This window comes from Pistacia vera, unplaced genomic scaffold (genome assembly GCF_008641045.1).
Source record: "Pistacia vera cultivar Batoury unplaced genomic scaffold, PisVer_v2 Contig265, whole genome shotgun sequence".
NCBI lineage: Eukaryota > Viridiplantae > Streptophyta > Magnoliopsida > Sapindales > Anacardiaceae > Pistacia > Pistacia vera.
Window position 1 is genome coordinate 188,740 of NW_022196074.1, and position 66,022 is coordinate 254,761.

The following is a 66,022-nucleotide window of genomic DNA, read 5'->3' on the forward strand; positions in this document are numbered from 1 at the left end:
TGGGCAGTGAAGTTTCTGAACTTTGATATACAAGCCGTAGGAGCAAAACGATTACTGCAACTCAATGGGATGGAAGAGTTTCACAATAATGCAAATGAGAATGCCCAAATCTACAAAGAAAAGACTAAGCAGTGGCACGACAAACATATCATGAACAAGGAATTCAAGGAGGGCGACAAAGTGCTATTGTTTAACTCAAGACTACGAATTTTCCCCGGAAAATTACACTCAAGATGGTCTGGCCCGTTCATAATTCATCGCATGTTTCCATATAGGGTGATACAGCTTCACCACCTAACGAAGGGAACTTTCAAAGTTAATGGCCAAGATTGAAACCTTATATTGAGAATGGGAATGAAGACGAGAGGGTTTCAATTTTTCTTCAAAATCCTAATTGACAACAGAAAGGAGTCGAGCTTACGACTTTAAACAAGCACTTTTTGGGAGGCAACCCAAGATTTTGATTCCATTTGGTTTTTATTTATTTATTTTTATTTGTATGTTATTCTTTTTAGTTTTTTTTTTTTTTTTTTTTTTTTTTTTTTTTTTTTTTTTTGCGTGTTATGATTTTGAGTTATTCTTAGTTCATTAATTCAGATGTTTTGATTTTCTTTGTTAGGTTATGGGAAAAACACATTCAGGAAAAATCAGTCACTTCAACATCAGGCTCACCGCGGCGATACAAACCATCGCTACAGCGAGCTCCATAGGGTCACTCTTCAAACCACTCTCCACTAATGTAGAATTTCACATTATCTTGGATCAATAGGTCTTTGTAAAGGTTGTAACGTCAGGCTAGGGTATGAGTTCATCAAGGAACGATAAGAGAAATTAACAAAAATCAAATTAAGAGACTTAATTTTTATTCATTCTTATTACTAACAAACACAACACTTCCCTTTTTCACTCAATATCTTCCCAACCTTTATTGAGCTCTTTCTTTTTTACAGTAATATCAACCCATTTGCATAATTCCCAATCTTTACAAAGCTTTTCATTTTCCACTTTTCATTCCTTTCTGAACGTTTTTTTTTTTTTTTTCCTACTCTTAACATTGTGGACAATGTCGACTTTATGGTTGGGGGTAGGAATTTACTTTGAGCAGAATTTTGTTTTATGGCTATGGATTTAGAGAGCAGTTTTTTTTTTTCTTTTGTTTTTATGTTGAGTTTTTCTCTTGGATCAATTCATATGTCTATGATAGGAATGTAATTGCAATAACATGTAACTAATGGAGGACATTAATTTTTGCCTTTAATTATGGATGGTTGTGAATGTTAATGACATTTAGTTTGAGACCCTAGTGATGTGTGGATTGAAAGTGGTTCAGTTTACCTACTTAGAGACGTTTTATGTGTGATTTTTCCATAAACATTGTTGCATTCTCAATAAATTCTAGAACTCATTTGACAACCACTCAAGGTGAGATCCTAGAGTTCACAGCGCTTAGGAAATTATTTAGGCTGTTTTTGGATCGATTGAGCCTTTCAAGTCGACCCTTTTTATTGTCACCGCTAGTTAACCCTTCGAGCTTTTTAAACACAATTTAGCCTCGTTTTTCTTTCTTTGAAATTAATTTGTACCTAACTTGATTATGAGCCTATAGCACAATCTTATCCATTTTATCCTTAAGAGACTTAATTGTTATTCAAACTTAGTACGAGTTTTGGTGAGGACATGTAGTTTTGCCACAACCCAAGTTTTTGCAAAGAAATTGGTTAGGGGTTGTGGAGTGCTTGTAAGATCAGTGGGGTTGTGTATGTGTTTTCTACTTTCTTCTTGTTATAAGTATTATCTTAAAAAAAAAAAAAAATTCAGAAAGGAAAGAAAAGTGGAAAATGAAAAGCTTTGTAAAGATTGGGAATTATGCAAATGGGTTGATATTGCTGTAAAAAAGAAAGAGCTTGATAAAGGTTGGGAAGATACAGAGTGAAAAAGGGAAGTGTTGTGTTTGTTAGTAATAAGAATGAATAAAAATTAAGTCTCTTAATTTGATTTTTGTTAATTTCTCTTGTCGTTCCTTGATGAACTCATACCCTAGCCTAACGTTACAACCTTTACAAAGACCTATTGATCCAAGGTAATGTGAAATTCTACATTAGTGGAGAGTGGTTTGAAGAGTGAGCCTATGGAGTTTGATTCCATGATTCACATATAAGTTATAACCTGAATACTGAGATCAAAATTTTGTTCATGAATGTTATGCATAAAACTATCCGAGTTTATAGACTAATGGTTTGTGGTTGTATGGATGTTCTAGGGTCGATAACGAAAATGGAATTGATGTTTGCATTGTCTGTGAGTTTGGGTGATTTTTAATTATTCTATTTGTTATGTGTATATGCTATTTTTGAGACACCTCTATGAATTGATTCAAGAATTTTTGTTAGTTTTTGTTCCTTTTTATGTTTATGTTTATTTTTATTTTCGGAGTTTAGGATAAGTGTAGTGTGGATGTTTGTGGGTATCATCGCTAGAAACCCTCACGAGACTACAATTCGTCCAACTAGGGCCGCCTAGGGGTTTAAAGGCTTGTTGCATACGCTAAATGCAATCGTGTCAATCTACAAAAGTGATTTAGGATAGTTTAGATATAGGTTTTTAATTGGTTGTTTTATTTTCAAGTTTAGAGACTTATTTTATCGCTTAGTTTGCTAGGGACTAGCAAAAAACTGGTTGGGGTTTGTGATAAGAGCTTGAAAGTCTATATTTTGTTAATGATTTAATTGGATTATTTATGGAAAAATGTGTTTAAATTGTGGAATTTGAATTAATTCTTTCATAAATACCTTTTACGGGATCAAGGGTGTATTTTGAGTATTTTCAAGTTCAAACAGATATTTGAAGGGAAAATAATGATGTTGATGGAATTCATGACGCGTAGGAATAAACGGTACAAGAATCAGAGTTGAAATGAGAAAGTTCTGACACGTCGAAGATACAACGTAAAATCTGGAAATCCTTTAAGATGAGTATGTTTTAATGTTTCTATCATAACCTGAGCTGTAGAAATCGGAATTTGACGATTCTGGTGGTGTTGGAAAGCTTGTTCAGAGAGCTAAAAAGTTTGTGTTGATAACTTTACCAAATTCTGAAGATAACGGACTCATTGGACATAAAGAATGATCACTGTAGTGACTATTCTTACCGCCGCGGCGATGGGTCACGGGCCTGTTAGGCTAATGCATTATCCTAATCCAATCTGAATGGGTTGAGGCATTTAACTTTTTACTAAGTAAGATAAAAACCCTAGGACTATAAATAAGGGTCTTTAAGTAGTTTTGGGGGAGTTTTAGAGAAGGAAAAAGGATGGCTACTATTTTGGAGATCGGAATTCTTGAAGTTCCCGTTCACCAATTAGAGAAGTGTTTATTGATAAGAGTGTAATTTATATATTTTTATTCCTTCCATATTATGCTTTTTGTTATGTTTTATGCCTAGTTTAGTTGATTGGAGTTTATTTTGTAAGTTTGGCATATTTGGATAGACTTTTTTGAAATAAGTGAGAAAAGATTAGGAAATTCCAGATTTTTGTTATTCTGACTAGTGCTACATTTTTCAGGTTTTTCATGGAGTCAGATTTCTCGATTGCAAAAGTGTTCTTCAAAAAAATAAAGTAAACGAATCAAGCTTTCCAGGAAGGTATTATGGGCAAGAATCCGAGTTCGTTTGGGACATCATTAGTTGTTGCAAAACCAGACCTGGAATCTTACTTGCAGAAGGATTCCTGGCTGAGTGTTGAGTCTTCGAATTGGCCTACCTGGAGCTTCAGATATCTAAATCAGGTGATTCAAAAGCCAAAATTCATCTACACATCTAGGAATACAACTTTTGTGAAGTGACCAAGCCCAGAAGAGTTCTTTTACATTGCGAGAATCCTGGTGCAAGCTGGATTACGAATTCTATTTTGCATATCTGATAAGATTTTGACAGTTTTGGAAGTTTATCGTTTAGATAAGATCTAGGAAAGTAAGTTCCGTTTTTCATGGGAGATAATTAAGGAAAAAACACATTATTTATTTTGGAGTTGTTAGGTTAAACTGGAAGAGGACAGCAGTAGAGTTTAGTATTTTTTCGGTTTTCTTTTACTTTCTACGTCAAGATGTGAGGCTGATCTTTCTTCTTTAGTTCAAGGGGATTTTGAAGCCTGAATTCATGTCATTGGTGTAACTTAACTTCAGTAACATTGTTCTCAATCTTGTTTTTATTGGAATTGTTTATGTTATTCTGTTTTAATTGTTTATAATTTTCTGTTTGAGTGATTTAGTAATGGCCTGCTGAATTATTTAATCGGAATTTTATCTGTTAGAATTAGGAATTGTGATACGTAATTGTCCTATTTCTATTCAATGAGTAACACATGGTGATAGATGATTATGGACAAGTTTTTAGTCTGTCACCTTGAATAACATAACCTAAGTTAAATAATCCGAACTTGCATGATTGTTGCTTGGATTGATCTATTTTCCTAATTCTTAAGGCTGCCATTGAATTAAACTTAGAGAGCTTATTCTAGGTTGTTCAAGGGTTAGGATATAACTGAAGAGCTTATTTCAGTAGTGACAATTAAGGGAAAATTCGGGTAACAGAGCTTGTTGTTTCCTAGGGTTAGTAATTCCGTAATAATGAGACAGAATAATGTTACAGTTAGTATGTCCAATGTATGTTTAGGTGGATCTTGAACCGAGAACTAGTGTTTTTAATCTGATATTTTCTACCATTATTTGTTTTCAGTTTAGATTGCATTGATCACACCCTCTTTTGTTACTCTGTTGTCATGTTTATTGTTTAGGGTTTTATTGTATTTTTCTGTTGTTTTCATTGTGGCTATTGGCATAGAATTTAGGATTTAATTGAATCATTCCCTATGGGATCGACCCTTGCTCACCCTATATACAATTTAGTAGTTAGGTTAGTAAGGTTAATTAATTTGGTGCATTCGGCACGCTACCATTTATACTTTTCTTTCTTGAACTCATGTTATTGAATACAATGATGGTTTTTTATTATTGCAACTATGAACTAAATCTCTTTTCTAGGGCTAAAGATGTAGCCGAATTTATGAATATGTTTTGACGTTATCTTTATTATTTCTTATTGAGCATTAATTCTAAGTTTTATTAGTGTGTAATGCTTTCAATTCTTAAGGATCCGAGGGTTGAATGATATCATGGGATTGGGTTGAGATTGAGAGATGAAACCTGATTTATCTAAGGTAATAAAACCATAGATTAAGTGAACGCTGAAGATAGGTTACCGCGATTTATGAGGCTCTGGTATATTCCATAGAACTTAATGATCTCTTAGCTGCTAAATCCAACTTAGAGATATTTTGGGTTGTTGTTTAAGGGTTAATTCGCTAATTGTTTGAGAGAAAGTTAGTGGAATATTAGGGAGTTTGGCCTTTAGAATAAACTTAATTAGGTTAGCAATAATCGTTAGCACATAGAATTAAATTGGTGTGAAATCTGTGCCCTAGGGTTTAGCCATATTGATCTTTATATCCAAGTATTTATAAAATTCTGATTTTGTTTAGTTTTTAATTTGTTTTCTTTTTCATTAAAGTCATTCATAAAATTCTGTTTCATCAAATAGCAATAAAACAGACTAGTTTGGTACTTGGTAGGTAGTTCTCTTAGGATTCGACACTCGTTTACTCGAGCTTTAATACTTGCACGATTTCGTATACTTGCGAATAGCCTGTCAGATATGATGAGGAGCTTTTGGGTCACACATGTAGAAGACAGATTAAGGATAAGTAAGTGAGAAGGGCTTTTTCATCTTTTCAGATGACAGGGTATTTTGGTAATCTCACAGTGCAATTAGATTTGTTGAGGTCGTTACCTATATTTAATTTCATATGGAAATTAAAATAAATGAAATTGTGTGTATGTGTGTGTGTGTATACATATATATTAAATACATACATACATAATTATTAGGGGTGTTCAAAAGAACCGGTTGGAACCAGAACCGGTAGGTACTCGGGGTTTGGTTCCGGTGCTTACGCAGAATCGACCATCAACGGGTAGGTTCCAGTTCCAAATTTTTGGAATTGGAACCAGGAACCGAGACTAATGTTAGTGAACAACCTAGCTACGCAGCGGAAAAACAAAAATTTACAACAATAGATCGTTCCTTAGAACCCAAAATCAGGGCATAAAAATTACAGTTTATACATTATAAGAATCTGCAGAAAATTAGTTTGAAGTTTAGGAACCATACCCTCGTTGGCGGCTCCTCCATTTTTATCTCTAAACGTGTTTTGCTACTAACCCAAGTGTAGGATCGAACCGATGAAGTCCACACGAAGACAATCACAAAGAACTAAGGAGGGATTTGCTAGATCCTCCTCAGCTTTAAGAAACAAGAAGAAAAATTAAAAGAATTTGATTTCAAAGCAAATAAGCAATGTGGCGTGGGAGATAGTGTTTTTGGGGTTGTGTGTTTTCTTTCTCAATTAAAAAATCACACACACCTTTTTTTCTTTTAGTCATATTTTAGTTGCCCTATTCCCTTATGGAATAGGCTTTGGCTCCAATCCAAACGCCCCATGTTTCCAAACACTTTCGATTAGATATTTATTTTAATCCATCATTATCTTCAATTAAAATCAATTAATATATATTAACATTTAACAATAATGATAATTTATTTAAATATATGCGAACACATATTTAAACGTAATTTCACTTATTTAATTTTTCTAATTAAATAAAGGCTGCGACCTCAGCAAATTTAATTGCACTGTAAAATTACCAAAATACCATTTCGCCCCAAAAATACAAAAACACCATTCTTTCTTCTTGGCTCTTAAATTATCTTCTATGTGTGTGACCCATAGGCTCCTCATCATACCAACAGTGTATAGTATCGTGATTAACACCAATTAATCGTCTCACTAATACACATACCAAGATTGGCCCCTAGCAAGGCATCATGGCCACCCGATAGATTCAGATTCAGCAAAGTAGCTACCTGTCAACGATATGGTTACCATACAATTCAATCCTTTCATCATCCGTTATCTTAATGAGATGAAGGCATAGAAATAGTGTCAACCTTCGGTTACTCTCGATATTATGTATTCAGTTTCTAGACCAATGACCTGTATTATAAACCGGAGAGAGCAACAACTCAATCCTACTGTGGCCACAGTTTTAGTATCATTGACATATACTGAATTGCGCTGTGACATAACTTCTCCCGTACTCGGGAGTGATGAATCCTCTGTCAAAAAATCATAGTCTTGATACACTCTTTGATGCAGCCAATCTCCACTGTATTGACAACTCTGAATAGAACTACGTTAGGCTAGTGTCAAACTGCACCAATCAGTGCACAAAGCGCTCCGGTGATCTCAAGTCTAAGGATCACATGCACCACCATTCGTTAGAGGATTTGTTCAATAGACACTAGGGTTACCATCTATATGGAATCCTCTGGTGGGTCAGTCCAGTGAACTTGCTGTGGTATATCCGCCTACAATAAACACCCATGTGTTGCACCAGGTTGTCACCAAAACAACCTTGACAAGTGAGATCAGTCACTGCCTTTTGACAGGGTCGTTCAACACCATGATAGCCTTACTGTATTATCTGTGCCCTTACTTCAGAATAATATTGGGGCTACAGACGTTTCTAGAATGGCCACCATATGTGCTCATAGGGTTCTCACTATCAAGATTTGAAACACTTGATCCCCTCGTCACGGTTCTACCATTCTAAGGACATATATCACTACATATTGCAATAATAATGATTTACGCGATATAGAATAAAATGTCTTTTATTGATTAATGAACATTATTACAAAGAGTCAATTCTACAATAATTGATTGGCTCTAAGGCATCTACTCTAACATAATATAAAATAAAATTAAAGATTATTGGGGTTAATAAAAACTTTTGTAGAAAAAGTAACGTGAATACATTTATATTTATATTTCATAACATTTAAAGTAAATTGGTTTGACTTTTGAGAATCTACCTTTACAAAGTAATAGAGTTTGTAATTTTATTTTTGTTAATAAGTGCCAAGTGGGGGGTATTTATAAGTTTTAAGGGTTTTTTTGCCATTTTAAAAACTTTTGGGGCCATTATAATTTTACAAGATACCTAGAACCGGAACCGTTGTTACAAGTTTTGGTTCTGGGTACCTAGGAACTGGAACCGTCAGTTCCAGTTCTGGTTCCAAATTTCAAGGAACCGTCGGTTCCTATTCTGGTTCCTTCAAAAAAATGCAGGGTACTCGGAACCAAACACCCCTAATAATTATGGAATAAGTTGATGGCTATTCCATATTAGATTAGGGTTTTTAATTAGTGCACTATTTAAGTGCAACTAAAATTAAAAATAAATAACATTCAATTAAAATAAACCCTAACCACCCCCTATCTCTCTCTCTCTCTCTAAGCTATGAGCTTTTATTGTTGGAGAAGAGAATTTTGAAAAATTCTACATTTCATTCCTTGAAATCAATTGGTTTAACTAGCAAATAAACCAATTGGTGATTGTTGTCATGCCTTCGTGTGGATACTGCTCGTGCATTCCTTCCTTGGAGTGAAAGCGAATAAAATCAAAATCAATTAAAGCAGCCTCCAAATGCTAGTATGAAATTCTATTTATGTTTTAATATAATTTCATGTATGAATGATGTATATCGATATAAGGATAGCAAGCATTTAGGTTTATGGATCAAATATATATTTTTTTAATTCCGCTGCATAAATCGATCTGTAAACCAACACGTCAGCCACATTGTCCAATGACGTACGATAGCTAGAAGCTCATGTGCCCATACGCCGTAGCTAATGATGAATGTTCCCTCTGACAGCAGGTGCCTCTTGTTAGGAATTAATCAAGGCAATATGCAACAAAAAAAAAAAAAGTTTACCGATTGAAACCTAAAGCCCAAAATCTTTATAAGAGATTAATCGTTATTTACATGCTATAAAACAATAAAACCCATTCAAGGTTTCGATTTCATACCAACGTTGATGGCTCCTTCAATTGATTGCTGAAATTGCTCCCACTTCAAGATTATAAGTGAACGAATAAAAATCCACATAAAGATAAAATTCCACACAAGATCAATTTGCTAGAGTGATATTTGTGGTTCAAAGAAGAAAAGGGATGAAAAATTTCAAAGAGAAATTTTTCTCTCTTTCTTGGCTTGGGCGACAAGCTTAGGGTTATGGGAGATTATGGAAAGTTGCCCTTTTTATAAGGCAACCCTAATGTCCTCCTTTTTGGATATATTCTAAATATACCCCCATCTAATTATTTAATTAGATATAATCATTTCCCCAAGAAAGTATTAAACGGATATTAAGTCATTATTATTTTATTCATCCAGTGATAATAATTCAATATTTAAAACATAATTACACCAACACATATATTTATTTATTTATTTAAATAATGACATTTTATTTATTTAAAATATACATACACCAATATATATATTTGAATAAATATTCAATCTTACAAATTAAATCCAATATGAAATTGGATCAAGGCGACAACCTTTCCAGCAAATTTAATTACTTCGAAAGATTTACCAAAATGCCCCTTTGTTTGTAAAAGACGAAATTGCCCCTATTCATTATCTTCCTTAAATTTAGGGGTGGGATAAACCGGTTAACCGAACCGGTTTATCCAAACCGAAAACCGAACCGGTTTTCGGTTTTGGAGAAAATCCAAACCGAAAACCGGACCGGTTTCGGTTAAAAACCGAATATAAACCGAACCGAATTTTCGGTTCGGTTTCCGGTTAACCGGTTTTCAAACCGGTTTTCAAATTAACTTTTAATCCATAAAATTCTTCAATGTTTTATTCAAGCCCCTAAATTTAAATATTTATTATTTTATATATAATGTCATATTATGTTTCTCTTTTATTTTGTATTCTTTGTATGAAAAATACATTAACATATTAAATTACTTATTTGCAGATACTAAATATAGAATATGAAATAAAAACATAAAGAATTCAATTACACATCATTGAATAGTCAATATTCATTAATAAACCAAATACATAAAATAAAATTACAAAGTAAAAAAACTTAATATAACATAAATCATTGCATCCCACATGTTGGTGTTAATATGAATTTCTGATTCGCACTCCCGGATTTTGTAATGGCACACGAAGAAGATCATCATCTGCATTAACAGCTATAAATGAAAATAATAAAACATATGAACATTTAACCATACAAATGCTTCCACGAAAATTAAAATCATAACACTCATAGCCCCCTTAAGGCTTACACCCATCCATTTTTCCACATATCAACATTTGCACTTCAATATCTACTAGATACCAAACAAACGCAAAATATGCACCCATCACCAAACCTTACGGCTTACACTCATCCATTATTCCACATTATCAATATTTGCACTTCAAACACTCCAATACTCCACAAACAAAACCAAACAAACGCTTTCTATGCACTCCCCAAATACACTTAACACTCCAATACTCCACAAACAAAACCCAAAATAAATAAAGAAATCACCAACAATTGATTCTATAAACCCATAAACTACCTTAAAGCAACCGGAAACAAAGAAACACAAAATTTCACCATCAAAAAATAAAATTTAAAGATAAAAACTAAAAATAGCAACTAATGTATAATTCATTACTCAATAGTCAAACTCATTAATAAGCTTATAGTTAGCAACTCTCCAAAAATTAAAAAAACATATGCTGTGATAACTTTAATGATCAATACCTCATATATTGGAAATTTGGAATACCTTCAATCATCAAGATGGGTTATACTACTTTCCACTCCCGAAGAGAATACCTGCACCAAAGTTGGACAAACAAATAGCTAGAATCATAAATAATGAATAAAATATATAAATAATTGAAAATTAACAAAAAATGTCACTGACTCAAGTCGGATAATTCCTCCATGCTTTCCTCAATGGTCAATGGACCACGTGTATTCCTAATCCAATCTGTGTACAGATAAGAGTCTTACCGTCTTAGTAGTAAGGGAGCTACGAAATGGATCTAATACACGACCCCTGTACTAAAAGCCGATTTAGATGCAACCGTTGAAACAGGCATAGCCAACACATCTCGTGCTATCAGAGAGTCAACATATTTTGTTGAATTCGTCTTCCACCAATTCAAGATATCAAAAGTGTTGCCGTTGTCATCCTCACAATCATCTGCTAAATACTTATCAACTCTGTTCTATGTTGAACAGCTTTTTGCAGCCTTTTTCTCTTATACATAACCCTTATGAAGTCTTCATTAGCAACATTTACATTATGCACACCATGTTAATTGGGAATGGATTTCTCTTTGACTGCTCATTGTCATCCACTATAAGCAAACTATATTGCTCAAATAAAGACAACAAAGTTCTTCACTTTTTTCATCAACTTGTCAGCTACAACAAAACATCATAGGCCTCATTAACAATCCAGTCCACATAATCCAATTTGTGCCTAGGATCCAGTACCTCTGCAATGAATAACATAATGTTGATATTATCAACATTTGACCAATACTTATCAAATTTCACTTTCATCCGTGTAGCCATATGTAAGCCAAGATCAGAACTTTTACACCATGTGAGAATCTCAACCCAACACCCAAAATCTCTCGCATATATGCATTACCAGTAACATAAGAGACCAGAGACACGTAGAGTAGCATCGTAAAATACTTGCAAGAACGGTAACAAATAATGAGCATACTCCCAATCAGTACTCGTAGGCAAACCCGAGACCTATCACCACTAGTAAGTTCATCTGCAACTTGCTATCTTCCAATGCCAACAACTCAAAAGCTTTCTGAAATTTTAATGCCGCTTCCAACATCAAGATGTAGAGTTCCACCGGGTTTCTACATCAAGAACCAAATGACTTTACTTGCAATTTTTTCTTCTCCACACACGCCTTAAATCTCTGTAACCTTGCTGGAGAAGATTACATACTTCACTGCTGAACGTATTCTAATATGGAGTATCCATTTCCTTAATCCCTCTTTCACAATAAAACTCAAAATATGTGCACAACATCTCATGTGTAGAAAATCACCGTCCAATAACACTCCCTTCCAACTTGCTAGTTAGTCTTCAGGTAGTTACCCCAACATCATTCGAACTAGCTTATCTATTGTGATTGTGAATACCTTATAAATACCCCAATCAAGCAAACATCTCTCAACTGCCTTGCCAATCATTATACCTTATGACTAGTGATTGGACAGAAATTTAAAATTCTTTTTTGTAGTTGCAGTGATCATCAATGAAATGCACAGTAAGGCACATATATTAAGGTTCTAATGCTTGTCTATGTATCAGTTGTCGACAAACTCTGGGCGAAAACTTGCTGAAAAACTTCTTCAACTTGGCACTCTGAATATATATTTTCAAGCAATCTTAGTCACAGTTCTCGACAAGGTACTTGAAATCTAGGTTGTGTCACCTTCATAAAGTGCGGAACCTCACGCTCACAAAACTAAAAGGTAGCTATCAACAATGTCATTTTTGCTATAGCTTCTCTAATCAAATCTGGATTTTCCATGACACCCAATGAAGATTGTGTGGAGGGAGCAATGCCGCTTGAGAGATCACGTAATCCACTTCCTTGTTGAAAAATTAGGGTCTTTGTTTCTTGTCTACCACATTTGGAGGATACTTTTTGCATCTATTTAAGTGGTTACTAGACAACTCGTACCACTTTAGTCGGACCTGCTAGAAACATCCCACAATAACTACAGTCACAGTCAAATCATCCTTATGCTCACAATCACTTTAACAAAGTGATCCCACACTTGAGAACATTCTTCCTAGAACTTGTTGCCCTGCACGTTTGGGGGCTAAAGGAGCTGGGGGTGCCATGGAATTGGAGTTGGAGTTAGAGTTGGAGCTGGAGTTGGAGTTTACTTGTCGGTGTCTCACCAGTATTGTCCGCGGCCGATGACATTACAATTCATTAAGTAAATGTACAATAAGTAAATAAGACATCCATATAAATCATATTCTTTTATTATTGACAGTAACTAAAAAGTAAAAATAAAAGAGAAAATTAGGCAATTTCATATAAATCATATTCTTTGTAAGTGTAATATTACTTATATTAAATAGGCGAAAAATCACTTCTCATATTTGTTATGTCATGTAATCCAACCTTCCATATTGTGATGCATATTTTTTCAATATTTCAATTCAAAAAAATAAAATAAAAAATTTCCCTTAATTTTTCCTTCATTTTTGAATCCTACACTTGCTCTTTTTATTTATTTATTTATTATATGTATAATATATTTTGTTGTATTCTTTCTTATGTTTTAAAATTTGATTGTTTTGGGAGGAAGGGCCCAACGGTGGATTACCCTTAACCACAAGTCCACAAGCCCATAAATTCTTGAAAGTTCAAACAAAGCTAATCTCTATCACTCATTTTGCAATTACGGTTATTATAATTAAAGAACAATGGAGAATTAAATTTCATTACCAATTTCTATAAATAATGTATTTTTACAACAAGCATTTCTCATAAACCACATCCATGTGCAAGACCAAACCACAATGGTAATTTTTAGCTTCAATCAAAATTAAAATTAGACTTTTCGCTTGAAACTTGAATGTTATGTCGTTCTCTAATGTAATAATGTATGAAAGGAGCGACAAGTAGTTTCTCAATATACATAATCATGAGGTTCTCAATATACATGCTTCACCACTAGATACATGTTGAACTTGTTTGAGTTATGGACATTATTGGTCATGCTCGACTATTTTCCTTGCATTTGGTACACGCTATACTACAAGCACATTGGGACGAGGGACAACCATTTATCAACCTAACTAATTTGTGATTACAGGCAGCTTTCAAGGCGAGTGCAGTCCAAATAAACTAAATTGCAGAAGTAAACGAACCAAATAAGCTTTCAAGGCAGCTTTCAAGGCGAGTGCAGTCCAAATAAACTAAATTGCAGAAGTAAACGAACCAAATAAGCTTTCAAGGCAGCATTCAATTTTTTGTTTGAACAAGCAAGAATTAGAGATAATAATTGTGTAAAATCAAAGACATCATATGAAGGAAGAAAGAGACTGTATACATATACTTCAAGTTTCAAACTGCCTCAATCTCTTTGAAAAATAATAAGCTAAAACTTGCACTGTTAATGAAATATTTATTATTCAAGGAACTGGATTCTATTGATGAAAGAGACTGTATACGCCACCAATTTATTTTTAATTTCATGCCACCAATTTATTGTGCAACTTTCTGCTTGCACTGGTTCAAGATTCAAGAGTATGCTCACAGATTTATCAACAATGATCAAGATTCAAGAGTATGCTCACAATGGGTCTGCTCAGTGGCTCAGTGCTCACGGTGGCGTCTCTTCAGGGTGGGTCTGCAGCGTCTGCTCAAGCCTCAAGATGGAGTCTGCTCACGCCTCACGGTGGCTTGACTGGAGAGTGATTTGTTCACGGTGGCTTGACTTGACTGAAGCTCGACAGATCGAAGCTTGGAGAGAAGACTCTGTTCACGGTGGGACAATGGCGTGACTCTGTTGGAGTGCTGGGTGCTGGCGAACGACGAAATAGCTCACAGTGTGGATGGGTGATGGCGAACGACGATCGACGCAGACGAAGTGCAGAGATTTGAATCTGGAAATTTTCAGATTTGGTGACTGGAGGCTAAGAGAGTGAAAGACGAATGTGGATGGTGCTGTTGAAGGCTTGTAGCGTGACTGCGTGAGTGTCTGAGTGAAAAAAAAATTTTGCTTTTATATGTAGGGTAAAACCGGTTTAAAAACCGGTTTTCGGTTAACCGGTTTGCAATTTTTCAAACCGAACCGGTTTTTCAGTTTTTTGAATTTTACTAACCGAAAACCGAACCGGTTTGTAAAAAAACCTAATTTTCGGTTCGGTTCGGTTTTTGGATTTTTTATCCCACCCCTAATTTAAGTGTTTATTTAGAAAGAGAAAATTGCATAGTAATACATGGAAGGTAATACTTGTTAAAAGGGACTTACCACTATGATTCATGCAATTTTATTTTTCTAATTATACATAAAGAATATAAAACTACTATATTGTGGATTGTGTAATAAAAGTTTGGACCAAGTGGGAGAATGTTAGAATTTCAATTAATTAAAATTCATTGCCCTAAAATTACCATTTGGTCCTTCGCTGTTATATATATTATTTTATATAAAATTTAAACTGTTGAGCAGTTTAAAGTAATTATCCCCAACAGTTGTCTTTGATGGAAAGACTTTTGCTTGCTTTAAAAGAGGAACAGTTACAGGTCCCCAATACACGCAATTATTCTGATTTCCCAAAAACCATCGTTTTGAGAATTAAAGTGCATTGGAAGAGTTTGTAACCTTTGAAGAACACAGCAACAACAACTTGCGATGGCTGGAGGTTAGTGGTTAAATTATTTTGCTTCTGCAAATCTTCATGAATATATAAGCATGTATATGAATAATAATATGAATATATACATGTTGATTCTGAGTTATTTACATTGCTAGTTTTAACACAAAATGATTTATTTTGGAGCAATAGAAAAAAATACACAGTAAAATAGCAAAGCATGATCATATGTAGCTATCAATAGATTATATGTAGCTATCAATAGATTATATGTAGCTTCAATTAATGTGCTGAATTTGTGACACCAATTTATAGCTATCAATCAATTATATGTAGAGTTTAGAAGTTGGTGAGGACTCGTGAAAAAAAAAAAAAAATTCAACAATTTTTTTTTTTTTTTTTTTTTTTTTTTTTTATGATCATGAGTGTTCGGGCCAATATATGTGCACCTCAATTAGTCTTTTGGGATCCTGAAACTATCAGCCAAGTAAGAGTTCCAGTGGAAACCCCCTATTAGCAACTGAGGACGTACTCAAACTCAAGACCTCTTGAGTAATACACCAAAAAGTCCTTATCGAACCACTCAACCACCCAAGGGTTGGTTTTTTCAACTAAATTCTTAAGTCTATTGGATTGCAATAAATGCATGACAAATAACTAGCTATTTACTAGTCATTGGCTAATTAAAATATATATTCTCATTTCAATCTCAACATGGACATATTTTTTAACTATGCTCAATGCATGTAATTTCAACAATCTTGAAAAGTAAGATATATTTTATTAGCTTATTAGCGTTCTCAATGAGCAATCACCGTCCCAAAGGAAAAAGTGTAATTTAAACATTTTACTTTAAAAATCTTGGATATCATTCATCAAATATATCAAAATCATCGTCCCTATCATTTTGTTATCTTCTTAAGATTGACTTGATTTAAATAGCTAGAGTCACCATTTGTTATTTTTTTTTGTCAACCCAGATGCAGTCTGGTTAGTGTTTTTGTCATCTTATGATCCTGTTTTGAGTCCTACACTACCTTTTCCTTTCTGCCAATGTGGGCACACTCTCTAAAGGTGATCGATCACCTTCACAAGAGTGAGCACTTTAGAGTCTGTGTGCTCACAATGCATCTGACAGATATTTTTCCTCAATCACATATCACACACTTGTTTTGCTTTTTGGAAAATATTATTCCTTGTTGATATTTTGTTTTGTGCCTTTCCACTTGTCCACTTTCTACTTGTTGTGTGAGAAAAGGAATATTGCTTTTGTTTGTGATCTCGAATTTCTTGTGCAAAACACTCCCTGTTAAAACTAACTCTTAACTTGTTGACTTGAATACAAAGGCTTTAGACTTACAAACGTTTGTGAATTTGAGGAAGTCCATTGGATTAATTCAATTTGAGTAGTGTCTTTGTCTTTTCTAATAAATGCCAAGAGAAAAGTTTCCAATTTTTTATTGTTGCGAGTTAACACTAACTCTCAACTTGCTGACCTGAATACAAAGGCTTTAGACTTGCAAACGTTTGTGAATTTGAGGAAGTCCATTGGACTTATTCAATTTGAGTAGTGTCTTTGTCTTTTCTAATAAATGCCATGAGAAAATTTCCAATTTTTTATTGTTGCAGGTTTTCTTGATTAGTGTTGGTGTAAGATAATTATTCTTGTCTTGTGGTAGTATGTTGCTGTGATGTGTCCACCTTGTGCTTTTATATCTAAAAGCATTTATAACTTTTCTTTCCATGAGTTTTTATTGTTTGACTTTGACACCATGTGAAAGAGCTACCTTGCTTGTAGTGTGAAAGTCATAATTGAGTAATCTTTTAGGATGTAGAGACCCCTATGTTCTTGGAAGATCTACCATTTAAAGGGTTACCTCCTTGCAAGTGTGAAAGCTACACTTGGTTGCTTTTGAGCCCATTGCTTGTCTATTACAAAGAAAAAGAAGTAAAAAAGAATTTCAATTGTTTGAAAAAAAAAATGGCATGAGGGAAGTGGGAGTTGAATGAAATGAAATTGACCAATGAGTGATGCTACCCTTTTGGGACACTTCACACACTTATGACAAAGAATCCTTGCATTCTAGAGCTTGCATGATTAAACGAATAATTGCTCTTGTTTGTGGAAGTGGCTATGTTGAGAACATTCATTTGCATCCCCAACAAGTTGGTGATTTTTATGTCACATTAATCTTTATTACTTGCCTCCATCAAATGTTGTTTGATGAAATTGATCTCATGGTATCTTTCTTTTTCCTTTGTGTTCAATAAATTTGAATACGTGTCTCTTGTCTACTGCCTTTGTACCTTTGTCACCTCTTTGAGAACCTATCTTATCAAATGCTTGCTGTTTTTTTCTCATCTACTTTGATAGTGCTCACTTGAAGTTTGATGTTACCATTTTATGTCTGCTTGACTCTTTGTGTTCACCTGTATTGACAATCACCACACAATGCTTAAATTGGTTCATTTTTGTTTATGTTTCTTGTGTGCTCACTTTGACACTTGTACAATCACATGACTACTAATTCTTTGTGATTTTTTTATCAATATGTTCCATGTGCTCACACTGCATGTGATGTGTTCACCTTGCCTGGGCCAAAAAACTTCCCTTTAGGAGATCCAACAAACTCAGAGGATGATCATCTATGAACAAAGAGGGGGAGTAGGCATTAATCTTTTTCATTGAGCTTCATTCTCATATGTGAAAGTGATCATAACTGCCTTGATTGTGATCACATTGAAGGATATTTTTTATGCAAAACTCTTTTTATTTTTGTTGAACTTTTGTTGTAGTTAAGTTTGAGTTGTTGAATTTATTTATCTTTTTTGTTTTGCTAGTTTTTATTAACTAATGTAGTTGTGTTTTGTGTAGTAAATATTGTTTATGCTTGTCTTCTAACTGCATTTTGTTGTTATTTGCTTTTGAATTCTTGCTAATTCTTCTCTTGATTTGCAGATAACATTCTTTTTAGTCCATGTGTGACTTGAACTGTCCCCTTGTGGAAATTGATTGGTAAATTCGTTATGTATGTTGGATTAGTTACTCAGGGGGAGTATACTAGTTCAAATTCTGATCTTGCAAAACTGTTTTTAATTGAACCATACTGATTATGTTTTGCTTGTTGTCTTTGTTTTATATTAATCTTTATGCCTTGATGATTATGTCCTTATGAGATATGTTTTTGTGTTTTGTCTCTTGTTGATTGATCGTTGATTTTTTTAGACAGGTTTGTGAATGAAAAGATTGTGCTTTGTTCATAAGATTGACAAAGGGGAGATTGTTAGTGTTTTTGTCATCTTATGATCTTGTTTTGAGTCTTGCACTATCTTTTCCTTTCTAGCAATGTGGGCACACTCTCTAAAGGTGATCACCTTCACAAGTGTGAGCACTTTAGAGTCTATGTGCTCACAATGCATCTAACAGATATTTTTCCTCAATCACACATCACTCACTCGTTTTGCTTTTTAGACAATATTATTTATTGTTGATATTCTGTTTTGTGCCTTTCCACTTGTCCACTTTCTATTCGTTGTGTGAAAAAAGGAATATTGCTTTTGTTTGTTGTCCCAAATTTCTTGTGCAAAAAGAAAAACACAAAAGTTTTACTTTAACATTTTTGTCCCCCAACCTTAGTCACCTTGTTCTATATATATTCATACTTTTTGGGTGTCTTTCTGAAGAAACCTAATTGCCTCTGATTCATCGTTGAATATCCTCTGAGGTTTTTATTTTTGTTTATGGTTTCTCATATGCATTGGTAGGCTTAAATTACCTTCTCTTACACTGCCTTTGTTGTGACATTCTTGGAACATGGTTCCATGTTGATGCTGTTAGAGTAGGTGCCCTAGAGCCAACAACTATTGTAAAATTGATTATGTAATAAATATTTATTTATTATCAATAAAAGGCATATTCTTTTTATATCATGTATGTAATGATATATGTCCTTAGGATGATAAAACCGTGACAAGGGTATCAAGTGTTTCAAATTTTGATAGTGAGAACCCGATAATCACATATGGTGGCTGCTCTAGAAACATCTGTAGCCCTAATATTATTCTAACCAAATATACGTATAATACGGTAAGGCTATCATAGTGTTGGATGACCCTGTCGAAAGGCAGTGACTGATCTCACTTTGTCAAGGTTGTTTGCCGACAACCTGGTACAACGCATAAGTGCTTGCTAGAGGCAAGTTCACTAGACATACCCACCAGAGGATTCCATATAGATGGTAACCATAGTGTCTATGGAATAAATCCTCTAACGAATGGTGGTACATGTGATCCTTAGACTTGAGATCACCGAAGCGTCTTGTGCACCAATTGGTGTAGTTTGACACTAGCCTAACGTAGTTCTATTCAGAGCTATCAATACGGTAGTGATTAGCTACATTGAGAATTGTATCGAGACTATGGTGGATCGACAAAGGATTCATCACTCCTAGGTACGAGAGAAGTTATCTCACTCGGTAATTCAGTAAATGGCAATGACACTAAATCTGTGGCTATAGTGGGATTGAGTTGATGCTTAATCCAATTTATTATTCTAGTCATTGGTCCATTAACTGAATACAAACATGTCGAGAATATCTGAGGTTGACACTATTTCTGTACCTCAGTCTCGATGAGATAACAGTTGATAAAAGGATTTGATTGCACGGTAACCAAATAGTTGATAGGCTACGGTTTTGCTGAATTTGAATCTGTCGGGGGCCATGATGCCTTGCTAGAGGCCAATCTTGGTATGTGTATAGTGAGATGAATAATTGGTGTTAATCGCAATACTACACACTGTCGATATGATTAGGAGCCTACGGGTCAGACACTTAGAAGATAATTTAAGAATCAATTTGTGAGAAGGTGAGAAGGGTAATTTCATCTTTCAGGACGAAAGGGTATTTTTATAATCTCGCAGTGCAATTAAATTTGCTGAGGTGTTACCTATATTTAATTTTAATATTAAAATTAAATTAATGAGATTATATTTAAATATATCTATGTATATATTTAAATGAATTATTATTATTAACTAAATGTTAATATATTATTATATATTAATTGATTTTAATTATAATAATGATTAATTAATTAAAATACCACAAATGGTGTGTTTGGTTGCAAGGGTGAACTAGGGTTGGAGCCCATGACTATTCCTAAGTTGAATATGGTTTTAATTGTTGCACTATATAAGTGCAACTTAATATATATAGTGCAACAGTAATTAAAACATAATAGAATTATTCATTCAATTAAAACCCTAGCCACCTTATCTCTCTCTCTAGAAGAAAACTTTTCTTGTTCTTTTTTCTTAATTCTTGAAGCCTTTGATTATTCTAGCAAAATAATTAAGGGTTCTGCAGATTATTTTCGTGTGGACTTTCACGAGTGCAATCCTACTTTGGATCAATTGGTGAAAAATCATGTGAACAGTAGATGGTGAACAATAACTGTGAACAGTAGACTGTAAATAGTATTGTGAACAGTATTCCTGTCCAAAATCAAAGATATTCAAAGGACCCTTCAAACGAACGTAAGTATTCTAATCCTTGAATGGATTTACTTTATATAGATTTTTGTTTATAAACATGTAAACGGTATAATCTATACTCGGATCTAGGCAAAGAAAGGTAATTGATTTACCGATTGAATTTTTGTTTTCCGCTGCATATGGTAGATCAATTACTTATAGATGTTTGGATGTGTGCAAGTTGCTGTTCTGAAGATTGGTCTTTGTTGTTGAAACTTGAGAGGAGCTCAAGTGTGACCTGGTGGTCTCATGTGTGAAGCTTGCTATGGTGGCTTGAAGTTCAACCGAAGAAAAGAAGATGGATGTATTGAAAATAGAGAGTGTTTTGTAGCTACGTTTTTCTCGCTTTGTATTTAAACTCATAAGTTTACGTAGTGGATTTGCTTCTTCTGGACTTGGTCCCATGGATATAGGCATGTTGCCGAACCATATAAAAATGAGCGTGTTCTTTTCTTGCTTTGATGGATGTTTCATTTATGCTTTGAACAACTCTTGTGCATAATATGAATAAGTAACCCATTCCGCATAATTTTTAATCACTTGGTAACCCCTTTAAAACTTTCAAGTCTACTTGCCATCTCTTCACCATCAAGTATTTATTGTATGTAGAAGATGAATTACTAGGGCAAATACTATGACACACCTGACCAATTGGGTTTGTTCTCGTTCGAAAATTTTCATTATAAGGTATGTGTTTTTCTAATACAATACTAACAAGGATGACATAACTATTGAGATGATGTTTTCCAAATCCAGGCTTTCACGTTTGAGATCTCCATTTGACTGCGAATACAAGGAAATCAATATTCATTCCTTTTTTCCCCTTCTCATTAATTGGTTAAACCGGTGACTTGGAACATACTTTTGCCGAATTAAATTTTCGGGACTGACTATTAAAACCCCATCTCAAGTTTTGAATAAATTAAACAGTCATAAATTTTATCGCTTATACGATTTAACACAAATTACTTAAGAGATAAACTTATAAGTAAGCTTATATCGTTTTAGCGAATGATCATTTAGTAAAAGAGTTTCAAACTTGAAATGGTATTTTAATTAATTTTCCCTTAAATTTTTCTGCTTCTACAGTATCACTTCCAAGAATTCTAACTTTCAAGGTTGAAACCTCTCTACCAAATCATTCAAAATTTCTTTTGTCTGATTCTATTAATTAAGAGAGAATAATGGTGTACCCACAATCTACACGTTACAAATTGACATTTGCGTATAAGAATTTTCATTTCAAATATATCAAACTGAATTAAATTATGTCGCCTCAAATTGAATTTTTTTATCATGATGAATTAAAAGTTCTGCTCTCTTATTCTTCCGGCCGGCTAAGAGACGTTTACATTTGCGTACTGTGAATTTGGCGAGCCCAGCCGGCTAAGAGACGTTTTAACATTTGGGTCTATTGTTCTTCCGTAGACTTGTGAGTAAAATGGCCAGACGACGTTCATGTTGAATGGAAACATCTCATGTCTCATTCAAAATGATTTATTTTTCTAACAGGATAATGACATCGATACACATAATGAGATGATACGATAAATGATATAGTAATGTCCAGACATTTACAGCACGAGTTTAGTTCGACCATGAAAAATGGAAGGAAATTAACCGTGGATATGTGTACTATGTTATTCCTATGTTCAACATTCAACACTTTTCATGTTACACCCTCATTAATTGGTTAAATCTAGGGCTTGGAACGTATTTTGCCTAAATTTTCTACCAACTCATTCAAAATTTTCTTTAGGTTGGTTTTCCTATAATTTAACAGGAAAAAAAAAAAAAATTGAGACAGTCTTATAACTTTACTTTTTTAACGTGCACATAAGGCCATATAATAAAACAACATTCATTACTAATTCTCAAAAAGAGTTTTAACGTTTTAATAAAAAGTTGTTTATTTGATATAATAAGTTTGATCAATTTTTGAAAATGAAGATAAATAAAGATACTAACCACATCATAAATTAAACTTATTTTAATGTTGTTGAAAAGAGATAAAATGATTTTTAGTTTAAAATTTTGAAAAAAAAATGAAGAAAAAAATTGTGTGAAAACAAGAATAAAGAGCATATACGATGAATTTTAATAATAATATCTCTAAATGCATTTATTTTTCATTATATATATATATATATACCCTGCCCCACTCATGTATAACAACACATGTTTGTATTTTATTGGACAATCTCACCACATCTAAAAAGTCATTACACTTATCGTGCAAATGAATCAGTTAAGGTCAATAAATCGTTGGTAACATACTTTCACATAAATATTCATCTCTCTAATCTTCTTATTCTTTTTATTCTTATCTCTATCTTCCTTGAAAACCACTCTTTGGACTATTGAACGAAATAAAATTCTCAGTGATTTTATTATATATATCCTCAACTTGCTAGGAAATTGATCGAAGAAAAAGAGACAAATGAAAGTTCTTATTCATCAAAACAAAAAACAAATTTGGAAACTTATACAAAGAAAAATATGAACCCACAAGAAAAAAAGAGAAGGACAAACTACAACTAATGCACTGTTATAATGATTCATGAAAGCAAAATTTTCTAGAACAAATAAAATAAAATTTCTAACCCCTTTGATTGAACAAAGTCTTAACTAACACAAAAATTTAATCTATTTTGTCATTTAAATTTTTTTTAAGGATTTCAGATTAATTATACATGTCAATATCAGTAAAGTTTTCTTTATTAATTAGCTCGATTAACAGGAGAAGAATTTATGTTAATATACATTACATTTGTACCTGACGTGAGTAACCCATTAAAAGAAAAGAAAAAAAAATCCTTTGAATTTCCGACGTGAGAAATTTAACTGAAATTTTGGTTTTTAATTCTTTCTCACGTCAAATAAATATTGTGTGGATTTATTAAAATAATAAAACATTTGCATTTGAAAATTTTCACACATATATGTTTGAATAGTTGAGATTGAATTTAAATTGTGTTACTTTTTGTATACATTATATACGTATTACAGGTAATCTATAATTGTCCAGAATATCTTAATCTAATTGCTTAAAAATTGTTTAAACAAATGACATAAGAAGGTTTGATCATCTTTAGTTGACTAATATTTTTTTTATATATAATAAGGTTAAAAGGAAAAACAAAAATCGTCCTTTTCTGTTTACAAAGAGTTGACATTTATAATCATGTATGACTTGAATATTGAAGATTATCTATCAAGTGAAAGGAAGAATATTAAACCAAAATAATAATAATAAATAAATAAAAACAAGAATTCATACCTGTACTCTTACTTTCAATTACTTCCAAAACTTAAATTGAATAATTTATAAATATATACATATATATACCTCATACAAGTCAACCAAAATAAAAGAATTGAATTCCAAAAAACATAAATAAAATCTGTTCAAATATTTATACATCCAATAATTTTCAATAAATATTCAGCTGAAAATGCATGAAAATTGTCCTCGCCTTGGAAAGGTAGCACGTCTGGTCTTGCCCTTTCTTGAGCCTATACAGATAGACGAGCTCCTCAATGGATGGCTCACCCAATTCAGCGATCATATACACTATGTACAGAGCAATTATAATTACATATGAATTTGCGAATAGCTAGAGAGGAATGATGTTGAACTGTCTCAGCACGCTGTCAATAAAACGACGAGGAGAAATGGATACCTCGCATCTCAGGAGGATCTCAAAGATTGCCACCCATCCGAGCGGGAGATTCTTTCAACAAGAGTCCTTCGGAACCATCAAATTAAGCTACAGCTTATAGATAGCTCTTATGCGCTCCAAATCCCCGATAGTAATTGAGGATTGGGGCTCTCTTCGTATCCTATGGACTGGACACTGCCTGGATTGAGCTAACTGTATCAAGGCACAGTCGGAAGAGCTCGCTATGTCAGGGTTTGAGCTTCGCGCAATGATTTCCTCGAAGACCTCGGGAGTTGAATCCCCAAGGACTGTCGAGCCCGCGAGCAAATCGAACATGCGATTGATTATGTGACTGCTAGAAGAAAACATGATTATAGCTCGCTTCTGGGTACCTGAAACAGAAGCGAACATGTGTCAAAGCTCGAAAAACTCGACAATCACTTCACACTTGCTTTCAGTTCAGGCACCCAAGATAGCTTGCGCCACACGACAAACACTCGCGACCTAGGTTCTGGCAGCCACCGCGTTAAACCCTCCTTAAACCCAAAACCGCTGAAGACGCATTCAAAAACCCTACTAAAGCCCTAGAACACTCAATGTGGCCACAACAATGGCCACCCTTTGACACGAAAATTAGAAAAACGGATAAAGAAAGGGAAAAGAACCTTACCGGAACAAAAGAAGTGTAGAAACTTGCCAGAAAGAGCACCGTGACAACAATGGAACAGTAGCGAAGTGAACAAAGACATTAGAAAACTTTCGTGGACTGAATGAGTATTCTAACAACTTCGCCACCTTTTATAGTGGTTTGCATGGGAGATGAAAGGGCAGGGTTTAATCGTAGCCGTCAATCTACAATGAATCTCGACCCTTTATTTGTGAAGCAATCTCAGCCCTTAGACGTGGCCACCTGTCATCCATCCCCGAGGGGTGATGAACCGTCAGACTGTTACAATGGTAATCGTCATGGCATGTTGCCTCGACTTCGTGCGTGGACAATTATAGTCGCCCACGCGCGACGAAACATGGCTAATAAAGGTTGACGCATCTAATGTGACATGACTACATGGAAATTACATATTTGCCCTAACTTTTCATTTTTTGAGTTTTGTCAGGTATCACAGGAAATGAAAGTCCAAGTATGAATTACGTCAACCGGGTGTGAGGTCGACCCTTGAAGCTCGACCGAACCTACATCCGGTGACCTGCTGGCAGTGCCAAGCTTGATGTCAAATCGAGCAATAGTCTTCGAAGCTTGAAACGAGCATCAAACACTAGAGGGCAGATGTTGTGTGTGATTTTTTCATCAAGCTCGGTGAATTGCGAGGTATTAGATTCACTTAAAATCAGTCCGACTATATCGGTTGTCTGACCCAGCATAAGCTCGTCGACATATAGCTCAACCCAGCATAAGCTAGTCGTGAACAACTCGAATGGTCATTCAATCAATTCCCAGATAACTTCAGATCCCATATATTACGGGAATGACCAGATTAACAACAATTTCTGCGCAATCACAGAGCCTAAATCGCGAGAATATCGAAATTGCAGTTCAGATCAATTGTAATCCCTTTATTTTCGCTCTTTTCTTTGAACAAACCTTGTATATAAACTCCCTCAAATGATGAAAAAGGGGTTAGAAATTCTCCATAGAACACTTATTGTAAGCTCTCACAGCTAATACAAGAACAGTGGACATAGGCATAAGAGGTTGCCTCGTTGAACCACTTTAAAAATCTTATTGTCTTTTACTGTATTGCATTTATCATTCATCCACTGTTGATTATCCGTAATCACACCCACATCCGTTCCGATTCCACCAGGGTCAATCGGATCTCTCTGGTTGGTACGAATTTTCATATCAACAATAGGTTAGGCTCCACTAAATTAAATATTTGATTTAATTTGTGACCAATTTATAGCTATCAATCCATTATACGTAGAGTTTAGAAGTTGCTGAGAACCCGTTTTATATATATATATAATATATATATATATATATATAGTATTTGGATCGTCATAAATTCATAACGAATAAATTTTAATTGATTATATCATAATGATTTATAAAGTTTTCAACATGGAAATAAAACTAGCTAGTTGTTGGATATGGTGTACTTCTCTTAGCCTTGATGGATTGTCAGCTTACAGTGATTCATTTGGGAGGTCTCAATGTCTAATTGGGTTTAGAATTAGTTTACTAATATTTGGGCCTATGTCGGGTTAGACGGATAAGCCCAAATGGAGTTAGGTTTTTACTATGTTTTTTTGTAAGAGTGAAAAAACCTAGTGTGTGAAAGAATATAGAGAAAAGAGTGAGATGTCGAAACTGTTCATCTTGTATTTGCAGTGTTCGATATTTCACAATAAAATAAATATATTTCAATGCTAGACATAGTTCCTTGAAAAAGGGAACGAATAGGGGTATAATGTTGTGTTCTGTCTTTAATTATTTTATACTTTACTTATGACGTGTTTGACTATCAAATTCATCACTAGTCACTAGTCATTGGCAAATTAAAATATACTCCATTTCAATCTCAATATGGAAGTATTTTCTATCTATGCTCAATGCATGTAATTTGAACAATCTTGGAAAGTAAGATATATTTTATTAATTAACTTATTAGCGTACTCAATGAGCAACCACCTTCTCAAAGGAAAAGGAATAATTTATCAAATATATCAAAATCATCGCCCCTGTCATTGTATTACTATTAACTTCTTAAAATTGACTTGATATAAATAGCCAATCGTTATTTTTCTTCGTCAACCCAGATTCAGTCTACTTGCCATCTCCGCACCATCAAGTATTTCTTGTATGTAGAAGATGTATTATTAGGGCAAATACTAAGACGACACCTAACCAATTGGGTTTATTCTCGATCGCCAGTAATCCATGTTGATGGAAACTTCTCGTGTACCGTTCAAAAAATTTCATTCTAAATTATGAGTTGTGGAGTACAATAGTAACAAAGACGATATGATAATTAATGAGATGATGTTTTCCAAATCCAAGCTTTCACGTCCGAGTTCTCCAATTGGCTGCGACGATTATAAGGAAATCAATATCCATCGCTTTTTTGCCCTTCTCATTAATTGGTTATACCAGTGACTGGGAACATATTTTTCCCTAATTAAATTTTCTGCTCCTACAATATCACCTCCAAGAATTCTAACCTTCAAGGTTAAAATCTCTCTACCGAACCATTCAAAATTTCTTTAGTCTGATTCTATTAATTAAGAGAGAATAATGGCGTGCTCATGATCTACACGTTAAAAATTTCAAGACATTCAAACTGAATTATGTTGCCTCAAATTGAATTTTTTTTTTTTTTTTTAATCATGGTGAATAAAAAGTTCTGCTATTTTAAGATTATATCAAACTTATAGTCACTGTCTTTGTGTTAGCTTCTTAAGTTAATTCTAGGCTCCACATAGTTTTGTTATATCTTGTTGTCTTGTTGCAATTGGCTAGAATGTCGCCATTTATTACTGCATGCATTCACCATCAAGTATTTATTGTATATTAAACTGATAATTGCGGCAAAATACTAAGTACTGTGAATTTGGTCAGGCCGCCGGCTACGAGACATATTAGCAATTGGGTCTATTATTCTTCCGTAGACTTATGAGTAAAAGTTCCAGTTGTTCATGTTGTTGAATGGAAACATCTCATGTCTCATTTAAAATGATGTATTTTTCTAATAGGATAATGACATCGATATAGATAATGAGATCATATGATAAATGATATAGTAATGTCCAGACATTTACAGCATGAGTTTAGTTCGATTGCGAAAAACGGAAGGAAATTAATTCACCATGGATATATGTACTATGTTATTCCTATGTTCAATATTCAACACTTTTCATGTTAACCTTTCATTAACCGGTTAAACCAAGGACTTGGAACGTATTTTGCCTAAATTTTCTACCAATTCATTCAAAATTTTCTTGAGGTTGGTTTTTCTATATGTTCAACATTCAACACTTTTCATATAAAAAGCCGTTTGCACTTATCGTGCAAATGAATCAATTAAGGTCAATAAATCCTTGGTAGCATACTTTCACATTAATATTCATCTCTCTAATCTTCTTATTCTTTTTATTCTTATCTTTATCTACCTTGAGAGCTACTCTTTGGATTATTGAACGAAATAAAATTCTTAGTGATTATATTATATATCCTCAACTTTCTAGGAAATTGATCAAAGAAAAAGAGACATATGAAAGTTCTTATTCATCAAAACAAAAAACAAATTTGGAAACTTTATATACAAAGAAAAATATGAACCCACAAGAAACAAAGAGAAAACTAGCACAAAAATTTAATTTATTTTGTCTTTTAAAATTTTCTCAGGATTTCAGATTAATTATACATGTCAATATCGGTAAAGTTTTCTTTATTAATTAGCTCAATTAGCGGGAGAAGAATTTATGTTACATTCGTACCTGACGCGAGGAATACATTAAACCAAAAAAAAAAAAAAAAATCTTTGAATTTCTTATGTGAGAAATTTAACTGAAATTTTGGTTTTTAATTATTTCTCACCTCAAAAAAATATAGTATGGACTTACTAAATTAATAAAACGTTTGCATTTGAAAATTTTCATACATATATATTTGAATAGTTGAGATTGAATTTAAATTATGCTACTTTTTGTACACATTACATATGTATTATAGGTAATTTATGATTGTCTAGAATATTTTAATCTGACGGCTTAAAAATTGTTTAAACAGATGACATAAGAAGGTTTGATCATCTTTAATTGACTAATATTTTTTATTGATCTTTTCCAAGGCTTTTAAATTTAAAGAGCAAGACAAATTAGATTGTTGAATAATCAAGATGAAGACTTTAGATAATGTTACTTCGTGGACTTGTTCTTCGTTGAATTTATTAAAAAAAGAAAATACTAATTCATATTAAATTTACCCTATGATTAGGACATGAGCTAAAGCAGCTAATACAAAAACAGAACTACACATTAATCTACATACACGTGTCTTATCACAAACCTTGATCTCATAATCAAAACAAAAAATAATAATAATAATAAATAGTTATGAAATTATATTTATATTTGCAATACGGAATTTTTTTTTAAGGGGTAGACCAATTGGATAGATGTTATCTATTTTTTTAGCGTTACACAAGTATACTTCATCTAAAACACATAAGAAAATTGAATAATTATAAACTGAACACAATATTCTTTTACTAACAACGTGAGATGCGACATTTTTAGATACAAACATTTGCATTATTTTCAATATTCAGATCTATAATTGTAAACAGAAGAGGTCCATTTTTTTTTTCTTTTTAACCTTAGAATATATATATGAGGTTAAAAAGAAAAAAAAAATCGACCTCTTCTGTTTACAAAGAGTTGACATTTATAATCATGCATGGCTTGAAGATTGAAGATTATCTATCAAGTAAAAGGAAGAATATCAAACCAAAAATTAAAAAAATTAAAATTAAAACAAGAATGCATACCTGTACTCATACTTTCAATTACTTCCAAAACTTAAATTGAATCATTTATAAATATATACATATACCTCATACAAGTCAACCAAAATAAAAGAATTGAATTCCAAAAAACATAAATAAAATGTGTTCAAATATTTATACATCCAATAATTTTCAATAAATATTCAGCAGAAAATGCATGGAAATTGTCTCCATACATAACATTATTTGAGCTATATATTTAACTAGAATCTATATGTCTCATTACATTCCCATCATCTTCAACCTCCATAGTTTCATTTCATTATGAGCTTTTCTCTGGTATTTAAGTTCTTGATATTTGCAGCTTTCATGGGGATTACTGCTTTTCCCCATGTAAACTGCAAAAATCTCCATGATTTCAATTTTCCAGACTTCCCTTATCAACGCATGGACGAGCTTACGATGATAACTGGTTCAGGTGTGAATAAAAACGCCATCCAAGTAACATATGATCTTAGTGGAAAGCGTATGGATAATTTATCCGGACGATCCTTCTACAGAGATTCATTTACTTTGTGGAGAAGAAATAGCAAAAATGTCACCACTGCTGCAACTTTCAGCACCACTTTTACACTCAACATCGTTAACCAGTCGAATCCTGGGGGTGAGGGCTTGGCATTTATAATCACCGGAAAGAGTGATCTTCCCGAGAACAGTGAAGGGCAATGGCTCGGGATTGTGAATTCGACTACAAATGGATCCTCCGAAGCACAGATTGTTGCGGTTGAGTTTGACACCAGGAAGAGCTTTTCCCAGGATGCAGATGATAATCATATTGGACTGAATGTCAACAGTATTTTCTCTGTGGATCAAGTTCCTCTGAGAGTCGAGCTTTCTTCGGGTAAAAATATAACTGTTCGTGTTGAGTATGATGGCAAAAACATGACTGCTTTTGTGGGATATGAGTTCATGAAGCTGAATCAAGTGCTTACTCAACCTATTGATCTCTCTCAGTATCTCCCGGAGAAGGTTTTTGTCGGGTTCTCGGCGTCAACGAGCAATTTTAGCCAGTCGAATTGTGTTTTATCCTGGGAATTTCACGGTTCAGATATTGATAAAAGGAGAAATCTACTCTGGGTTTGGATCGTTGTTGTGGTTGCTGTGGTTCTCCTTTTGTTAATCGGTGTCGGATTTTGCTTGTATAAAAGAAGGAGACATGAACTCCGGGAGCTTGAGGATTTACAGCGCATGGAGAGTCATATCAATGACTTCAACCTGGCACCGAAGAAGTTCAAACTGAGGGAATTGAAGAAGGCAACAGGGAGATTCAGCCCCAAAAACAAGCTGGGAAAAGGCGGATTCGGAACAGTCTATAAGGGAACCTGGAGGAATAGAGAGATAGCTGTGAAAAGAGTTTCGGAGACGTCGCGACAAGGCAAGCAAGAATTCATTGCAGAAGTCACAACAATTGGCAGCCTGAGGCACAAAAACCTCGTCAAACTTATTGGTTGGTGTTACGAGAGACATGAGCTCCTTCTTGTGTACGATTACATGCCTAATGGAAGCTTAGACAAGTGCATATTCGTCGACGAGAAGACAGGATTGGGGGAATCAACTCTGAATTGGGAAACAAGAGTGAGCGTAATCCATGGAACCGCTCAGGCCCTGGATTATCTCCACAATGGGTGTGAGAAAAGGGTGCTTCACAGAGATATCAAAGCGAGCAACATAATGCTCGATTCAGAATTCAAAGCAAGACTGGGGGATTTCGGGCTGGCACGAACGATCCAGGATCAGAAAACCCACCACTCCACGAATGAGATAGCCGGAACTCCCGGATATATGGCGCCAGAGATTTTCCTGACAGGGAGAGCCACTGTGGAAACAGATGTTTATGCATTTGGGGTGCTGATCCTGGAAGTTGTTTCCGGAAGGAAGCCTGGAAATCAAAGTGAACAAAACAGTTACAACAACAGCATTGTGCATTGGCTCTGGGAGCTTCACAGGAAGGGGAGGATTCTTGATGCCGCAAATCCGAGATTGGAAGGGACGTTTTCGGAGGAAGAAATGGAGTGTATTTTGATTCTGGGGTTGGCTTGTTGCCATCCGAATCTGCACCAGAGGCCATCGATGAAATTGGTTTTGAAGGTTCTTTCAGGAGAGACAGCTGTCCCAGAAGTCCCAACAGAGAGACCTTCATTCGTGTGGCCAGCCATGCCTCCATCTTTCAATGAATCGGATAACTCTCTTGCAGGAAGCCAACTTACTCCGTTTTCACAACTCAGTGGGAGGTAGAAGATTGGAAGAGGAAGATTAATAGCTTAGTTTAAGGTACCTTATGTTGTAAAATATTGAAGTGTAATTTGGAGATTGTAGATTCTTTAGTAAGTTGAAGAAAGTTTCTCATTCTTTTTTATGTAAATCAATTGCTTGTTCATGGTCAGTCCTTTTGCTTTCATAACAGAAGCAAAGTTCATTTCACTATTTATATTTTAAGTTTGTAACTCAACCTAAAGGTCATATAAAGTTTGTAACTCAGCCTAAAGCTCATATAGTCTGAATCCAACCGAGTAACTATTATCAATTTTAAATTTAAATTGAATGCATTTGTCTTTGAATTCACAGCGAAAACTTAACCAAATAAATAGTGTCTATTTTGCAGCTAGCTCACATGGATTTGTTTTTTAAATGAGATTCACATCAAGTGTTCATCACATATAATTTGTCTACTTGATGTAGACACATTATATTGTGTTCATTAGTAGGAATGAAGGATTGTGTTACTTGAGAAATGCCAAGGGCTTCTACCAAATACCATAAATTGACCCTCTAATCAAAAGGATTGTTTATCTAACAAGGCAGGTAAAGGTCATCACATATTGACACCATACTCTAAATCTAGCGTTTGATATCGATGCCATAAACATACTATGATCATACCCAGTTTGAAACATTTCTTCAACTGCAAAAAGAAAAATGAAACGAAAAAGGACGAGTACGCAAACGTACTGGGAAGAGGTATAGGAAGTAAATCAATTTTCATGTTGAACAGGCAAGGTTTAGTTAATGGCATTGTTTTAAAAACCGAACTGTTTGTTGACCTGGTCAAAAGACCGGTTCACGGATTGACTAGTCCAACAGACCGGTATGTAACAGTCTCATCTTTAAATAATTCTATTAATTGTTATAAGTTTAAAAACTAATAAATACATCCCTAAAAGTCACATATAAACCCTTATGAGTTTAAAATAAAGTAAATATACCCTCAAGTTTTATTATTAATAATTTTCTCTCTCCCTATCACTTCCATCTTTCACTTTTCTCTCTCTCCCCATCACGCCATCACTCTCCATCAATTTCTTTCTTTTTCGTTTTTTCTCTCTCTCTCTCTCCCCCATCACTCCCTGTCACTTTCTTCCTCTTTCTCTCTTTCGTCTTCCTCTACTTCTTCTCTCTCTTTCTTCTTCCTCTACTGTCACTTTCTTCTTCTTCTCTCTCTCTTTCTTCTTCCTCTACTGTAATTTTTCTTCACTTTCTTCTTCCTTCTCTTTCTCTTCATCTCTTCTTTTCTTTTTTCTAATCTTCTTCCTTACTCTGTCTCGTGTCTCCTCCTCTTTCTTCTTCCTTCCCTTCCCTTCCCTTCCCCTCCCCTTACTTTTTCTTTACAGTTGTAGATAAAAATGAAAGATAATGAAAAGGTACTGAAATTAGTTTAGGAATAAGAATTTTTTTGAATTAGACAAACCGCTTTAAGCCTTGGATCGATCGGTTCGACGGTTTTATACTGTTCCATCGGTCCATTACCGATCCAAAACGGGTTTATTGACATTCCCGATTTTATGTAAACCCGGATTTTATGTAAACTTGGACAGAAGGAAAAGACAGCTCCCAGTCAAACCGATCAGACCGACCGATCCAGTCCGGATTTTAAAACAGAGGTTAAGATCATATAATCTTTATACCTGAATCCATTGAAGGGTATTAAACAAGTCACTGAGAACTACAACTACAAAACAGACGAATATAAATACAAACATTCAACAAGAACAACTCAAGTCCCCAACGAAGTCAAATTATTTTCTTCCGCGACAAAGAATAATTAATCACAATGCAGATGATGTTCGTAAACTTTCTCCAAATGAGAAATAGAATAAAAAATTTCCCTATTCTAGTAGTATAACCGTTCGCGAGACAACACATGAGCTGTCCCCGTGATGCTTGGCCTCAATATAAAAGCTATTACTAACAATCACTATCATGAAATTGGAAAAATAAAAAAGAAGCTCAATCAATAGTCAGTTTGAACTGTCAAATCCTGTATGCCTAAATCGTGGTATAAACCATGCACAAATTGGAGTATGGAGCGATCATCTGTTCCCTCCTTTACCTGTTAGTATCATCCCGGAAAGGAAAACTAGTAAATTACAACTTATCCACTATATATTGAAAAAGCTAAAAACATTTGGAAAATCCTAAAATGGCCAATAATTTGCCACATCAATGTTGATACATATAAAACAAATTTTCAGTTCCGTACCTGGAGGGAGATGGAACCAACAACATGACCAGGCACTAGTTCCCAGAAACGAGCTTCGGAAACTTCAGAAACATCTTCATGAGAAGTAACCTGTCCAAAGGAGGGTTTTCAGAAAAATATAATTAACGCAGAAGAAAATATTCATTTGATGGAGAATTTATACATTCGTATAAGAAAAAAGAAAAATCACCTGTCTCCAGCATTTGCTTAATGCTGACGCTGGAATGCTAGGTGGTGCCATCTGAAGCAAGATACCACCAGTTGTCTTAAAAAGTGGCATGACAAGCATAAAGACAGCAACTGAAACTAGTCCCAAACATAAAACTTCAGCATTCTGAACCCTGGAAAGACACAAAAAGAAATTTATTGTTGATAGGAAGACAAAAAGAAATCATCTTTACACACATACAAATGTATTACAAGTTGTGTAGTAGCAATTCAAATGTGAAAAACGAGTAGCGAATTACCCGAGGGACAAAAACCAGGATGCTAATATCAAACCTGCACTGCAAAACAAAAGTGTACACCAGCTTAAGATGGATAATACATGCAAAAACAAACCTATGCATGTTGAGAGAAAGAGAGAATATGACACCTGCGTATGGAATCTGCAAGAACATGCAAGCAAACTGAGTGGTAATTCATATCTTCCGCTTTTCTGTACACTGCAACAAAACACGGACAACAGAAGAATAATCAGGTGGGGAAAGGAATAAAAACTGCTTCACTACTCAAACTCAAGCCTAACAGCAGTCAAGTTGATTTAAACTCTTAAGAGTGCACAAAGTTCCAATTCGAAATATACTTCATCAGTTGCTTTAGAAAGGAATCACTTGATGGCATAGAAGCTAATTCAACCACAGGCCATATTAGAAGTATTATGATAGAAATCCACTCCAATAACTCAACAATTAGGGCTGGGCCATAGGTCTTTTATGGGCTTGGGTAGAACTCTCTTTGGAAAACCGGCTTACCAAGGAATGGTGTCCAAGCCTTTATAACCCACATGCCCACCCTTTTCCCTTTCAATGTGAAATCCTAACATTCCACCACGCTTCCGCAACCGACGTCCACGTCGGCCTCTTTACCCTTTGGATGACTACGCGGATCCCTTTTCTATTGGACCTCCATGCCCTTTCTCGGGGTAACAACCCGGGCCCAAGGTCAGCCTGCCATGCGTGTGCTGCCACATAAGCACAGGATCATGCTCTGATACCAATTGATAAAAACCCACTCCAATAACTCAACAATTTGGGTTGGGTCATGAGTCTTTTATGGGCTTAGGTAGAACTCTCCTTAGAAAACCGGCTTTGCATTGATAGGAACCCACGCCAATAACTCAACAATTTGGGCTGGGCCATAGGTCTTTCATGCGCTTGGGTAGAACCCTCCTTGGAAAACCGGCTTGCCAAGGGAGGGTGCCCAAACCTTTATAACCCACATACCCACCCTTTTCCCTTTCAATGTGGGATCCTAGCATTCCACCACGCTTCCGCAACCGACGTCCACGTCGGCCTTTTTACTCCCGTCAGCCTCTTTACACCTTGGGTGACTACGCGGATCCCCTTTCCCTCGGGCCTCCATGCCCTTTCTCGAGGTAGCACCCGGGCCACAGGTCAGCCTGCCACAGGTCAGCCTACCACGCATGTGCTGCCACATAGATGCAAGATCATACTTTGATACCAATTGATAGAAACCCACTCCAATAACTCAACAATTTGGGTTGGGCCATAGGTCTTTCATGCGCTTGGGTAGAACTCTCCTTGGAAAACCGGCTTGCCAAGGAAGGGTGCCCAAGCCTTTATAACCCACATGCCCACCCTTTTCCCTTTCAATGTGGGGTCCTAACATTCCAATTGATAGGAACCCACTCCAATAACTCAACAATTTAGGCTGGGTCATGGGTCTTTCATGGGCTTAGATAGAACTCTCTTTGGAAAACCGGCTTACCAAGGGAGAGTGCCCAAGCCTTTATAACTCACATGCCCACCCTTTTCCCTTTCAATGTGGGATCCTAACATTCCACCACGCTTCTGCAACCGACGTCCACGTCAACCTCTTTACCCCCGTCGGCCTCTTTACCCCTTGGGTGACTATGCGAATCCCTTTTCCCTCAGGCCTCCATGCCCTTTCTCGGGGTAGTAGCCCGAGCCCAAGGTCAGCCTGCCACAGGTCAGCCTGCCACGCATGTGCTGCCACATAGGCGCAGGATCATGCTCTGATACCAATTGATAGAACCCACTCCAATATCTCAACAATTTGGGTTGGGCCATGGGTCTTTCATGGGCTTGGGTAGAACTCTCCTTGGAAAACCGGCTTGCCAAGGGAGGGTGCCCAAGCCTTTATAACCCACATGTCCACCCTTTTCCCTTTCAATGTGGGATCCTAACATATTATATTGACCATTTATCAAGAAATTAAAAAGATAACTGTTTTTAATTGAGTTTTGATAATATTCCGCCCCTTACTACAAACTTTCAATACCCTGCTCTCAGTAAATTCCAACTTCTAACCAAATTAGTTTTCAGTCAGCCACCCAACCTAGTTATACCAAGCAACATAAGGTCAACTATATGCGATGTAGGACTTATACACTTGAATGCAGAAATTCAAGAAAAACAAAGCTTTAATATTAATCATCAAATCACATTCAAGTCTGAGAACAATTAACCAAGGCCTGCATTTTTGGTCGTTTGTTTTATTAATCTTAGGGAGTTGTTTTATTTCGTATTCAAGTTGTTTAGACTTTTATTTTGAATTTCATAGAATGAGAATTATGTTCTTTAATAGGATTATATTTCTGCTTTTGTTTAGGACTAGAATTTTAAGGCTATAAATAGGCTGTATCTTCATATGGAAAATAGACTTTGATGATTGATTAATGAAGAGTATTGTTTTCCTAGAATCTCTACCAGTTTTCTTCTAAATTTCCCCCTCTTCTTCTATCCATTCTTTCTCTTTCTCTATGTCTTTCTTTTCTATCCATTCTTCCCCCGGTTCTCCATCAGTATGCATTATTAAATTAGCAGATGAGTGCTGATTAATACATAATTGTTCCCATTCAGCACAGAAGAAAGAAGGAATTATGTTCTAACTACATCACAGATAAGAACTGGTAATTAAACTAAGAAGACCAATACACTGAACTGAGAGTGCTAAAACAATATCACAACACTGAAAAGAGAAAACAGCATCGCCTTTTTTTATTGTAATGTTAATAATACCCAACACTGTGGACCAGTTCTGCATCGGCTAAGTATAACACTTTACATAACTAAGTCATTCCCTGTAAACTTAACATACAACTAGAGGGTCATACAGATAAATTATCATAACATGTAGGCATTCTCACTAAACTCAGAACTTAAATATAGAACAGTTCTTAAGAAAACTACAAGCTCCATCAGAAGACTTACCAATATTAATACGTGCATAATTCCTGAAGAACCAGACCCCAATAAGATTCACCAATAAATTTGTTACCGCAGAAACAATCAAATAATGTCTGCATGAAGATAATTTCTAGTTAAAATCTTGTCCAACAAGTTTTTTATAAACAAAATGCAAGAACCAAAAATAAGATAAGAATATATAAAGACAAGAGATCCAAAAACTTGGTAGACGATTAATGCATCAACTTCTACACATTCACCAAGTATGTTTGAGCATTATACGCATGACACAAGATGGTGTTCGTCACCAAAACATATTCAAAATGTTATCTTGTTAATCAAATTCAACACAAAAAAACTTACTTGTGCTCAGATTCATCCTGAATGAACGCATGAAGTGCTTCCACAGCTAAGGAGAATGACATGAACAAAAGGAACAGCTGTCTAAACCAGCAGCAAAATAAAAAATATCAAGATATTAGCACAGTTGAAAAAATTCACACAAAATTTTAGATTTAGAACATGAAAGTTCTGTTGTAAAAACAATATTTAGCGACACCAATATCGTGGAAAATGCCATATACTTACAGCATTGGTAAAAGCAGACAAAACTTCAAGCCTTTTGTACCTGATTATGAAAAAACAAATGCAACAATTACAGCTCAATCATGCACATAAGCTATTAGACTTTTGCCACAATATACGCCGTTCAACGCCACCAAAACAGATAGCTAGTAATATAACCAAATTACTTGCATTTTGACAAGTCTGACTTCAATGCTGTAAGTCTATGCTAAACATTACGAGTCAAACTGAGTTACAATTCAACATGATTATCATTATTGCTCGAATTACACGAAACCGAACCGAAACCGAAACAAAGTACTCAAATAACAAGTGTTCCCATACAAAAACAGAGTTTAATCTCAATTCTCACCCATAAGTATACACAAGATCAGGCTTTTGCCTCGAAGCCGCCATGGCAAACATCGAAAACGTCAATATCCCACAACCAAACGTCAAATGAAACGCATCAGACACCAACCCTGAAACAAATTCACAAAAATTTCAACAAATTCAAAATCAAAAAAGAAAATTCAAACAACCCGGATAACCATTCCCAAATTTGAACCGTTTTCATACCAACACGGCCCGTGAAGAGCCCAATAGCCAACTCAGCAGTAGAATACGCAACGTTTAACGAAATCAAAATAAACAATCTCTTCATTGGGCGATTCATGGACCTCAAAGCCCGAAAAATCGAGAATTTATCGGGCTCAGCGAACGATTTATCGTTAAAATAAGAAACCCCAGGTGGGATATCGATGCTTGAACTAGTACGCGAGAGAAAAGGCTTGGTTGATTCGTTATACGAAGCTTGACGTGAAAAGGCTAATCTGCGATCGGTTGTATTGAATCCCAAATCGGATTGCTCCGTGTAATACTTGAAAGAACTGGACTTTTCCATCTGAATCAAAAGCAATGAAGAGAAAGACGAAAGGGTTGTTTTAGAAGGAAAATTTGAGGAGAAATTGAAGAGAAAGGGGGAGTTTTTTTTGTTTGTATTGATGAAGAATGAGGCAAGAAGGCGGCTTTCAAAAGTCTTTTAAGTAAACCAGCGGACTTGTTAATTGTTATTATAATTTCATTTTTTTTAAATTAAAAAAATAGAAAATAAATTAATAGTAAATTTCAATTATTCTTTTTTAGTTGATTTTTGGACAAAAATTTAACCACTGTTTGATTCCTGATTTAAAAATAATTTTAAAATTTGAATTTCCTTATTTTTAGTTTTTAAATTATATAATGAATATAATTTCTTTTTTTAATAATTTTGAGATTTTATATTTAATTATTTAATTATTTATATAAGATAATACACTGATTAAGTGTTTTTTTATGAAAACTATTAAACTTTTTTTAACGTAGAATTTGACATGTTTATTATATATAGGGATGAGCCTAAATAAATCTCACACACACGCACACGTGTGTGTGTGTGTATATATATATATAGATGCCTTTTTAAAACCATACAAAAGCATTAGTTAACTGCCCTATTTTTGCCTTTTTAAAAATTTAAACATATGTCCTTATTTTTGTTTTTTAATATTTTTGCAATATTATTACTTTTATGTTAATCTTTATAATTATCTTTAGGTAAAGGTGTAAGAATTTAATGCATTTTTTCAACATCATCTAGCATTTGTAGAACATCTTTTAGCCCAAAAGATGGGAGAAGGAAATTATTAAAAAATCATTAAAAATGGTTATTTTTATTAAATCCTATGAATAAATTTACCAAAAATCTTTATAGGTGATTGATTTTTGCAATTTTGCCACAAAATATAGTTGTAAAAAGGGGAATTAGGTTTAATTTAAATCCTTAACATGAAACATCATATAATGTAATTGTCATTTTTCAAACCTCAAAGAGATATTATTATTATTACAACTGAAAATTAGTGACCTCTCCAACCACCGCATTGTGGTTGCCAAATCATTTCACATGTTAATCCAACAAGAACAAAACCTTCCAAAACTAACCTAACAATTTCTCAAACAGACCCACTTTGATTATTTGAGCTAGCTGTTGGCTGTTAGTATAGCAAACGAAAGCTGTCGCGAAAAGGGTTCTGTTCAAAACTCTCACTCTTCCTCAAGAAAACAAAGAAATCGCCAAGTCTTGGCGACGTACACTTCGTTCTAGCAGGACTTTCTTTCATCTATGGTATCCAGGTTATTGATCAAAGTAGCATGAAGATGCTTCGAAAGAGAGACTGGTTTTGAGNACTAGGAAAGATGGTCCGAAGAATCTCGATAGTAGTTCCATGAACAATCCTTTGCGGGATTGGATTTTTTTTATAGTGGAAATGCCATAAAGCGCGAACCAAGATCCATAATACGAAAACCAAAATCAGAATGAGGAAGAAAAAGATATCGTGATGTAAGTCTATTATTCCTTGCATTATAGGTGTAGCTGCGTCTTGAGATCCTAATTGCCATGGTTCCGCTGCATCACAAGGAGAAATTGTGAGGAATAACCATTTTAGAACAATCATTTTCAAAGCAAAGGTTCCTTCATTGACTGCTCCGCTCCCCCCCCAAACAAAGAGAGACTGATTCTGACTCTCCCAATTAAGGAAGACGGAAATGACTGGTGCCGGTTGGTCCAACCAAGAAAAAAGAGATGGGAATTTTGGGCGTAAGATTCTTCTTCTTCTTACATTACAATATTTTGAGTTAGATGAACAGATCACTCCTCTAAGCAGCCGTCTTCTTATATACATATTATTCTGTCATGGGTTGTTAGCTGTGTTCTATCGTAGCTATCTCTGTTCAACACTTGGAGGGAGCGAGCAACGGCCTGCGAGCGATCGTAGCTACTTCCCTTAGTTTTGTTTCAAACTCTTCTCTTTTTTCCTTTTTTCTTACTTTTCCATCTATATAAAGAGAAAGTTTTGGATTCCTGATGTGCTCCGTAGAGCTAAAATAGGGTTTCATCAAATCCTCGCTATATAAAGAGAAAGTTTTGGATTTCTGATGTGCTCTTACGAAGGAAAATTGGATTGCTAACTTTTGCATCTATATAAAATGAAAAGAAAGATTTGTGTGTAGCTCGCCGAGGTACGGAGTGACTCTTACTCAACTTCGATGAAATCAATCTCATATGCCGAGATCAAGGTTCAAACAAAAACAAGAACAGAAATAGATCAAAGTCAAAGGGAAAGAAGGGATGCTGTTCATGCGGGGAAGAAGGACATTTTAAGAAGAATTGTCCCAGTAGAAAGGCTTATCATGATAAGACAAAAGACCAGAACACAGTAAGAGGAGAGTCTGCTATGGTAAAAGGAACAGAGGTCAAGCGTGTGGATGTCCTATATGCAGCTGAAGCCTTGAATATTACTGATCTGGTTGAACAAGAGTGGATCATGGACACAGGTTGTTCTTACCACATGACACCCAAGAAAGAGTGGTTTGATGAATTGAATGAAGAGATCACAGGGATAATCAAGATGGGAAATGACACAACATCATCAGTGAAAGGAATAGGAAGTATAAAGATCCTAAATGAGGATGGAACAGTGGTGATTCTGACACAAGTGAGGTATGTACCAGATTTAAAGAGAAACCTTATCTCACTAGGAACACTGGATTCACAGGGTTGTGCATATAGAGGTGAAAATTGAATCTTGAAAGTGCTAAAGGGTTGCAGAGTTGTTCACAGTACGACAGTCTATACTTCCTACAAGGCAAAGTTGTTGAGACAGAAGCTCTCATAACTGAGGACAAGAAGGATGAAACTTCACTGTGGCACAGCAGGTTAGGCCACATGAGTCAAAAAGGGCTAGAACTGCTGGTGAAAAAAGGGTACATTGATGGTAAGAAGGTGTCATCTCTTTATTTCTGTGAAGACAGCATATATGGGAAGGCACACCGTGTGAGCTTTGGAGNATATCATTCGTGCAACTCTATTCTTGAGTTGAGAAGTGAATGAATCAAAAGAGAAGGAGTAGTCAATGTTGGTAAATTCTCCTAAAACCTTGTATGGGTTTTTTTATTTACATATAAACAAAATATAATTGTTACCTCGATCATGGGATTTAAAGAAATTATTAAAACTTTAAATTGTATTCCGCTATGATTTCATTGAATAATTCCTTACAAAAGTAAGGTTATTTTAAACAGAGTGAAAGATATTTACAAAATTCAAAATATTTGTAAGAACAGTTGCATTTGGATGACCTAATCTTTTATGCCATGTCATAGTATCAGTTTTCATAGTAGGAAATGACTGAAAATCACTATTTTTATTGGTAATAGGAACATCAGTACAAGTAGATACAAAAACAGGCAACTGATCATCGATATCACTAGTATAGTGCAGCATAGTATTAAGATATTCAGATTCATTTGTGTCTTTACATAAAGTTGAAGGTGTAGGCAAGACAGTTATTTGATGAACTAGCATGTGAAAACATATAAGTTAATTGGAAGAAGGACTGAGTGAGCTGACAGATGCATTTGTGGTTGAATAAGATGATGTTGGTAGAACTTGAAGTTGACACAAGCCAACTACTCTCCTTAAAGAAAATTTGTTTTGGAATACTTGTCCTTAACCACATAGTAATTAGCAAACAATTCAAAAATGACATTATTGTCTCTAGTAAATGATAAGAGTTTGAAAATATGTGTCTAGTTAGTGATTTATTTAGATTATTTGTGGGAAAATTAGTTTAAATTATGAAATTTGAGTTAATTATTTCATAAATACCTTTTATGGGATCACAAGTGTATTTTGAGTATTTTCAGATCATAAAAGATATTCGAAAGAAGCATAATGTTGGCGACTGAATAGGTGATGGCTAGGAACAAAAGGATCAAGAATGGGAGTTGAAACGAGAAAGTTATGGTGCTTTATAGATGAGATTCGAATCTTGGAATTTCTTCAAGGATGAACATGCTTCAGTGTTTTGATAGTAACTTGAGCTATAGAACTCGAAATGGGATGATTCTTGTGTAGCAAGAGATACATATCCCTAGCCAGATCCATTCTCAGATTCTCATGAGTGTGATTCAACAGAGTCTTCTGCTCGTGATCGATAGCTTGATGAATATGATCCCTGTGCTCGAGAGGCAGATCCAAAGCCAGTAGCTTACCTAGGACATCCTTTGCTCTAGCATATATATCAGATAGTAGGTCTGTTAGCTGATTCGGAAGATTCTCTCTGCGAGTCTTTTTCGAAGTTTACTTCCTTACTATGCTTTCAGTAAAGTAAGGAATATATAGTATATAGTGTGTAGTAAGGGATCTTTATAGGTAGCCAGTCTTTACTGAACTCGACCCAAGCAATGCCCAAAAGTCCCATGTCTTTCTTGGTCCAACCTACGATTTTTGTCTTACTGAATTGGGATAGTCAGAGTCAGTCTCTCTTTTTTTGGGGGGGAGCAGAGTAGTCAAAGAATGAAGCAAAGGAAATGATTGTTCTAGAATGGTTTTATCCTTGTAACATACTCTTCCAGTTTGTCTGCATCAAAAGTTGGTAGATCGGTCCCTATAAGAATAATGACAGTTTTTTTGTCTGTGTTGGTTCTGGAATGAAAGATATACAAGAGAAAGAAAAAGGCAGATATCAACTATCCCTCAGCGACGACACTTCCAGAGTTGCGAGCCTTGGGCTTACTGACTCACGAACACCTGTCTTCCACGGGATTACCTTATCAAATTCTGAATATTTTGGACTGGTTGGATGGGAAGAATGATCGCCGCAACGATGGGGATCAGGTCTGTATGGGCTATGTAAAGCCTGGTTTGAATTTTATTTGTTTTAATGCATTAAAATTTTTCTTGTTTGATCCAAAAAACCTAGTGCTATAAATAAAAGTCTTTAGTTAGTTTTAAGAGAGATAGGAAAGAGAGAAGATTAGCCACTCTTTGGAGATTAGAATTCTTGGAGTTTTGGTTCACCAATTAGAGAAGTTTTTCTATTTTCTTTCTTGTACTCATGTTATTCAATACAATGGTTGTTTTTAGTACTAAAAGTATGAACTAAATATCTCTTTTAGGGCTAAAGATGCAGCCAATTTATGAATATGTATGGATTTTATTATTGTTAATTTTAGTTTAGCATTGTTCTAAGTTTTATTATTGCACATAATGCTTTCAATTCTTATGGATCTAGGAGTTGAATGATTTTATGGATTAGGTTGAGATGGAGAGATGAAACCTTATTAGTTTAAGGTAATAAAATCATAGATTGAGTGAACGCCTAAGATAGATTACCGCAATCTTTGCGACTATGGTAAATTCCATAAAACTTAATGATCTCTTAGCTTCTATATCAATTTTAGAGATATTTTGGGTTGTTGATTAAGGGTTAATCTAGTAATTTTTCAAGAGCAAATTATCAGAATATTAGGGAATTTGGCCTTTAGAATAAACTTAATTAGGTTAGCAATAATTGTTAAAGCACATGATTAAATTGGTGTGAAATATGTGCCCTAGGTTTAGTCTTATTGATTTTTAACTAAAGTTTTGATAATAATTATGCTATTGTTTACTTTTTAATTTGTTTTACTTTTAGTATTTCTTTCTTAAGGAATCTAATTAATCAAATAGTAATAAGATATGTTTGTTTGGTACTTGATAGTAACAGTTCTCTTGGGATTCGACACTCATTACTCGAGCTTTATTACTTATGCGATTTCGTACACTTGCGAATACCCTGTCAGTGAACATAAAAATGTTTAACAAATTATTTGTGATATGAAGGAAACATAGTACATTTTTAAGATAAAGAGACCTAGAGTAATTTGTGTAAGGTAAAAAAGTAAAACTAGTACGAGATATAGGAAGCAACTTACCATTTCCAACCTGAAGTTGTTCAACACTTGTGTAGTTGGAGTTCGCTATCAACTGAGACAAGTCTAAAGTAATGTGATATGTGGCTCTAGAGTAGTGTTGAGAATTTCTGCAGTATAAATTGTGCTTCAGGTCTAAAGTAATTGAGATAGCAATTCAAAGCTAGGTGACTTTGTCTTGCCATAAACTTGGCATATAAACTTGCCTTTGCCTTTACCTTTACCTCTTCCTCTGCCACCAGAGAAGTGTTGAGAATTTCTAAGGAACTGAATTCATAAACTGATTGTGACTAATACCATGTGATTGAGTACCAATAGGTTAAGAGGTAAAATTAAGAGGTTGTAGCGCAGGAATTTGTACAGTAGTATTGTTATAATAGGACTGACCAAACATATGCTTCTTACTTGAAATATCGAATGAAAGACGAGCAATATTTGTAGAACTTTCATGAAATTCAACATTCACAACTGAATTTGCTTTTTCCAAACGAAGTTCATACTTCTGCTGTATAAATTGTGTTTTTTACACAAATATAGGATCTAATTTGACTTTAATTTAGATGTTATATTCATAAAAACAACACCATGTTCAGAGTCAAGACCATCCAAAATGTAATTCAAAAGCTCCTCACCAATAACCACAATACCACTAGTAGATAAATTCTTAGAAAAACCTTTCATTTTGATAGGAGAATCATGAATATTAAGATTGTCTTTTCTAGTGGTTTGTAACAAATTTCTAACATGTAAGTTTTTGCCTTTGATTCAGTAAAAAAATCATTTTCAAAAGTAAGCCAAATATCAACTGAATATTGACATTTAGCAATTATTGTAAACATCGACTCCGAGATAGAAGCAAGTAACCAGCTTACTAGGAATTTGTCGATCTTCTTCTAAAGCATATGTTTTGGATTATGTTTCTTCACCATTGTTGATTCTGAGCTCGAACTCTCTAATTTAACCTTGATAAGCAGAGTAGGACAGGGAACCAATCATGTATGATGATCCTCTAATTCATGCAATCCAACAGCAAAGAGAATTTGAGATTTCTATAATCGATGGTTATCCCTTGTCAATTTTGGCAAAATCAATGGAAGGTTTGAAGAGAAAATTGATTGAGAATTCATGAGATTTGTTGAATCAGTAGCACAATCAAAACTTGAATTTTTCTCTAGAGTGTTCGGAATAGAAGAAAATGTAGGAAAATTGACCATCTTGACGCTTGTCGGTGGCTCTGATACCATGCAAATTGATGCTAAGAACAGAGAAAATCAAGAGTCGAGGTTTTCGGAAAAATGGTTTTCATTACTGATTTGAGATAAGTGAGTACAACATTTTACACAATTTGAGAAATAGAGAGGTAACGGAAGACTAACTGAAACTTTAACTAAATAAACATAGACTTAATGACCAACTGTTTTAGAACCAAGACTTAATTGACTAACTATTTTAGCTTATAACTCTACAACATGTATACATCATTTACGGTTAATATTTTCTTTCTTCTTCGATTAACTACCATGTTAATTAATTGGTTGTGAAACTTTCCCACAAGTTTAAGGTGAATTTATCATTTCTTTATTTTAAAGAGTTCCTATAGATTCATTAATCGGTAAATGGCATGTTATGACAATAATAATAATAATAATAATTGCACCGATAAAGAAAAAAAAAACCAATGTTGCCTTCTGAGTGAATGACTTTAAGAGCAAGAGAGGAAGAAACAGAATCAAGCTGCAGCTTTCTGGAAATTCATTAACTGGATTAGTTACAAGAGGTGGCTAATTTATATAGAGCCGTTGGACTGAAACGCAGAGTTTTAAACTCTAAGTTTTTAGACTTTACAAAAGACACCCCATATAAGTACCAAACATATAAATTCTAAAGAATTGCAAAACACACACCACTGTACTAATATGCTCCCTTAAACTGGAGTACACTAACCATATCAGTACAATATTCTAGTGTGCTCCATTAAACTGGACAATACTAAAGCATATCAGCCCACTTATAATAATATGCTCCCTTAAACTAAACTATATACCAGATTTATANCTATGTTTCTATGATGGCCCAAGAACACGCTCATTCTTCAGCCGTAGAGAGACTTTTGAATTGCGAGGTACCATTACGAGCTCAATATATACGAGTGTTATTCCGTGAAATAACTCGAATTTCAAATCATTCACTTGCTTTAACTACTCATGCTATGGATGTGGGAGCATCAACTCCGTTCCTGTGGGCTTCTGAGGAGCGGGAGAAATTGTTGGAATTCTATGAAAGAGTCTCGGGAGCCAGGATGCATGCCAGTTTCATACGACCAGGTGGAGTGGTCTAACAACAATCTATCATAAAGATTAGAAATTGGTCAAACATAATTTTTTTATTATTATTTACTTTCCATTCAAGATTTCAAGACACAATGTTTTATCACTTAATCATTGAAAAACTTTGTTATATAAAATTTGTATCATGAAACTCCTTAAAAATTATAATAATCTCTTATACATCATCATGAAATAATAAATAAATAAAATCCCTTAAAATATCAGAAAACTCCCTAAAAATATATCAAAAAAAAAAAAAAACCTCTTACATAGTGAGATTTTTATGCTGTTTAGATTTAGCCATCTCCAAAACCAATGAAACTAACCCCTGAATTAAGATAAAACGTTTTCCATTTTAGTTTCATGGGTTTAATTTTTTATTAGACCCAATCAACAACAACCACACTTCAGAAGACCGTTGTCAGGTTACCCGGCCTGTTTAACACCTGTACATCCAATGGTCCCAAATTCTCAATCATGCTTAAAAGTCTCAACCCTAAACCCTTTTCCTCCGGCATGCTTGTAGCCTCTTCTCTCTCTCGCAAAAAAATCCTCTCACCAAATACACACACTACTTCACTAATTGTTGTCTTCAAGCTCTGATTTCTTCAAAACAAAACCCTCAAAAATTTAAAATCTTGAACAAATGCCAGGTGGTCCAGGCTCCAATGCTCGGTCTAGCATGAGAGTTATGGTGGTTGGCAACTAAGGCATCGGAAAATTTAGCCTTATATTGGCTGTCACCTCCGAATTGGTCCAGGGGAAGGTCCCTCCAGTTCGTCTATGATCCAGCAGAGAGAGATTAGACAAATGAGGAAAGCATCTTCCCATGAACTCAATTACTCTAAACTTATAACTGATATACAATCTTATCTAGTATAATAAAAATAATATATATCTACCATGTCGTAGAAGACATCTATGCATTTTAATAAGTGTATTATTGAAATTTACAAATTTAAGTATTGGACTTGTTATCGATAGTTTGTGAATATAAATTGATGTTATTGTTGAGGTATTGTCTAACACTAACTTCAATGAAAGTTGACGATAAACTTGTAACATTTTAACAATAACTTATAAATAAATAGAAGAGTATTAATATATATATATATATATAAACCTAAAAAGGCCACAGAAAAGCTGTATGTAACATTTTGAAAATGAATGTGACTGCTTTAAGATTACAAACTCATCCATATGCTTACGAAGAGAAGAAATTCCTGCCATTAATTGTATGAATTTTCTTAACTTGGTAATGGAAGTTTCTGAGTTACTCAGAATCACTTGAAAAAAGGTCCAAGTCAATTTATTACAACTTAGATTTAAAAATTGCTTAACAAAAACCTGTTATTTGTACCAATCTTCAATTATGACACCAAAACAAAAATTGGCGAGAGAGGGCTCCTTTGTAATTTTACAAGTTTCGTTATAGAATGAAACTATTAGAGCGTGTTTGATTTATGGATTGTTGTATTACCTCAAAACATAGATTACCGTGTATATAGATTACTGATAAAGATTACTATGTATAAATTATTATTGTGTTTGATTTGTCAAAGCTATATAAATGATTAAGGCGTTTGGTTGACAATAATTATATATTATTGATATATTATTTTACTAAAATGTCCTTATGTAGGTAAGATTATTGGATATCAATTATTAATTTGTTTGGTTGAAAAGCGTAAAATTCTAACTAAACAACTCATCCTTGGACCTGGGCACAGTATTTATCCAAATGATAGCTAAGTTACCAAATGAAAATGTAAATTACAATAATAAATTGGCTTTGTTTTGGCAACTGGTTTTTTTATAGAAAAATGAAAACCATTGCAAATGCAAAAAATCCTACAATCACCGCACAGTGACAGGCCAATCACCACCCAACACACACCTGCCACTTTTGGGTGGTTCTACCATATGGCCTAAGCAATGCCCACTCCCCTAGACAGAAGCAAGCAACTTGCCTACACCCCCTTACACCCAGCAGTCCACGGACCAGCAGCACACCAACACCATGCACCTACACAAATCAACACTCACCCCCTCATCAAACCTGCCTTTGCACCAAATCTAGCACGCCAACTATGTATAAAACTTAAGCCCATGCTCGTTTAATAAGAAACAAAATGGAAACAGAAAAACCAACAACATCAGCCTCATTAAGGAATCTTTTATGGCGTTCCTCTGGGCCCTTGTTTGAAGCATTATGTCTCTCTCTCCGTTTATCTGCCCGTGCAAGCTTTGGAGGATATCATCGACGTCGGAGGCAGTTAACAACTCCAAATTTTCCATGACAAGAGAAATATCAAATATGTAAGCAGAGGAGAAACGGAAGAAGGGACTACACGCTTTAGATTTTTATAGTATTGCCTGTCTTGTGGTGGTCCCAAGGTTTAGGGATTTTCACTTCATATATCCACAAGAGAGCACTGCACTCCCCGGCGCATTTTAGATGGTACCCTGACCACTGACCAAGCTCTAACTTTATTAAGTCCTGCTCATTTTTATCTTCTTCTTTCTAACTCAGATATTTTTATGTTATAATTATAATTTTTTGTCTTTTTTTTTAAAGACAAAAAATTATAATTATAACTTAAAAATATCTGAGTTTAATTAGTACGTAGGGGTAGATTCATAATTACTGTGGTAATTGGGAACTCTAAATTCGAAGAGAAATAAGAAGATAGAAATGAGTACTCATCAGTATGACTGTAACTTTGATTTTTGCCCTTCCATGGGTTAATACAGCTAATGGTGAATTATCTTATCATGCAGCAATATTTTGTGGGCTTATCCTTTCACTGTGTCCTGTTTCAATTTTTAGTTTATATTGTTAAATTATTAATCAGTTATGTTCAGTGATACATGCAAATTGCATTCTCATCTGAGATTAACACAATTTTAATATGCTTATAGGAAAAAGTCTAACAATAGTATTTAAACTCTAATATGTGACCTATGTACAAACAGCCAAATTTTAATTGACAAACTTGTTTTATGGAACTAAAAATGAACACACACCTGGACCCAAATACAGGTTATAACTTAAATAGTACAATCAGAGAATGTCAACAACAAAACATACTAGTCGACTTGGCTCTACTACCATGTTGAGGAACCATTAATTTTGTTAGTTTGAACTTTTAAAATGAATCATGTCTGAACATTGTATCAAAGCTAGGTTGACCATGAGGTTTTGTTTAATCCCCTTTTATTCATTAACCATGGTAAGATGGGCCTGTGCTTGAACACGAGCAGTCCATGTATGTTTTTGTGTTTATTTGGATTCCCATGACAAGTTTATAAATTATTTTTGGCCATACATGGGATGGGGTTTGCCAAGAGTTTACGTACTATTGTAGATTGTTTCCTATAAAGTTTTTGGGATTAATGGTTGCTTAATAAACATCTTTTGACTTTTAAATATGTTATTTATTACTCTTATGTTATAGTTACAGGTTGCCTGGTTTTTATACAATTTGTTTCATTGACACGTCCAACTTTTTATTGTTTTTTTTTTTACTCGTTTGCTTCTCCTATGAATAAAGGCTTTACATCTTTGTCAAGAAAGACTTCAGTTGGGCACTATATGGTTTTACGAGTTGTATTGCTTCTATACAGTTTTTTAATGTCTTAATGTGCTTTCTTCTGTGTGTGTCTGTCCTACCCTAGTTTTTTCCAGGAACTTTGTCCCGTTTAGTTGTATTATTTATTCCTTCTCGTATACATTCTTTTGGTTAGTATAAAGCAGAAGAATCGTTCTCCTTATATGTTGACTTCCACAAATTACGATTTAACTTTTTGCATTATGCATTTTAATCAATTTGAACTATTTGTTAATTGTCTGGTAAAAATGCTTGGTTGCAGTGGGCCCTAATGACACTACTTGATCCACGACGCACTTTGGCTAATTTGATATACGTTGGATATCGTGGTGATGCTGCCAAAGTGTTTCATGTTAGTAGGAGAAAATCAGCCGATCGTAAGGAGCAACTAACTGAAAGAAATGTCTTTCGCTGCTTTGTTTTTGGCTCTAAAAATGCTGGAAAGTCTGCACTGTTGGATTCATTTTTGGGAAGGTGTTGACCTGTTGCCGATTTCAATGTAGCATAGTCAGTTATTGATCTTGCTAATTTCGTGCATTACTTTTCATCTAGTTTTTATTTCTTGACTGTAGAGTCTACTCACTTTGACTTTCCATTTTACTCTTCTTTTTGTCTAAGGACTTATATTTTAGTGTCCTCGAATTCGATTACAGGCCTTTCTCAGAATATTATTATCCAAAAACTTCTGACCGATATGCAGCAAATGTGGTCGACCAGCTTGGGGTAAGTACTAACACTAGAAACACAATGTTATCTGGTAGTTTTATAATTCTACTCCCTCCCCTCCATCTTGATGTCCACTCCTCCCTTTCTCGTGTATTCTCTAAAATGCCACCCTGGAAGTGAACCGGATTTTTTTTTCCTATTTATCTTTATCATCAATATTTTGATATTTGGGAGATTACTACATTGTTCATCTGTCATGAGATGTTGCAGAATTGATGGGATTTATCTATGTTATCATCATTCTGATATCTGGATATTATACATGTTCTGTGTAATAAGACGTTGCAGATTTAATGGCATTTTCAATGTTTTCAGCATTCTGATGTCCTGTAGATTGTTTTACAAGTTCTAATTGTCTTGGGATGTTACAAATTTGATGATCATGGTGCAGGGGACTAAGAAGACACTTATTTTTCAAGAAATACCCGAAGATGGAGTGAAAGATGTCCTTTCTAATAAGAAATCTATGGCAACCTGTGATGTTGCTTTACTAGCCTATGACAGGTGACTGAAATACTCTTATGCATATATTTGCAACGTGGACTCTTCTTGTTGGATCAGTGCTTGTGATTGTTTGTCTATGTATTTCTTTACTACTGTCATTTTAGTGGATTTATTGCCTCTCCTCTCCCTTCTGTAATGCATTTGCCTGTGCACCATGGTCAGAATTAAAATTGGGGTGATGCTTTTTATTTATCTTCATCGACTTTTTGTGATTTAACAAGAATATTTATGCACAGTAATTTATTTTCCTTCTCTTCTATGTTGTTTGTGAGTCGTTCTATCATGATATTTTAATTTATTTGAACATCCAGATATCATGAACTGCATTATTTGTAATTTCTAGTTCAGTTGAGCATTCATGGGACGTTGCCAGGCAAGGGGAAGTTAGCGGTCATGGGGTGCCATGCCTTCTTATTGCAGCTAAGGATGACTTGGATGCATGTCAAATCACCCTAAAAGATTCAGCAATGGTACAAAACTATCTTTGGCTACTTAGACTACGTACAAGTATAAACATCTTTGGATAATTGTTCTTATAGAAATTGCTAGTCATTGATTATGGAAAACAATACTTTCTTTTTCAATTTTTTAGGTTAGTCAGGAGATGGGAATCGAGCCTCCTATTCGTATAAGCATGAAAGTAGGAGATTCAAATAATTTATTCAGCAGAGTTGTGAGGGCAGCTGAACACCCTCATTTGAACATTCCTGAAACTCAGGTCGGGAAGAGCAAGAAGCAATACACAGCCATTTTATTAACAACTCACTTATGTTTCTTTCTGGTATGTTTGTTGTCTACTCATTCCACATCTCCCAGGATTAGATCCTTGAATTTTCTAACTGGGATTGTATGTTTAATTTATATTAGGGTCTGCCATTACTATTGTTGGACTGGCAGCTTATCGAGCCTATGCTGCTAGGAGGAATTCTTCTGGTTAGTGGTGGAAGTTGGTTGTTCAGCAGGAAACATAAAGAGGTAATGGGATTTGGTCGTTAATCAACTGTATTTTGCTATCTCTTCGATTCCGATAAATGGTTGATTCTCTGTAGGTCCATCAAATTTTGCACAACATTTTGCCATTCTTATAAAAGCTTGTATATGTGATTTTTATGAATTTTTCAGTGAGGTGGGAGATACATTTCTTACACTTTTAGGTAGTTGATAGCTATATTTCCTTTCCGCCTGCCCCAATTTAAATCGTTTGTATTTGCGGATTTTGCCCTCCAGTCCCACTTATCAGTTGTCTCCCAAGCTCAAGGTCTTGCTTTCAACAGAAGCGAAAGTTAATCATAATGATAAAAAAAACTGCAAGAACATCACTAGTTACCAAATAATGGACCTCTTTCTATTGCTCATAAGTCATAACACCACATAAAAAATTGATTGAATTGATCTACTAAATTTTAAGTTATATTAAATAAATTATCTTTTCAATTGAGATATCTCAATTTTATAAGTATTTGACTTGAGTGAACCGAAATTTAAACATAGAGTAGGCCTATATTTCTCAATGAAATCCTAAATCATATTTATTTCAAGTGATGTCCGTCTTATGTGACACAAACATATTATTAATTTAATCATTTAAATTCTCAAGTAACTTTTACTTGTGATAAAAAAAAAATGGAATATTAGTAGGGACAATGATTTTCAACCATTTAAATTCGAATATTAGCTTGGTTGAATCTTTGATAAAAAATTGGATGAGGGTGTGACATGGAAATCCAACGACAAGAAAAGAGTATAAAGTAGGAAAAAATCGATCAAACACGTGGAGGGCAATGAAGTTGAAGTCTATACTACAAAATTATGTGGTAATAAACGGTTAGCGAATGGTTAAATTTACACTGTTTAGTTAAATTGTATTAAAAATTATCCTCTTTATATTTATTTTAATACTTAAAACTTATTTAAAGGAATTTCTGTTATTTCTAAAACCACGAAGAATTTTTGTTAACTATATTATCCCTCATGGGTTAAGAAACTCAAAAGAGATTGTTTTTCATTCACACATGTCAACTTTTTATTGGTCAATTTACAAAATTATTTCACCTACAATTTTCTTTTAATGGAAATATATTTTGATGGAGGAAATCTCATAGTATCCCACAGGCCGACACAGTTACTAAAATATCCGCTTTTTTTTTTTTTTCTTTAATCATTTATAACTTCAGGAATTGTGAACTTTATTTAAATACTCGTACATGGTGCAATCCGATGGTTCACAGAGATAATGTTATAGGTATTGTTACAACATAATGAACATCCTAAAGTTCCAAACCCACAATCCAGAACCCTAAATTTAAAACCTGCCTGAAGGAAACGAGCACTGAAGTTTGTAATTTCCATCAGATTCAACTTTGGTTTATTCTGAAAGAACATCTAGTAAACCTGAATTCATAAATAAGAATTGGCAATGGAAAAAAGGATGTCATTGCCATCAACGGATATTATCACAGAGTAAACCTATTCTAGTCATCCAAAGCACCATTCTTCGAAGCTCTAAAGCTGCAAAACTCGTATTAATTGTAATAAGCTTTGTGCACTGCTAGCACGCTTCAAGAGTTGGGGAGTTGAATGGAAATAGCTTTCGGATTTCACACGAATGCGAGAACCTTAGTTCACAGCTAGTTTGTCGCATAAAGATTGGTATGCTGACTGCACCGTTGAATTTTTCCTCCGCGACAACCTGTTCAAGAATATTAAGAGTTTGCCTTTTAGAACCGCTTGATTTCCTGTGACAACAGTGTACCTAAGGGAAAAATTATGGCAGCTGAAGTAAACAAGAGCATATTTCATTCATATTATGAAAAAATCTTGAGTTCGATTAAAGAGGTGGTTTATTCACTTTTAACAACTATTATCATAGATGTCACAAGACCCCATCAATTTTTAACGAAGGAGCTCACCAAATATCCCACAAAGCAACCGTTGAAAAATCAATAAATGGGCAGGCAACCTGACAATGGGGAAAGTAGATCTTGGAAGAACCTTGGTGACGATCTGGATGCCATTTCAGTGCACACCTCGATATCTACGTGAAGCAGAGGGGATTAGACAAGAGAGGAAAACATATTCCCACTGACAACAGAACGTTGGAAAAGAAATCATAATCAAAGGATAAAAACCAAAAAAAAAAAAAAAAAAAAAAAAATCTAAACGACCATCAAATGGTGAGCCAAAGAGATCATCGAAAACTTACGCAGTTTTAACTTCTTCAAGTTTAGAGGACCATAAGCACTTAGTCCAAGAGCCTGCCTATCTGAAGCCATTCTGAGTCTAAATTGTCTGACCTGTTGAGGACTCATATTCCTCTTCAATTCGAGCTCTCCAATTCCTGGAATTCGTATATTCATAATAATTAGATGAGCTCCTCCGTTTATTTCTCTTCATGAATGAAGGACCAAAAGAAGCAGCGGCTCTTGCCAAATACAGATCCCAAAATTCTCTCACATCAACATCAATTTCACCACCATCTTCACAAAACTGGAAACCTCCTAAGTAAATTTTAAAATGCATCAGTATTCATTCAGTATAGTTTTTGAAATTGTTTTGGCAAAGTAATAAAAAGAAATTGAACATATAATTTATGGAGTTGAGAATAGATTTGACTCATTTTTTTCAAAATAATATCATGAAAATGAACAACATAACCATTCTGAAGAGTTTTTTGAAAATGATTAAAAAATAATATATAATTATAAGAAAAATCTTAATATTTAAAATCAAAATCAAATTATTTATTAAAAACACACAACTCAAAGTAATTTATGATTTCAAAATGAACATCTAAAAAATGAAACAGTATAAATGAAGCCCTAAACAGGTAGAGAAATTTTCTTCTCTTTGTTAATAAGTGAGAACAAGATTTTTTATTTTCTAGAAATACAAAAACATGCATGAAACAAGTTTTTTATGTTTTACAAGACAAAATTAGAAAACTTAAAAAACCAAAATTTCCAAGCAATCCCACCAAATTAATTACAGATTAAGTCCGTGAACTGTCCTTACTTTATCCCAGTATTGGTGACCCTGGTTCCCACCATTTTTGGATCTCCCCGAGTACTGTTTTTAAACCATGACGGGCCTTTGCTTGTCGAGGATCATCCTGACAGGCTTCTTGCCAGCTCTGATACAGAATTTTTTTCAAAGAACAGCTAAATAATTAAGAAAAAAATTAATCAACAATTTAGCTACGCAGGTACTTGCATTAGTCCAGTTTATGATAAGTCCATAGTACAGCCTCTATAGACTAGTAAATAGCCTAAGACTAGACAATAGGTAATGTGAAACACATTCACAACATGACACCCATAAGATAAAAAATTATTAAAAGTTTCAATATAGTAAACTCCATGTCAAATTTGAGCAGATCCTTTCATACATACATCTGCTACAATTTACTTTCACTTAAATAAAAACATAAGGCCTCAGCGCATCAGCTTCAAGCGAATATAGTGATATTCAACCCTTATTATTAAATATATTAATAGGCAGACCCACGCTGCATGATTCAAAGTGTAAATTCACGACAAAAACATGCATCCATAGAAAGCTAGATTTTTAGACCAAAATATGTGTGTCACCAACAATTGATAACTTCCTCCACTTAATTATTTGACATAAAATCCCATAATGCATGACATAATCAATGAAATAAAATTTTCATTGAGTCACTTAATCCGCTATGCACATATAGTGCTTTTCTACTGCTTTGATTCTTGAACACCATCCCAAAGTCTGGAGAAGAAGATGCAGAAATTCTCTTTCCCGCATAAGAATACACAAAATTGTTAGCTCTGATTATAGCCATGCTGGACCACCATGACATTAGCAGCGTCATCATTTCAAGGGAAAAAGTGAACTAGAGGGTAAATGATTCAAAATCCATGGTCAGCAAAGCTGCAAACCAATGTCGAGAATTTGTGAAATCGCTCAAGTTTTGAGTTCCATATAAGTGAAATTGGGCAAAAGCGAATGACCGGTATACATGTTTGATCGGTTTCTACTGATTGCCCCCAAGTAAAGCATATATTGCTAAATTTAGTACATGTGCTGCTAATGAAGTGTCATTGGCTTTTTATCGAATTAAAATAGATGATCTATAGTATTCACGTTTATTTAGCTGTGCCTACACTATATACACACAAGCTCCAGTATCAAACAGAGGCCTATCAACCTACCTAATCGTAATACTGCTAGAAACCATTGAATTTTCAACTTTTTAATATGAACCAAGAACAACTGATTATTTAATCTCTATCAGAACTCGAGTTTGAAAATTCTGTTATAACCTTTTACCATAACCAGAAAACCTTAAACTATGCAAACTAGGAAACAACGGTTATTACTAGACCACATTTATCAGGACAATATATAACAACCTAGCAACATGTACCACCACCTGAAAGAGGTAATCCCAAAGAGCTAAATTACGCAACAAGTTTTCTTCGATTGCATCTTTTTGAACCTATTGGAATATGCATTGCATACTGATGAGATCTCTGCATATTTGAACAGCAAATAAATATTTTCATCAACATCAGAAAGAAATAAGACATAGTATTAAAGGCAGAAATTTCAAAATAAAAAACAAACAACAATATCCAACATAAATTTTTGAGAAATGGTCTATTTAATTTACGGGAAACTACAATACTTTAAAGCAAACAAATATATTTATAAAAAAAGAAATACCTACAAGCCAGGTTTAACAAAATAACAGAATTTCAAAAACAATTGACCAATTATTGACAATTCAACAAACAAGCCTACAAGATAAAAAGAAAAGTAAGAACCAGTTTTAACAGCCAGCTACTTCATATATCCAAAGTTTCATCATTACTTCTAACAAAAGAGTCCTACTTGCCCAATTTGAAATGGTGTCGTTCTACCATTACTTGATACCCAAAATTGAAGAAAACAAAAGCAAAACATTCAAAGAATTTACAATCTGAACTGAGGCAATCTTTCCTCATTCACTACCCTTAAAGCTTTTTTTTTTTTTTTTTTTAAATGACTGAGTATCTGAGCCAGCTTACGCACACTTCAACTAATCCCCTCGAAACCTGAACTACCGCCGGTAAGAACTCATGCCACCCTATTAGCAATCATGAGGACGCAATTCAGACCTCTTTAGTAATACACCTAAGAGTCTCTATCGAACCACTGGCATCCAAGGTTGGTTACAACCTTGCTCTCATTGTAATTGCAATTTCAATTATTTCCATCACAGAATGGATTTAAAATATAAAAAATGAATTAGCAACCTGTACCAGTAGTATAATGCATAGTAAAATACAACCACAACAATCTAAACAATTCTTCAAATATCGGTAAAGCCCATCCTCACAAATATCAACAAACCCCCACTCAAAGACAATCCTAAGCCTCAAGCTATCAAGCATTATATCAAGGACACCACGAATCAAAATAAAAATATATTCAGTTTCAATCAACCATCAAAATAAATAAGAGATGAACGAACTCAGATTAAGAAAGAGAGCAAAAATTCTAACATCAGCATTACATCAAGAACACCATAAACCAGCACAAAATTCCACATCATAAAACCCAGTAATTACAAGAAAATGAAGAGAACTCATAAAATCACCTCACCAATCCTAAACACAGCCAATCAATAAAAAAACCCATTAAACTATACGAAAAAATGAAGAGAACCCAGAGAGAAAGAGAGAGTAGGGCACACTGACCGGCGTTTGCCATAGCTGCGTCTTCTACGTTCAGAACAGGAGTTGAATGAAACATAGCGAGCCTCAGCTGACTTAAATGGGTTTGGTGGTTGAAAATTGCCCGCTTTATTGCGCTATTCATTTCTGAACTCACGAGAAATTGGCGAGAGAGATTGTGAATACTTATGCTGCTGCGCGCTTCAGAGTTTAGTGAAAATGGGGGTCGTGTTAGTACCGTACCGGTCCTTACCGGCCCGGCACGGCCTTGGATTTAAAATTCAAAGCGACGGGTTTAGGGAGCCCGGCCCACGCGAATTATACCGCCCAGTGTTAGAAAATCAGACCGGGGCCCAAGCCCGAGTTATTATTGAAATTTTAGAAAGTTACAATACCCCCTAAAAAATTTCAGATAGTCCTGACAATTTTTATCCGATACTTTCTCATTCAAGGCCTCACAGTTTAACTTCAAACTTTGGTCTCACTCTTGATATCAATTATATAAACTGGGTAATAATAACTTCAGATCGATAATGTTAATACTTTATATAATTGACATAAAATTAAAAATTAAAACAAAAATATTGAGTATTATATTACAATATTAGGTTGCAAAGGTTTAGAAAAGAGTACCAATACCCAGGGCGGATGTAGTTAGGGGTGTTCAAAAGTGATTAACTGAATTGTTAACCACTTTCTAACCAAAACCGATTTAAGAAACCGTTTTTTCGTTTAACGCGTTTTCTCTCTTTTCCTTTTTTTTTTCTTTTTGATAAAACTTTTTTTTTTTTTAATTTTGTCCATAAATTAAATTGTAAATATAAACAATACATATCCAATAAAATAAACATTCATATATACCATTGACCACTATTAACAATGAATTAAAAATTGATACAAATAAAAGTCCGAAATGAAATAAAAATAAAAGTCCATAATAAAACAACAAAATAAATAAGTAAGTCCCAATGGAAAACAACAAAAGAAATTGGGCAAATACAACTCTACAAGTGGAAAGCGGAAATCAACATAAAGTCAATACGAGTAGATCTCCCAATTTCTGCCCAAATAAAAATTAAATGTTAGAAGTTTATAAAAATTAAATCATATTTTTTTTCATTGCCTACAATAACAAAACTATTAAAGAAACCAAACCTCAATTAAATGCTGCAAAACCTCATCTAGAAAACTTTTTGACAATCAATAATACAATTATAGAGCAACATGTAAGAAAAAGCCTAGATCTGATACCTGATCGCTGGAAGAAGACAACAAAACTGAAGAGTGAAAGCTATTGGAAGAAAATCACGAAGCTGCTCTGCTACGATGCTGCCTTCTGGAGCTGGAAGAAGACAACGAAGCAGCCGCCTCATGCCTGCCGAAAGAGAAGGACGAAGTTTCTAGAGTTGGAAGAAGACAAAGAAGCTTCCACCTGCAAGAAGAAAATGGCGAAGCTGTTGGAGCTGGAAGAAGACGACAAAGCTGCTCTGCTGCCTGTTGGAGCTGGAAGAAGACAACGAAGTTGTCGCCTCATGCCTGTCGGAAGAGAAGGACGAAGTTGCTGGAGCTAGAAGAAGACAAAGAAGCTTCCACCTACCGGAAGAAAATGGTGAAGTTGCTGGAGTTGGAAGAAGACGACGAAGCTACTCTGCTGCCTGTTGGAGCTGGAAGAAAATGATGAAGTTGTTGCCTGCTAAAGCAAGAAGAAGACAACGAAGGCATGAAGCTACCGCCTGTCAGAAGAGAAGGACGAAGTTGCTGGAGCTGGAAGAAAGATGACGATATCGGGAATTTGGGAACTGAGAGTGAGAATTGAGAAGGGATATCGGGAATTTTTGGGTTGGGATTTTAGATTGAGTAAATTAGGGATTTATTTAATATATAATATATAATATATAATATTTATTTTTATTTAATATATATATATATAAAACCGGTGAAGAAAACCGGTTTTCGGTTAACCGTTTCTAATTTTTCCCAAACTAGTAATCGAACTGGAAATTCGGTTTTTTGAATTTTTCGAACCATAACTGAACCATTTTTTCGGTTAACTAGTTTTTCGGTTTGGTTACAGGTTCGGTTCGGTTCGGTTTTTGCATTTTTTTGAACACCCCCAGATGTAGTACATGACCCACCCTCAAAATTTAAAAAAAAAAATATTAATATGTATAATTTCTGGATTTTGATCTACCATAACAAAAATATTAATGTGTAATTAATTTTAATTTTGATTCACCCTAAAAAAAATTTATGGATCCATCCTTGACCAATACCAACCATATTACAATATTAAATCAATAATATTATTAAATTGGATCAAAGCAGTCATGAAATTAGTTGAGGGTGTGCATGGTCCAAGTTGGTTTAGGTTAAAACGCTTTGTCATTACATATTTATAAAGTATAAAACAAAGAAATTGAGTACGATCATCCGATAAAATAGTGAAATACTAATAATAATTTGAGTTTTTATATAAGAGGACATTCATAATGAATTAATCAACAGTCATAAAAGCAAATGCAATCATAGAATGGTCAACGTAAGTTATGATTTCAAAAATGAACATCTAAAAATAGAAACAGGTATAAATGTAAAGCCCTAAACATTGTAGAGAAAATTTCTTCTCTTTGTTAATATGGAACAAGATTTTTTATTTCTAGAAATACAAAAACATGCATGACAAACAAGTTTTTATGTTTTACAAGACTAAATATAGAAAACTTAAAAAACCAAAATTTCCAAGCAATCCCACCATTATATTACAGACTTAAGTCCGTGAACTGTCCTTACTTTTATCCCGTATTGGTGACCCTGGTTCCCACCATTTTTGGATCTCCCCGAGTACTGTTTTTAAACCATGACGGGCCTTTGCTTGTCGACGGATCATCCTGACAGCCTTCTTCTGCCAGCTCTGAATACAGAATTTTTTTCAAAGAACGCTAATAATTAGAAAAAATTAAATCAACAATTTACTACGCAGGTACTTGCATTAGTCCAGTTTATGATAGGGCCATAAGTACAGCGCTATAGACTAGTAAATGCCTAAAGACTAGACAATATAGTAATGTGAAACAACATTCACAACATACACCCATAAGATAAAAATTATTAAAAGTTTCAATATAGTAAATACCCCAGTCAAATTTGAGCAGATCCTTTCATACATACATCTGCTACAATTTACTTTCACTTAAATAGAAAACTAAGCCTCAGCGCATCACTTCAAGCGAATATAGTGATATTCAACCCTTATTATTAATATATTAATAGGCAGAACCCACGCTGCATGATTCAAAGTGTATTCACGACAAAAAACATGCATCCATAGAAGCTAGATTTTTAGACCAAAAATGTGTGTCACCAACAATTGATAAACTTCCTCCAAACTTAATTATTGACATAAAATCCCTAATGCATGACATAATCATGAAATAAAATTTTCATTGAGTCACTTAATCCGCTATGCACAATTAAATAGTGCTTTTCTACTGCTTTGATTCTTGAACACCATCCCAAAAGTCTGAGAGAAAGAAGATGCGAATTCTCTTTCCCGCATAAGATATACACAAATTGTTAGCTCTGATTATAGCCATGCTGGACCACCATGACATTAGCAGCGTCATCATTTCAAGGGAAAAAGTGAGCTAGAGGTAAATGTTCCAAAATCCATGGTCAGCAAAAGCTGCAAAACCAATGTCGAGAATTTGCTGAAATCGTCTCAAGTTTTGAGTTCCATATAAGTAATTGGGCAAAAGCGAATGACCGGATACATGGTTGATCGGTTCTACTGATTAAGCCCCACAAGAAAGCATATATTGCTAAATTTAGTACATGTGCGGCTAATGAGAGTGTCATTGCATTTTATCGAATTAAAACTAGATGATCTATATATTCACGTTTATTTAGCTGTGCCTACACTTATAACACAAGCTCCAGTATCAAACAGAGGCCTATCAACCCTACCTATCGTAATACATGCTAGAAACCATTGAATTTTCAACTTTTTTAATATGAACCAAAGAACAACTGATTATTTAATCTCTATCAGAACTCGAGTTTGAAAATTCTGTTATAACCTTTTAACCATAACCAGAGAAAACCTTAAAACATATGCAAAACTAGGAAACAAGCGGGTATTACTAGGCCATCATTTATCAGGACAAATATATAACAACCTAGCACATGTACACCAACCTGAAAGAGGTAATCCGCATAAGAGCTAACATTACGCAACAAAGTTTTCTTCGATTGCATCTTTTTGAACCTTGGAATATGCATTGCAATACTGATGAGATCTCTGCATATTTGAACAGCAAATAAATATTTTCATTCAACATCAGAAAGAAATAAAGTACATAGTATAATAAGGCAGAAATTTCAAAATAAAAACAACAACAATATCCAACATAAATTTTTGAGAATGTGGTCTATTTAATTTACGGAAACTACAATACTTTAAAGCAAAACAAAAATAATATTTATAAAAAAGAAATACCTACAACCAGGTTTAACAAAATAAACAGAATTTCAAAACAAATTGACCATTAATTGACAATTACAACAAACAAGCCTACAAGATAAAAGAAAAGTAAGAACCAGTTTTAACAGCCAGCTACTTCATATATCCAAAGTTTCATCATTACTTCTAAACAAAAGAGTCCTACTTGCCCAATTTGAAATGTGTCGTTCTACCATACTTGTACCCAAAATTGAAGAAAACAAAAGCAAAACATTCAAAGAATTTACAATCGAACTGAGGCAATCTTTCTCTTCACTACCCCTTAAAGCTTTTTTTTTTTTCTTTTTTAAATGACCGATATCTGAGCCAGCTTACTGCACACTTCAACTAATCCCTCCGAACCGAAACTACCAGCCGGTAAAAACTCAAGTGCCACCCTATTAGCAATCAATGAGGAACGCAAATTCAAGACCTCTTTAGTAATACACCTAAGAGTCTCTACGAACCACTGGTCCATCCAAAGGTTGGTTACAACCTTGCTTCTCATTGTAATTACAATTTCAATTATTTCCATCAACAGAATGGATTTAAAATGAAAAAAAAATGAAGTAGCAACCTGTAACAGTAGTAATAATGCTTATAGTAAAATACAACCACAACAATCTAAACAATTTCTTCAAATATCGTAAAGCCCATCCTCACAAATATCAACAAACCCAACTCAAAGATCAACTCTAAGCCTCAAGCTATCACATTATAAGACCCCACGAATCAAAATAAAAAAATATATATTCATTCAATCAAAACCACAAAAATAATAAGAGATGAACAAACTCAGATTAAAGAAAGAGAGCAAAAATTCTAAGCATCAAGCATTACATCAAGAACACCATAAATCAGCACAAAAATCCACATCAATAAACCCAGTAAATTACAGAAAAATGAAGAGAACCATAAAATCAGCCTCAACCCATAATCCTAAACACAGCCAACAAAAAAAAAAAAACCCATTAAACTATACGAAAAAATGAGAGAACCCAGAGAGAAAAGAGAGAGATAAGGCACACTGACCGGCGTTTGCCAATAGCTGCGTCGTCTACGTCAAGACAGGATTGAATGAAACATAGCGAGCCTCAGCTGACTTAAATGGGTTTGTGGGTTGAAATTGCCGCCTTTATTGCGCTATTCATTTCTGAACTCAACGAGAAATTGGCGAGAGAGATTGTGAATATATCTGCTGCGCGCTTCAGAGTTTAGTGAAAATGGGGGTCGTGTTTACCGCCGTACCGTGCCTTACCGGCCCGGCACGGTTGGATTTAAAATTCAAAGCGACGGTTTAGGGAGCCCGCCCCACGCGAATTATACCGGGGCCCAGTGTGTTAAAATCAGACCTGGCCCACCGAGTATATATTGAATTTTAGAAAGTTACAATAACCCCCTAAAAAATTTCAGATAGTCCTGACAATTTTTATCCGATACTTTCTCATTCAAGCCTCACAGTTTAACTTCAAACTTTGGTCTCACTCTTGTATATCAATATTATATAAACTGGGTAATAATACTTATCAGATCGTAATGTTAATGACTTTTATATGACATAAATTAAAAATTAAAACAAAATTTGAGTATTAATTACAATATTAGGTTGCAAAGGTTTAGAAAAGAGTACCAATACCCAGGGCGATGTAGTTAGGGGTGTTCAAAAGTGATTAACTGAATTGGTTAACCACTTTTCTAAACCAAACCGCATTTAAGGGAAACCGGTTTTTCGGTTAACCGTTTTTCTCTCTTTTTCCTTTTTTTTTTTCTTTTGATAAAACTTTTTTTTTTTTTTAATTTTGTCATATTAAATTGTAAATTAAACAATACATATCCAAATAAAATAAACATTCATACATATCCATTGACCACATAAGTCATAACACCACATAAAAAATTGATTGAATTGATCTACTAAATTTTAAGTTATATTAAATAAATTATCTTTTCAATTGAGATATCTCAATTTTATAAGTATTTGACTTGAGTGAACCGAAATTTAAACATAGAGTAGGACTATATTTCTCAATGAAATCCTAAATCTATATTTCAACTTTTCAAGTGATGTCCGTCTTATGTGACACAAACATATTATTAAATATTAATCATTTAAATTCTCAAGTAACATATTACTTGTGATAAAAAAAAAATTGGAATATTAGTAGGGACAATGATTTTCAAACCATTTTAAAATGCGAAGATTAGCTTGGATTGAATCTTTGATAAAAGAGGAACTGGATGAGGGTGGTGACATGGAAATCCAACGACAGAAAAAGAGTATAAAGTAGGAAATAAAATCGATCAAACACGTGGAAGGCAATGAAGTTGAAGTCTATACATACAAAA

General features: G+C 34.4%; 2 protein-coding genes across 2 annotated transcripts; one reads left to right on the forward strand and one right to left on the reverse strand.

Moving 5' to 3' along the window:
* Positions 1 to 30,332: 30,332 nt before the first annotated feature.
* On the forward strand, positions 30,333 to 32,627 carry LOC116133059 (probable L-type lectin-domain containing receptor kinase S.5). The gene has a single exon (XM_031418723.1). The coding sequence runs from the start codon at positions 30,355 to 30,357 to the stop codon at positions 32,323 to 32,325; it is 1,971 nt and encodes a 656-aa protein (XP_031274583.1). The 5' UTR covers positions 30,333 to 30,354; the 3' UTR covers positions 32,326 to 32,627.
* A 1,439-nt stretch (positions 32,628 to 34,066) lies between these two features.
* LOC116133013 (metal tolerance protein C2-like) lies at positions 34,067 to 39,541 on the reverse strand. The gene is made up of 10 exons (XM_031418688.1): positions 39,103 to 39,541; positions 38,897 to 39,005; positions 38,548 to 38,587; positions 38,323 to 38,399; positions 37,984 to 38,072; positions 35,163 to 35,232; positions 35,035 to 35,073; positions 34,758 to 34,908; positions 34,568 to 34,657; positions 34,067 to 34,417 (listed from the first exon to the last, which is right to left on the reverse strand). Exons 1-10 carry the CDS (start codon positions 39,425 to 39,427, stop codon positions 34,319 to 34,321), a joined length of 1,089 nt encoding a protein of 362 aa, XP_031274548.1. The 5' UTR covers positions 39,428 to 39,541; the 3' UTR covers positions 34,067 to 34,318.
* Between the last annotated feature and the right edge of the window lie 26,481 nt (positions 39,542 to 66,022).

Bases quoted from the DNA above. Each gene is read 5' to 3' on its own strand.
- LOC116133059 (XM_031418723.1), top strand. From the start codon at position 30,355: ATGAGCTTTTCTCTGGTATTTAAGTTCTTGATATTTGCAGCTTTCATG.
- LOC116133013 (XM_031418688.1), bottom strand. From the start codon at position 39,427: ATGGAAAAGTCCAGTTCTTTCAAGTATTACACGGAGCAATCCGATTTG. The intron at 35,074-35,162 runs GTGTCATATTCT...TTTGTTTTGCAG, and splicing joins CTTGCAGATTCCATACGCAG to TGCAGGTTTGATATTAGCAT. The intron at 34,658-34,757 runs GTGATTTTTCTT...TCCTTTGGACAG, and splicing joins TAAGCAAATGCTGGAGACAG to GTTACTTCTCATGAAGATGT.